Here is a 72089-nt window from a genome sequence, read left to right on the forward strand (position 1 = left end):
AGGCACTGGTGCTGGTGCCATCACACTTCAACCTCTGCCATATACTCTAGTTTTATTGCAGGAATTAGCCCTGCTGCAAAGCATTGCATCAAAAATTGTACTTAAACGCCCCTGTTAAACAGGGGCAGAAAAATTGGGCCTTAGGCACTGGTGCTGGTGCCGTCACACTGCAACCTCTGCCATATACTCTAGTTTTATTGCAGGAATTAGCCCTGCTGCAAAGCATTGCATCAAAAATTGTACTTAAACGCCCCTGTTAAACAGGGGCAGAAAAATTGGGCCCTAGGCACTGGTGCTGGTGCCATCACACTGCAACCTCTGCCATATACTCTAGTTTTATTGCAGGAATTAGCCCTGCTGCAAAGCATTGCATCAAAAATTGTACTTAAACGCCCCTGTTAAACAGGGGCAGAAAAATTGGGCCTTAGGCACTGGTGCTGGTGCCATCACACTTCAACCTCTGCCATATACTCTAGTTTTATTGCAGGAATTAGCCCTGCTGCAAAGCATTGCATCAAAAATTGTACTTAAACGCCCCTGTTAAACAGGGGCAGAAAAATTGGGCCTTAGGCACTGGTGCCATCACACTGCAACCTCTGCCATATACTCTAGTTTTATTGCAGGAATTAGCCCTGCTGCAAAGCATTGCATCAAAAATTGTACTTAAACGCCCCTGTTAAACAGGGGCAGAAAAATTGGGCTGCTGGCATCACCCAGAACCAAAAATGTTCTTCCAACATATCAGCGGAGGAGGAAGAGGATAGACAATCAACATAACAGGACAGTCACTCAGCATCAGCATAGGCAGTCTTGAAGGGATGTGATATTTCAAAAAAAATTATTCGGTTACATCAGCTTCAGGTGCTTGGTAGCTGTGGGTGATCCAAGACTGATTCATCTTGATGAAGGTCAGTCGATCAACTGATTCGGTGGACAGGCGCACCCTGTGATCGGTAACAAAGCCACCAGCAGCACTGAAGGTGCGTTCCGAAAGAACGCTGGATGCAGGACAGGCCAGTAGCTCAATTGCATACTGTGCAAGCTCTGGCCAGTGATCCATCCTCAAGACCCAGTAAGCCAGAGGATTTTCGGTGGGAAAGGTGTCCAAGTCTGACCTTGCCCCTAGGTATTCCTGCACCATGTAAATTAGACGCTGGCGATGGGTGCTGGAACCAATCATACCTTGGGGCTGCGGACTAAAAAATTGTCTGAAAGCATCAGTCAGACGGCCACCTTCTCCACCGCTCCTTCTGACTGATGCCTCAGCAACACGTTGTCCAGGACCAGGAGTTTGTGACCTCCCAGTCTCTGGGAACGCGTTGCACAGAGCTTTCTGCAAGGCCTCCCAGAGATGTCTCATCCTCTGCTCCCTCTGCGATGGCAAGATAAGGTCGGCAACCTTACCCTTGTACCGTGGATCAAGGAGAGTGGCCAGCCAGTAATGGTCCCTCTCCTTGATCCGAAGAATACGAGGATCCTTCCGCAGGCTTTGCAGGATCAGGGAGGCCACGCAGTGTAGGTTAGCTGAGGCATTCGGTTCCGGAGTCCTCTGGGTCACTAAGGACAACATGATCCGCAGCTACCTCCTCCCAGCCACGTACAAGTCCACGTGTTTCTTGGGACTGTAAATCATCCCTATAAGACTGCTGCTGCTGATGCTGAGTGCCAGCCTCCACCTCCATGCTGACACAATCATCCTCCTCCTCCTCCTCTTCCTCCTCCTCACCCTCTTCCTGTGTGATGGGTGGCACAGCAGGAACACTGTCTGGATAAAGGGGGCCTTGAGAGGCAAGGAAGTCCTCCTCTTCCTGCCTCTGTTCTGCCTCAAGTGCCCTGTCCATTATTCCACGCAGCGTATGCTCCAAGAGGTGGACAAAAGGTACAGTGTCACTGATGCATGCACTGTCACTGCTCACCATCCTTGTGGCCCCATCAAACGGTGACAGGACAGTGCATGCATCGCTGATCATGCCCCACTGGCGTGGTGAGAAAAAACCAAGCTCCCCTGACCCTGTCCTGGTGCCGTAGTCGCACAGGTACTCATTGATGGCCCTCTGCTGCGTGTGCAGCCGCTGCAGCATGGCCAATGTTGAGTTCCATCTGGTGGGCATGTCACATATAAGGCGGTTCTTGGGCAGGTTCAACTCCTTTTGGAGCTCAGCCAGCCGAGCACAGGCATTAAATGATCGACGGAAATGCACACAGACTTTCCTGGCCTGCTTCAGGACATCATGTAAGCCGGGGTACCTGCCCAAGAACCGCTGCACCACCAGGTTAAGGACGTGAGCTACACAGGGCACATGGGTCAGTTGTCCCTGTCGGAGGGCGGAGAGGAGGTTGGTGCCATTGTCGCAAACCACCATTCCTGGCTTAAGCTGGCGTGGCGTCAACCACCTCTCGGCCTGCCCCTGCAGAGCTGACAAAACATCCGCCCCAGTGTGGCTCCTGTCCCCCAAACAAACCAGCGCAAGCACGGCATGGCATCGTTTTGCCTGCGTACTTGCGTAGCCCCTGCAACGCCTACGGAGCACCGCTGGTTCTGAGGACAGAGCACTGGAAGAGGCCATGGAGGAAGAAGAAGAGGAGGGGGTGGAGGAGAGAGGTGTGTCACAACCAATAGTAGCATTTTGGAGGCGTGGTGGCGGAACAACCTCCAACACTACTGCACCTTGTCCTGCATCCTTCCCAGCAGCCAGAAGAGTGACCCAATGGGCCGTGAAAGACAGGTAACGTCCCTGTCCATGCCTGCTGGACCATGAGTCAGCGGTAATATGCACCTTACCGCTGACCGCCCTGTCCAGCGAGGCAAGGACATTGCCTTCCACATGCCGGTAGAGAGCCGGAATCGCCTTCCGTGAGAAAAAGTGGTGTTTAGGGACCTGCCACTGAGGAACCGCACATTGTACAAACTCACGGAAGGGGGCCGAGTCTACCAACTGAAAAGGCAGCAGTTGAAGTGCTAGCAATTTAGCCAAGCTAGCATTCAACCGCTGGGCATGTGGATGGCTGGGAGTAAACTTCTTCCGCCGGTCCAGCAGCTGGGACAGGGACATTTGCCTGCTATAATCGGATGTGGATGTACCACTAGCAGAGTTCCCGGAAGCACTTGGCTGTGACACACCTAATTCTACACCTTCATTCCTCTCAGAGCAGGTTTCAGAGAGGACTGAAGGTCTAGTGGGGTTGGAGATGCCAGCTGATGAGGGGCAAGGAGAGGTCCGCTTTGTTCTTTGGTGTGGGTCTTTGAGGTCCGCTTGCCAACGAGCTGCATGGCAGGTCAACATATGTCTGGTCAAGCATGTGGTGCCCAAGCGGCTGATGTTTTGGTCAAGTGAGATACGCTTGAGACATATGTTGCAAATAGCAGCGGTGCGATCTGATGCACTCGTCTCAAAAAAGGCCCACGCCAAAGAACTTTTAGAATAACGCACAGAGGAAGCGCTCTGCGCAGGCGGAGCTCTGCGGTGTGATTCAGTCGGTGTGCTGCCCCTAAGCTGGCCCCCGGAGGGCATCCTGCCTCGTTGGACATGTGCCTCCTCCTCTCTCCTCCTCCTCCTCCTCCCTCCTTCCAGGCACCCACGTGGAGTCAGTGCCCTCATCATCCCCTCCCTCTTCATCGCTGTAGCAAACCTGGCAGTATGCTGCAGCTTGTGGAACATGACTGCCAGATTGCTGTCCTTCTTGAGCATCCCCTCTCTCTGCGCTCACGCTACTGCCTTCCTCTAGCTGAGTGTCATCATCAGAGCCCACCAAACACTGGGCATCCTCCTGGGGCATGTACCCAACACTGTACTCAAAGAGTTCAGGAGACTCCTCAGGAGGACGTGGTGGGTCTAGGGAAGGAGTCACTGATGATGACATTGAGAGGAGGGAAGACGATGTGTTGGCAGCTGCTTTGCTACTACCCTGAGACTGGGTGAGAGAGGATGAGGAGGATGAAGAGGGCTTGGTCATCCACTCTACCAAGTCATTGGCATGTTGCGGTTCAACATGTCCAGCTGCAGAAAAGAAGGACAAGCATGTCCCATGGCCACGTGCTGATGACAATGCACCGCGTCCACGACCAGCACTGTTGTCTCTAGACACAGAGCCTGCTTGCCCTCTTTTATCGGCTCGCGCCTGTCTGCCTCTCCTTGCTGGCCTTCCAGACATGGTAATGGCCTGAAGGGAGTTGGGTAAAACAGTAGTTGGGTAGTTTATATTGTGCTGGAGGCACACAACACCCACTAACTCCTGCAGATGCCTTTTTTATAGAACAGCAGAGATAAACGGGTATATACAGATCTATACTGTGCTGTGCTGGAAGCACACACAACTTCCAATAACTCCTGCAGATGGCCTGACACTACTGACTGCAAGCTCTATTATTAAAGCTAGATCACTAGCTATATAGGTGAGGTGAATATCACGGTGTAAACTGCGGTCAGGGCACGCAGACAATAACCAGAAAACAGCAGAGTTAAACGGGTATATACAGATGTATACTGTGCTGTGCTGGAAGCACACACAACTTCCAATAACTCCTGCAGATGGCAATTGGGCCCAAATAGAGAACAGCTATGTAGGTGGATCATAGCGGTATGTACTGGGTACAGAGCACGCAGACAGCACGCACTATCTCCTGACACTACTGACTGCAAGCTCTATTATTAAAGCTAGATCACTAGCTATATAGGTGAGGTGAATATCACGGTGTATACTGCGGTCAGGGCACGCAGACAATAACCAGAAAACAGCAGAGTTAAAGGGGTATATACAGATGTATACTGTGCTGTGCTGGAAGCACACACAACTTCCAATAACTCCTGCTGATGACAATTGGGCCAAAATAGAGAACAGCTATGTAGGTGGATTATAGCGGTATGTACTGGGTACAGAGCACGCAGACAGCACGCACTATCTCCTGACACTACTGACTGCAAGCTCTATTATTAAAGCTAGATCACTAGCTATATAGGTGAGGTGAATATCACGGTGTATACTGCGGTCAGGGCACGCAGACAATAACCAGAAAACAGCAGAGTTAAAGGGGTATATACAGATGTATACAGTGCTGTGCTGGAAGCACACACAACTTCCAATAACTCCTGCAGATGGCAATTGGGCCCAAATAGAGAACAGCTATGTAGGTGGATTATAGCGGTATGTACTGGGTACAGAGCACGCAGACAGCACGCACTATCTCCTAACACTACTGACTGCAAGCTCTATTATTAAAGATAGATCACTAGCTATATAGGTGAGGTGAATATAGTGGTGTATACTGCGGTCAGGGCACAGACAATAACCACTACACAAGAGCAAGATAGGAAATCAGCCAAAAACGATTGGTGTGTAACTGTGTTGAAGGTACACAGAACACCCACTGCTTCAGATGCCAACACACTACACGAGGCCGCCTCAAAGGCGGCCTTATATAGTGTGGGGCGTGCACTACACAGCCTGAGCTATGATTGGCCACAGGCAGGATGCCTGTGGCCAATCATGGCTCTCCTCGCTGCTGGCGCTGCGATTGGCCAAGCATGCGGGGTCACAGTGCATGCTTGGCCAATCATGAGCCAGCAATGCACTGCGCCATCGCAGTGCATTGTGGTCCGCGCGCGCCATACGAATTTTGACGCGAACGGACCAAGAGTTCGGATTTCGCCGAACGCCCGAACAGCCAATGTTCGAGTCGAATGTACGTTCGACTCGAACACGAAGCTCATCCCTAATCACCATCACTCCTCCCCTCTCCCTACTACTGCACTCATCACCTCTTTCTAACTCTAGCCCACTTGCTAACAAACCCCCCAGGATACTGAAGCACATCCCCTCATACAAATCGTACTCTCATATTACCTCCTTTACTTTTCTACTTCTCCTAACCGCTGGAGATATTTCCCCTAACCCTGGGCCTCCCTTATTTAACTGTACCCAACACACCCATCACCATCACCCTACACCCTCTGGCAGTAGTTGCAATCTACGCAATTTAGTCTCTATTCCTCTTCTTCCCAACGCCAGCTTCCCCCTCTCCTGTGCCCTCTGGAATGCTCACTCTGTCTGCAACAAACTCACCACTGTTCATGATCTCTTTGTCACTAATTCCTTTAATTTACTTGCTCTCACCTAAACCTGGCTCCACTAATCTGATACCCCTTCTTCTGCTTCCCTCTCCCAGGGTGTCCTTCACTGGACTCACTCCCCTAGGCCTAATGGACGCAAGGGAGGTGGAGTGGGATTCCTCCTATCCCCCCAATGCACCTTCCAGGTTATTCACTCCCCTCCCTCTCTTTCCCTCTCTTCATTTGAAGCTCACTGTATACGTTTATTTTCTCCTACTTCCCTAAGAATTGCTGTGATCTACCGGCCCCATAAACCATTATCGACTTTCCTTGATGCGTTTTCTGCCTGGCTACCCTACTTTCTCCGTTCAGAAATTTCCACAATCCTTCTCAGTGATTTCAACATCCCAGCTAATACAAACACTCCTGCTACTTCTAAACTTCTTAGTCTAACCTCTTCATTTGACCTGAAGCACGAAGCTCATCCCTAATCACCATCACTCCTCCCCTCTCCCTACTACTGCACTCATCACCTCTTTCTAACTCTAGCCCACTTGCTAACAAACCCCCCAGGATACTGAAGCACGTCCCCTCATACAAATCGTACTCTCATATTACCTCCTTTACTTTTCTACTTCTCCTAACCGCTGGAGATATTTCCCCTAACCCTGGGCCTCCCTTATTTAACTGTACCCAACACACCCATCACCATCACCCTACACCCTCTGGCAGTAGTTGCAATCTACGCAATTTAGTCTCTATTCCTCTTCTTCCCAACGCCAGCTTCCCCCTCTCCTGTGCCCTCTGGAATGCTCACTCTGTCTGCAACAAACTCACCACTGTTCATGATCTCTTTGTCACTAATTCCTTTAATTTACTTGCTCTCACCTAAACCTGGCTCCACTAATCTGATACCCCTTCTTCTGCTTCCCTCTCCCAGGGTGTCCTTCACTGGACTCACTCCCCTAGGCCTAATGGACGCAAGGGAGGTGGAGTGGGATTCCTCCTATCCCCCCAATGCACCTTCCAGGTTATTCACTCCCCTCCCTCTCTTTCCCTCTCTTCATTTGAAGCTCACTGTATACGTTTATTTTCTCCTACTTCCCTAAGAATTGCTGTGATCTACCGGCCCCATAAACCATTATCGACTTTCCTTGATGCGTTTTCTGCCTGGCTACCCTACTTTCTCCGTTCAGAAATTTCCACAATCCTTCTCAGTGATTTCAACATCCCAGCTAATACAAACACTCCTGCTACTTCTAAACTTCTTAGTCTAACCTCTTCATTTGACCTGAAGCAATGGGTACAGGCTTCCACTCACTCTGATGGCAACACCCTTGACCTTGTATTCTCCTACCTTTGCACTCCATGCAACTTCTCAAATAATCCTTTTCCTCTCTCTGACCATCACCTTATTAGTTTCTCTCTCTCCCTGTCTTCCAACACCTTTCCCTCCAATCGCCTAACAATCACCCGTAGAAACTTTCGCAACTTCAACTCTTCTCTCCTCTATTCTGCTGCTGACCACCTCTATGATAAAATCTCTCCCTTGTCCTGCCCCAACCAAGCCACTTCTATCTACAATAACTCCCTGTCCTCCACCCTGGACAAGCTCGTTCCCCTCACTACACACAGAATCAGGCCTCGACCCCCACAACCCTGGCAAACAGATGACACTAGAATTCTCAAAAAACTTAGTTACGCTGTTGAGCGTCTGTGGCACAAGACCAGGTCTCTCAAAGACTTCAACCAATACAAATCTGCCCTCCAAAAATACTACTCTTTCCTCCATACTGCCAAGCAGACCTATTTTACAACTCTTATTAACACCTTCTCGTCCAGTCCCCGTAAACTTTTCTCTACCTTCAACTCTCTACTTCGTCCTCCACCACCTCCACCCACTGACTCACTCACTGCCCAGGAGATTGCTAATCACATCAAAAACAAGATTGATACAATCTGTGATGAAATCTCCACTCTACAGGTATCTCCCCCAGTTAAGACCCCATTACAACTGGTACTCTTAACACTCCCCTTATTCAAAACTGGTACTACAGCCGAAGTTGCTAAACTCCTTTCTAATGCCCACCTAACCACCTGCCCCCTGGTTCCTATTCCCTCTCAAACACTGCGGTCAAAATCTGGCTCTATCCTACACTCTCTAATTCACATCTTCAATCTCTCCCTCACCTCTGGCATTTTCCTCTATGCTCTAAAACATGCACTGGTCACCCCCATACTTAAAAAGCCGTCCCTGGACCCTACCAATCTTAACAGCCTACACCCTATCTCCTTGCTCCCCTTTTCCTCTAAACTCCTTGAACGCCTTGGTTTACAACCAACTGAGTGACTACCTCATTAAAAATAACCTTCTTGATCCCCTTTAATCTGGATTTCGCCCTCAACACTCCACAGAAACTGCTCTTTTAAATCTCACAAATGACCTACTAACTGCAAAAACCAACGGACACTATTCTGTACTCCTACTTCTGGACCTTTCAGCTGCCTTTGACACAGTTGACCACCCCCTCCTCCTCAAAAAACTTTACTCCCTTGGTCTCCGTGACTGTGCTCTTTAGTGGCTCTCATCCTACCTATCCCAACGCACCTTCAGTGTCACTTACAATTCTACTTTCTCCACTCCTCTTCCCTTCTCTGTTGGAGTCCCCCAAGGTTCTGTTCTTGGACCTCTTTTATTTTCAATCTACACCTCTTCCCTGGGTCAGCTGATAGCCACTCATGGCTTTCAATATCATTTCTACGCTGACGACACACAAATCTATCTCTCCACCCCTCAACTCACTCCATCAGTCTCCTCATGCATCACCAACTTACTAACAGACATATCTGTATAGATGTCACAACACTTCCTCAAACTGAACTTGTCCAAAACCAAACTTATAATATTTCCTCCCCCACGTGCCCCTTCCCCTGACTTCTCTGTCAAGAGCAATGGCACAACCATCCACCCATCCCACATGTCAGGGTGCTAGGTATTATCCTGGACTCTGAACTCTACTTTCGGCCCCACATCCAATCACTTTCCAAAGCTTGCCGCCTCAACCTCCAAAACATCTCTAAACTACGTCCCTTTCTAACTAATGAAACCACAAAGCTCCTGATTCACTCCCTGGTTATTTCTCGCCTTGACTACTGCAACTCCCTCCTCATTGGCTTACCTTTAAATAGACTATCCCCCCTTCAGTCCATCATGAATGCTGCTGCCAGACTCATCCACCTTACAAACCGCACAGTGTCTGCTACCCCTCTCTGCCAATCCCTCCACTGGCTGCCACTTGCCCAGCAAATTAAATTCAAAATACTAACACTTACTTACAAAGCCATCCACAATTCTGCCCCCAGCTACATCACTAGCCTAGTCTCAAAATTCCAACCTAATCACCCACTTTGTTCCTCCCAAGACCTTCTGCTCTCTAGCTCCCTCATCACCTCCTCCCATATCCGCCTCCAGGAATTCTCCTGAGCTTCGCCCATCCTCTGGAATTCACTACCCCAATCTGTCACAATGTCTCCAAATTTATCCACTTTTAGGCGATCCTTCAGAGAAGCCTATCTTGACTCCATCTAACAACTGCACTATTTTCTCCATGAGCTCACCCCCCATAGCTATCACCCTTTTGTATAACTTGACCCTCCCTCCTAGATTGTAAGCTCTAACGAGCAGGGCCCTCTGATTCCCCCTGTCTTGATTTGTACAACCTACACCCTATTTACTACTTTTCTGGTGGTGTACACAGTACACAATACAGTGCAGCTGTAGCGCAGTTGCTACTACACTTCTGGTGGTGTACACAGTACACGATACAGTGCAACTGTAGTGCAGTTGCTATTACTTTTCTGGTGGTGTACACATTACACAATACAGTGCAGCCGTAGCACAGTAGCTACTACACTTATGGTGGTGTACACAGTACACAATACAGTGCAGCCGTAGTGCATTTGCTACTACATTTCTGGTGGTGTACACAGTACACAATACAGTGCAGCCGTAGTGCAGTTGCTGCTACTTTTCTGGTGGTGTACACAGTACACAATACAGTGCATCCATAGTGCAGTTGCTACTACTATTATGGTGGTGTACACATTACATAATACAGTGCAGCCGTAGTGCAGTTGCTACTACACTTCTGGTGGTGTACACAGTACACACTACAGTGCAGCTGTAGTGCAGTTGCTACTACTTTTCTGGTGGTGTACACGGTACACAATACAGTGCAACCGTAGTGCAGTTGCTACTACACTTCTGGTGGTGTACACGGTACACAATACAGTGCAACCGTAGTGCAGTTGCTACAACACTTCTGGTGGTGTACACATTACATAAAGCAGTGCAGCCATAGTGAAGTTGCTACTACACTTCTGGTGGTCTACACAATACACAATACAGGGCAGCCATACTGTAGTTGCTACTACTTTTATGGTGGTGTACACAATACAGTGAAGCTGTAGTGCAGTTGCTACTACACTTCTGGTGGTGTACACAGTACACAATACAGTGCAGCTGTAGTGCAGTTGCTACTACTTTTCTGGTGGTGTACACAGTACACAATACAGTGCCACCGTAGTGCAGTTGCTACTACGTTTCTGCTGGTGTACACAGTACACAACACAGTTCAGCCGTAGTGCACTTGTTACTACATTTCTGGTGGTGTACACATTACACAATACAGAGCAGCCATAGTGCAGTTGCTACTACACTTCTGGTGGTGTACACAGTACACAATACAGTGCAGCTGTAGCGCAGTTGCTACTACTTTTCTGGTGGTGTACACAGGACATAATACAGTGCAGCCATAGTGCAGTTGCTACTACACTTCTGGTAGTGTACACAGTACACGATACAGTGCAGCCGTAGCACAGTAGCTACTACACTTCTGGTGGTGTACACAGTACACAATACAGTGCAGCCGTAGTGCATTTGCTACTACATTTCTGGTGATGTACACAGTACACAATACAGTGCAGCCGTAGTGCAGTTGCTGCTACTTTTCTGGTGGTGTACACAGTACACAATACAGTGCAATCGTAGTGCAGTTGCTATTACTTTTTTGGTGATGTACACATTACACAATACAGCGCATCCATATTACAGTTGCTACTACACCTTTGGTGGTGTACACAGTACACAATACAGTGCATCCGTAGTGCAGTTGCTACTACTATTATGGTGGTGTACACATTACATAATACAGTGCAGCCGTAGTGCAGTTGCTACTACACTTCTGGTGGTGTACACAGTACACACTACAGTGCAGCTGTAGTGCAGTTGCTACTACTTTTCTGGTGGTGTACATGGTACACAATACAGTGCAACCGTAGTGCAGTTGCTACTACACTTCTGGTGGTGTACACGGTACACAATACAGTGCAACCGTAGTGCAGTTGCTACAACACTTCTGGTGGTGTACACATTACATAAAACAGTGCAGCCATAGTGCAGTTGCTACTACACTTCTGGTGGTCTACACAATACACAATACAGGGCAGCCATACTGTAGTTGCTACTACTTTTATGGTGGTGTACACAATACAGTGAAGCTGTAGTGCAGTTGCTACTACACTTCTGGTGGTGTACACAGTACACAATACAGTGCAGCTGTAGTGCAGTTGCTACTACTTTTCTGGTGGTGTACACAGTACACAATACAGTGCCACCGTAGTGCAGTTGCTACTACGTTTCTGCTGGTGTACACAGTACACAACACAGTTCAGCCGTAGTGCACTTGTTACTACATTTCTGGTGGTGTACACATTACACAATACAGAGCAGCCATAGTGCAGTTGCTACTACACTTCTGGTGGTGTACACAGTACACAATACAGTGCAGCTGTAGCGCAGTTGCTACTACTTTTCTGGTGGTGTACACAGGACATAATACAGTGCAGCCATAGTGCAGTTGCTACTACACTTCTGGTAGTGTACACAGTACACGATACAGTGCAGCCGTAGCACAGTAGCTACTACACTTCTGGTGGTGTACACAGTACACAATACAGTGCAGCCGTAGTGCATTTGCTACTACATTTCTGGTGATGTACACAGTACACAATACAGTGCAGCCGTAGTGCAGTTGCTGCTACTTTTCTGGTGGTGTACACAGTACACAATACAGTGCAATCGTAGTGCAGTTGCTATTACTTTTTTGGTGATGTACACATTACACAATACAGCGCATCCATATTACAGTTGCTACTACACCTTTGGTGGTGTACACAGTACACAATACAGTGCATCCGTAGTGCAGTTGCTACTACTATTATGGTGGTGTACACATTACATAATACAGTGCAGCCGTAGTGCAGTTGCTACTACACTTCTGGTGGTGTACACAGTACACACTACAGTGCAGCTGTAGTGCAGTTGCTACTACTTTTCTGGTGGTGTACATGGTACACAATACAGTGCAACCGTAGTGCAGTTGCTACTACACTTCTGGTGGTGTACACGGTACACAATACAGTGCAACCGTAGTGCAGTTGCTACAACACTTCTGGTGGTGTACACATTACATAAAACAGTGCAGCCATAGTGCAGTTGCTACTACACTTCTGGTGGTCTACACAATACACAATACAGGGCAGCCGTACTGCAGTTGCTACTACTTTTATGGTGGTGTACACAGTACACAATACAGTGAAGCTATAGTGCAGTTGCTACTACTTTTCTGGCGGTATACACAGTACACAATACAGTGCAGTGTGGCGTTGCAAAACAAATTATACATCATGTCCGGAAGGCCACCAAGGAGAGACAGATGCTCACAGGCCACTAAAAGAGGGCAAGCAGGCTCTGTGCCTACAGTCAACAGTGCTGGTCATGGACATGGTGCATCCTCTGTAGGTGGCCGTGGGGCGCGCTTGTCCTTTTTTTTCTGCTGCTGGCCGTGTTATTGAGCCAGAACATGCAGAAGAGTTGGTGGAGTGGATAACAAAGTCGTCCGCAACCTCCTCATCCTCTGTCACCCAGGCTCAGAGTTTGCATTCTAATGCAGCTGCCAAAGTGGCCTATTCCACTGGCTCCTTGTTCACAGTCACTCCTTCCTTAGCCCCACCATCATGCACGGAGGAGTTCCCCAAACTATTTGACCACAGTGTCAGGTACATGCTTCTGGAGAATGTGCAGTGATTACAAGGCTCTGATGTTGGTTCCCAGGTTGAGGAAGGGAGTAACGTGAGTCTAGAGAGAGGGGGTGCCCAAGAAGGACAAGAAACTGGCAGTCATGTTCCCCCAGCCGCAGCATTCTACCAAGTTTGCTCCAGTGACAAGGAGGGAGGGGATGATGAGGTCACTGACTCCACTTGGGTGCCTGATAGAAGAGAGGAGGAGGCACAACTCCAACAAGGCAGAATGTCTTCTAGGGGACAGCTTAAGGGCAGCCACCCTACTGCATCCCACTGCAGAGCTCCACAGGTGCAGGGCGCTGCTGACTCCCTGCTGATTTTGAAAAGTTCCTTGGTGTTGCCCTTTTTTGATACGTGTGCAGCAGATCATACCATTGCTGTTTGCAACCTATGTCTGAAGGGGATCAAGCGTGGCCAGAACAGCAGCCGCTTGGGCACCACATGCTTGACCAGACATATGACAACCTCCCATGCAGTCCACTGGCAATAGCAGTTGAAAGACCCACATCAAAGAAAAAGGCAGACTGCTCCTTGCTCCTCATCTGGGATCTCCAACCCCACTATACCTCCAGTCCTCTCACCTGCACTGAGAGGGATGAAGGTATAGCAATAGGTGTCCCAAGTACTTGCAGCCATAAGATAAGAAACAACACAAGGTACTAGTGCTTTAAAAGATACTGGTGTGTCCTTTTTCGGTTCAGTCTGTATCGTTCATTAAAATAAAATAAACTCAAAACAGTTTTTAACAAGGAAAAGATGTTTTTTTTAAAAAGTTATTTAAAAAATAGTACTTGAAATTTGCTGAAACTCCAAAAAGGTTGCTTGCTGTCCTTAGAGGGTAGGGGATGTATGTGCACAATCACCAGCGGCAGCTGCTTCTTTAGAGTGAAGACATCTCAGAATAGGATACCAATAAGAAATATATAGAAGAGCGCCAAGTCTTGATAGTATTGATTGTATTAAATAAATGCACCTTTTACTGACTTGGCGCTCTTCTATATATTTCTTATAAGTACTTGCAGCCAATCTGCTATTAGTACACCTACTTCTGATTTTAGCAGCCAAATTTCCCTACCCCAGTTACTAAACCATAAAAAGAAATTCGGTCCCAGCCACATGCTCAGCGTCTGAATGCTAGCTTCGCCAAATTGCTAACACTGCAACTGCTGCCTTTTCAGCTGGTAGACTCTGTCCTCTTTTGTGAATTTGTGGACTGTGCTGTACCTCAGTGGCAGGTTCCAAAATGCCATTTCTTTTCACAGAAGGCCATTCCGTCTCTCTACCGCCATGTGGAAGGCAATGTTTTGGCCTCATTGGACAGGGTGGTCAGCAGTAGGTGCATATTACCGCTGACTCATGGTATAGTAGGCATGGGCAGGGACGTTACCTTTCCTTCACGGCGCACTGGGTAACTCTGCTGGCAGTTGGGAAGGATGTAGGACAGGGTTCAGTATTGTTGGAGCTTGTTCCGCCACCACGCCTACAAAATGCTAGTGGTGATTCTGCCACAGCTCTCTCCTCCACCCCCTCCTTTTCTTCTTCCTCTATGGCCTCTTCTGCATATTTGTCCTCTGAACCAGCAGTGCTCCGTAAGCTTTCAAGGACCTACGCAAGCACTCAGGCAAAAATATGCCATGCGGTGCTTGAGTTGGTCTACTTAGGGGACAGGCGCCACACTGGGGCAGAGGTTCTGTCAACTCTGCAGGGGCAGGCTCAGAGGTGGTTGACGCCATGCCAGCTTCGGCTAGGAATGGTTGTATATGACAATGGCACCAATCTTCTCTCCACCCTCCGACAGGGACACTTGACCCATGTCCCATGTTTGGCAAACGTCCTGCATTTGGTGGCGCAGTGGTTCTTGAGCAGGTACCCAGGCTCACAGGATCTACCGAGGCAGGCCAGAAAAGTCTGTGGTCATTTCCACTGATCATACATTGCCAGTGCTCGGCTGGTTGACATTCAAAGGGAATGCAACCTGCCCAGCATCCGCCTCATTTGTGACATGCCCACCAGATGGAACTCAACGTTAGCAATGCTGCAGTGGCTGCACTCGCAGCAGAGAATCATCAATGAGTACCTGTGTGAGTATGGCACCAGGACAGGGTCAGGGGAGCTTGCCTTTTTTCGCAACGCTAGTGGCTACTGATCAAGGATGCTAGCGAGGATGGTGAGCAGTGACAATGCATGCATCAGTGATACTGTCCCTCTTGTCTTCCTGTTGGAGCACATGCTTCATGGAATAATGAACAGGGCACTTGAGGCAGAACAGCGGGAGGAAGAGGAGGACTTCCTTACCTCTCAAGGCCCCCTTTATCCAGATAGTATTCCTGCAGGCCCACCAAACACACAGGACGAAGAGGAGGAGGAGGATTGTGTCAGCATGGACGTGGAGGATAACACTTAGCAGCAGGCTTTAAGGGATGGTTTTCAGTCCCCAGAAACCCAAGGAGCTTTACGTGGCTGGGAGGAGGTTGTTACGGATCATGTAGGTCCTTAGTGACCCAGAGGACTCAGAATCGAAGGCCTCTGCAAACTTATGCTGCATGGGGTCCCTGATTCTGCAAAGCCTGCAAAAGGACCCTAGGATTCATGGTATCTAGGAGAGGGATCATTACTGGTTGGTAACCCTTTTTGATCCAAGTTACAAGGGTAAGGTTGCAGAACTCATCCTGCCTTTACAGAGGGAGCAGAGGGTGAAACATCTTCAGGAGGCCTTGAAGAAAGGTTTGTGCAATGCGTTTCCAGACCCTGGGAGGTTACAATTTCCTGGTGCTGGACAACATGTTGCTTAGGCTTTGTTCAGTCAGAGGAAGCGCGGTGGAGAAGGTGGGTGGCTGACCGATGCCTTTAGAAAATTGTTCAGTCCTCAGCACCCAGGTATGATCAGTTCAAGCAACCATCGCCAGCATCTGCATTACATTACAGTGCAGGAATATCTAGGGGCAAGCGCAGACTTGGAGACCTTTCCAACAGACCATCGACTGGGTTACTGGGTCTTGAGGATGGACCACTGGCCAGAACTTGCTCAATATGCAATTGAGCTACTGCCCTGTCCTGCATCCAGCATTCTTTATGAACACACATTCAGTGCTGCTAGAGGGTTTTTAATGGATCGTAGAGTGTGCCTGTCCACAGACTCCGTTGATAGGCTCAGATTCATAAAAATGAATCCGTTTTGAATCAGTAGAAGCTATCAAGCACCTGATGCTGATATAACTGATTGATTTTTCTATGGATGTGGGATCCCTTGAAGACTGCCTATGCTGATTGAATATCCTGGTCCTCCTCAATCTTGATGACGCTAACTTCCAACAATATTTTTGGTTTAGGGCACTACCACCACTGCCTAAAGCCCAATTTTTCTGCCCCTGTTCAACAGGGGCATGTAATTACAGTTTTTGATCAAATATTTCACAGCAGGGCCCATTCCTGTGCCCACCAAGAGTAACTGTGAGGGCTTATAGTGTTGTGGCACCACCACCAAAGGCCCAATTTTTCTGTCCCTGTCTAACAGGGGCATGTAATTACCAGTTTTGATATATTTAACAGCAGGGCCATTCCTGCGCCTACCAAGAGTAACTGTGAGGGCTTACAGTGTTATGGCACCACCCCCACCACCAAAGGCCCAATTTTTCTGCCCCTGTTCAACAGGGGCATGTAATTACAATATTTGATATAATATTTAACAGCAGGGCCCGTTCCTACGCCCACCAAGAGTAAGTGTGAGGGCTTATAGTGTTGTGGCACCACCACCACCACCACCAAAGGCCCAATTTTTCTTCCCCTGTTTAACAGTGGCATGTAATTACAATTTTTTAAATAATACTTAACAGCAGGGCCCGTTCCTGCGCTCAACAAGAGTAACTGTGAGGGGTTACAGTGTTCTGGCACCACCAACAACTTAAGGCCCAATTTTCTGCAGTGTATGTAGGGCAGGCCGTATAGTATATATACTTCTGTTCAGAGTATATAATGCCTGGGGGCCCCCCCACGCCATTTTTTTTAATTTGGGTTTAAGGTTCCCCTTTATATCCAACCAGACCCAAATAGCCTGGTAATGGGCTGGGGGGGACCAATACATACAGCGCAAGCAGTGTTAAATTACTTTTTTTCCTTTAGAAATGTAATTTTGCTGTGGTATTGTTCTAAACACAGGAAAACTGCTCCACTTTACAGGTATACTATAGACACCCCCCAGGCATGATATTTAAAGGAATATGTCATTTTTATTGTTTCACTTTAAGCATTCTTAAAATCACTGCTCCTGAAAAAACTGCAGTTTTTAAAACTTTTTTTTGCATTGTTAAATGTCCCCTGGGGCAGGACCCAGGTCCCCAAACACTTTTTATGGCAATAACTTGCAAAAACAGATTATAAAAAAAAACGCGCCCACAGTGAACACCCCTCCGTGCTCTTTGGACCGATCGTCTTCTGGTTCTCAATATATAAGTATTATGATATCACACAAAGCAGCCACTTATTTAAAACAAACATGTAAACCAGACAATATTTAAAACACAAATAAAAAGTCCTTTAAAATACTGCAACGGCGCTTTTTCTTATCCACCATCAAATGTAGATATAAGTTTTCATAAATAGTCTATGAAAATGCATATAGCGGTAGAAAAAAAGCTTCCACCAAGGTTCACCACATGTGATATAATCTCCCCTTTGGGGATGTACTCACCAGACAACAAATAATATCAAGATAATATTAAGAAAATGGTTATTCCACTTTCACCTGTTCCGCTCCTACCATCCACCAGATGTCAGTGTAATATTTTTAAGGGAGTTGTGGAATCCACAGTCCAGAATGCTGGGCTCGGCTCTCCGGCTCCACACTGGCTGGGTCGGTGTAATCCTGGAGAGATCCCGGTGACTTGGTGCAGGGGAAGATAGTTGTAGAAGTTCTGTCTTCTCTCGCTCTCTCTCCAGGCTGTGTGATGGAGGAGGAGATCACTGGATCCGGACTGCGGATCACTGCATCCGGACTCTGGATTCCACAACTCCCTTGAAAATATTACACAGACATCTGGTGGATGGTAGGAGAGGAACAGGTGAAAAGTGAAATAACCACTTTCTTAAGGCTTGACATTATTTGTTGTCTGGTGAGTGCATCTCCAAAGGGGAGATTATATTGCACGTGGTGAACCTTGGTGGAAGCTTTTCAGCACAACAAATACTTTTTTCCTATGGCTATATGCATTTTCATAGTCTATTTATGGGAAAACTTATATCTACATTTGATGGTGGATAAGAAAAAGTGCCGCTGCAGTATTTTAAAGGACTTTTTATTTGTGTTTTAAATATTGCCTGGTTTACAATAACTTGCATATAAGCCTTTAAAATTAGCACTTTTAATTTTTTCATGTTCGTGTCCCATAAACTTTAAGTGTGTTTGCGTGTTTGAACAAACTTTTTGCATGTTCGCATGTTCTGCTGTGAACAGAACCGAAACAGGTAAAGGCCTCCAGCCAGACACCATTTCTGTATACAGGCGTACCCCACTTTTAAATACACAATGGGGTTTATTTACTAAAGCTGAAAAGTGCAAAATCAGGTTTACTTCTGCATAGAAACCAATGAGCTTCCATGTTTTATTACAGAAGCTTAATTGAAAAAGCTGGGGTTAGAAGCTCATTGGATTCTATGCAGAAGTGAGCCTCAGTTTGCACTTTTCAGCTTTAGTAAATAAGACCCATTGTGTACTTACAAGTGGGGTATGCCTGTAGGTAGGACCACTGTCTCCTATGGCAACAATCTTGTAGATGTTACTAACGGTAAAGGTATTCAACTATTTGCAACACAAACAGTTCTCTTTACCCCACACTCACTCACTGTGGGTGTTCACTCAACGAGCTCCCAGTCTCTCTCACTAGACTTCAGATCCACTAGCCACTGGATCCCCTGAGCTCTTTCACTGTGGCACTCAGTATCTTCCTCAAGCATCACCCCCGCTTCACGGCTGGGTCCCTGGCTTGGCACTCACAGATACTCCTCAAGCTTGGTCGTGACATGGTCACCTGGTCTTCACCTGGCTGTTGTCTCTGATCTGGATGGGACTCCTCACCACAGTCCCGGGGGAGATGATCATCCTTGTCTCTCTTCTCTCCTTGGATTTAAGGTTGGGCGTCACTATTTAGCAGTACTGTAAGTTACACACCTTTATTTTGAGAGATTGTTCTCCGTTTTAAAGGCTATCCTATACTTATAGATATCACTGATTTAATTTCAGAGTATTTTTACTCCTGATGATTGGCTTGAGCCATGAAACATGCATCTAGTTACATCGAACTGATGCTTAGATAATCTTGGCTCACCATGAAAAATCGATTATGTTTATTGAACTTTTATGAATGGATGAGTGCCCTTTTGTAACTATAATGTTTATTATGTTTTATCATACTCTGTATACAGTAACTGTTACATATTTATGCAAATGTATAACATTATACTGTGTCTTGTATTTTAGATTGAAACCTTCTATAATGTGACTTGTTATTAATAAATCATTTTATAAATGAACTGAATAAGGTACCATTCAGTGACTTGCCTCATACAAAGTCCCATTTCTTTCTTCCTTTTGTTGTATACATATCAGGGATAGAGGCTTGTCATTGTTACAATTAGGTTGTGTTAGGTTGCATCCACTATATTAGAATAATGTAATTCAGCAAGGACCTAAAGTGACCACAAAGAAATAAAAATAAATATCCTTACATCTATCTTTGTTTCCTTTTATAAGTCCATTACTGTCAGGAAGGTCAGACACGTAGCCATGCCTGAAAAGTTTCCTGCGTGTATATGTGCGTATTTCAGCCCATGGTCCAGCACTTAGTGTCACAGGTGCACTTGCACACGCATATGTGTGCGAATGAACAAGTATGAACAGCACTGGTTTTGGCACCAATCACACTATTAGGGGTCAATAAACCCTAGGAAAGTTGCTCAGTGGTTGTCAAATCCTGTGACCCCCTGACATGACCCGAGCTGCGCTTCTTCTACCTTGCGTTTGACCTGGTTTGCCTCCTGATTCTGTAGTATCTGTGTCTCCTGCTGCTGACCTCAGCTTGTGTCCTGATTTTGCCTTCTGCTTGCTGTTTTGCTGCTTTCGTGTGCAGTTGATCCCAAATTGGAACCTCTGTTGCCTAAGTTGTTGCTGACTTCTGCTCACCTCGACTACAATTCCCCTTCCTGCTTCTGCACATTACTGTGCCCAGTGCGTAAGCTTGCATTCTGCACAGTTATGGTCGAAACCTCTCCAGTAAAATTAATATCTAAATTTTCTCCAGATCATCCATTGAATCTGGACTGACCACACTCCAATAATTATTAGACAGGAGGTGTAAGGTAAGCCCTCACTGGCAACTCAGCCTCCACCGGGTACATCACAATCACACACAATCAGGAGCATTTATCCTAAAATATGTATTATCTGAGAAGTCAGGTGCTCTGAAAGGTCAATAGTTCCTACTTTTCGAAATGTGTATTTTTTTCACATATAAATCCTACTAACATGATGATTACACTGGTCATCACCTTTTTGAGCATGTATTGTACATTGATGGCCTTCATGTATCCTTTCAGGCCACAGGAGTATTTCTACTAACCCAATCACATTGCAATTTGAACACTTTAAAAGCATATGAGTAGAGTAAAGAGACAAGGGACAGTAGGCACTAAGATGTTGGTGCTGCTATGAATCAGTAGCATCCACGGCCAGACTACAATGCATCATTGGGGGCACTAACATAACTATAGCCTTATAGTTTTATTGATACTTTAGTTTTATGGTTAGCTAGGCTAAGGGTGATTAAGAATTAGGCTTAGGTCATGTTTTTGGAGGTTAAGTGTAGAATTTAGGAGATTAAAAGGGTAAAGCTCAACCCTGTAAAACATAACAATAGACATTTACATTGTCCCCTTCCTCCACTGCATGGGTCAATGCTAATTTTGCATAGGAGAACAGAAAAAACAGTTATACTTAACTTTCTTCTCCCACCTGCATGACCAGTTGCCTAAAGCCACTTCTCTATGCTGCTCCAAAGGTCATAAGAAAATTCAATGTAATCCCATGCAATGCAGGACCAGCAGTCCTGCATCGTCAGTGAGCGCAACTAGGGACCACCAAACATCCTTGAGCACAGGAAAGCATGCAACAGTGCCAGCTGCTGGGGGAGCACAGCATAAGGCAAATAGAGCAATTACATTTTACAGTGTTTGGGATGTCCCACTTCAAGGGTCAGTTTTTATCTTATTTGGAGTTAAAACAATTTAAAGCAGTATTAAACTCAAAAGCAAACATTTATTATATTGCAGATTACCAATTATTGGATGTGATTGTCTTTTTAAGCTTTCTTTCTATTATTTATTATTTATTTATAAACATTTAAATGATTATACATTTTTCTTATTAATCTCTAGGCTATATCTTTCTTGTATATTGATATATATAGTTCACTCTATATCACTCCCTGCGGGAGAGCCAGCATTTTTTGGGCGGTTCATACCTGTTACATCTGGGCTTCTCTGGGCCACCCGGACAGACTCCTATTTCTGTGTGCTTGGCAATAACTGGATTTTACTTTCTATCATTGAGGTATGACTTCATTTAGGGAACTCTTGCCAATGGATAAGATGCATTCATGTATTAAACTTATTGCATAGTGTTTGTATTTACTGATAAAACATTATCTGTATTGTTTGTAATTCGCTTTCTGTTCATTCATATAGTAGCCAAAAAAACATGTTTATTCCTGAGAAAGCCATACGGCAAAAAACATGTAGGATTAACCCCTTGCCGACCAGTGCACGACAATGTACATCGGCACAATGGCAGGTCTGGGCAAATGGGCGTACAGGTATGTCCCCTTTAAATAACGGCATAGTGGGCGTGCGCACGTGTGCTGTGTACTCCGTGAGCCTGCCCGTGGGTCCTGCAGACTTTATGTCCGCCAGGGGGCCCACAATCGTGTCATGGAGCGGCAGAACGGGGAGATGCCTATGTAAACAAAGCATTTCCCTGTTCTGCCTAGCAACATGACAAAGATCTACTGCTCCCTGTCATGGGGAGCAGTGATCTCTGTCATGTTCTAGTGAGACAATCCCCCCTACAGTTAGAATCACTCCCTAGGACACACTTAACCCCTTGATCACCCACTAGTGTTTAACCTCTTCCCTACCATTGTCATTTACTCAGTAATCAGTGAATTTTTATAGCACTGATCGCTGTATAAATGACAATGGTCCCAAAATAGTGTCAAAAGTGTCCGATGTGTTGGTCGCTCCAGTCATGATAAAAATTGCAGATTACTAATAAAAAAAATTTATAATAAAAATGCCATAAATCTATCCCCTATTTTGTAGACGCTACAAGTTCTGCACAAACCAATCAATATACGCTTATTGCCATTTTTTTAACCAAAAATATGTAGAAAAATACATATTGGCCTAAACTGAGAAATATTTTTTTATATATATATATTTTTTGAGGATATTTATTATAGAAAAAAGTAAAAAATATATTTTTTTTTTCAAAATTGTCACTGTTTTTTGCTTATGGCACAAAAAAAACACAGAGGTGATCAAATACCACCAAAAGAAAGCTCTATTTGTGGGAAAAAAAGGATGTCAATTTTATTTGGGTGCAAATGTCAGTTAAAACGACGCAGTGCCATATCACAAAAAGTGTTCTAGTCAGGAAGGGGGTAAATCCTTCCAGGGCGGAAGTGGTTAAGATGTGGGGACAACTATAGGAGCTACAATAACGCATCTTGAATGACCATAAAGCTGTTCATGTGTTGTATAATATTGTTTTTATGTTCCCTTGAAGCTTTAATAAATTGTAATTTTATTTAATTTGGTATGTCCTTGTACTAATTGCACCTATAAAGTCCCAACAGTAAAATATACACTTACAAAGTGCTGTATCATGCCTGACACAAAGGCTCGTTTATGTATACACTCCGGCTCCAACGCTTCTTGTGAGCAACACCACTCCCCTTTCATCAGGGCTCAACACAGGATAAAATTTGGATGAACTTAGAGAAAACAACTATAGAACCAGTATTGAACTCCAACAACTGGTGTCAAGTTGTTACTCCATGAGGAGAGTTTAACACTAGTTTTAATAGAGATCTGTGAAATCGCTTTCTCTGAGTTTATCCAAGAGTTATCCCATGTTCAGCCCTAATTAAGCAGTAGTGGTGTTGCCCCTGAAACAGGTTGGATATTTTTGTATGCCTTTTTTTTACCAACAATTAAAATTTTCTTGGACTCTTTCATCTGGTTTTGGTCTGGTTCTCCTTTCTATGGTTTGACCTACTGCTGGGTGCATATTAAGAGAATCCTTCATCTTACTACACATGCAAAATGCAAAATCTCTTTGACTATGTTATTCTGAAGTTTGTTTCTATGTCTGGTTCTACCTACTTTTATCTATGGATCTGTAGCTCTAAATCTGCAATGGCTTCGAGAATCAGCAGTTGATGATCCTGGAGATGTGACTTTGTTTCTCCATTTAACAGATAATATTATATATCTGGGGAAACTACGCCCACCGCGTAGACACAGAGCCTAAGATCCCCAGTCAATGATTGATAAGGTTGGCTCCAGTTCTTAGGATATCAATGGAGTCTTCTTTCATGTGATGTCTAAGCTTTGCTCTTCAATCAATAATGCTCCATGTAAGTGCATTCAGGAAGATAACAAGAACTCTTTAACCTGGCAAAGAGTGTTGGAGATCTGATTGACCACACATATCCTCGATGACAGGCAGGCGTTTGCCAGAAGCACCTTCTACATACAGGTACCATGGATGAGGCCATTGATGTTTGATCATGTTTTCTAAAGGCTATTGATGTTTTATCTTGTCCACTAAAGATATTTTGACCACCTTAACCGGGGTCAAAATTATCTGGTAAGCCCCCTTCTTTTTAGCACGAGGTGGAGTGATCTTTCCTAGAAGGCTTTCCATTGTATCCTCACACCTTTTTCTCACTGGTGATCATTTTCACTTACATATGGACTGCTGTATATTGGCTGGTTGAAAATACTAATTTAATCGGTTCTGAAGGACTACTTCTGGGCATAATCTCTTGGGGATTTTTTTATACACATTATATGTGGGATGTTTATGAATACTTTATATATTCAATTTTTAATATGATTATGTACACACTTTTTGCACTTTATTGTGTTTAATGTTGTTTATACTATATATAGGAGGTTGATGCACCTATGTCACATATTGGATGAATGTTTTCATACCATATGCACTTTGCACTTTATTATTCACAGCACTGCATGATTTTTATAATGATTCAGTTATACTTTTTTTTAGAGTATAGTGCTAGCTGCTAAATTAGAAACTGAGGCCCAAGCACGAGGAGAACTTTTTTTGCATAAAAGATAATATTTCCTAAAATGTAGACATTATTTAGCAAACATGAACATTAAACCAATCAGTTTTTCATAATGAATGCTCATGTATTTATTCAGCAAAGCCATACAAATGTGTATAGGGTTAAACATAATAAAGCTAAAAATCAGCGCCAGTGGCAGGCTCCATAGCAGCAAACGCTCCAGTAAAATGAAATGGGCAGAATCATACATCCAGCCACCTAGAGAAAGGTCTTGCAGAACAGATCATGAGTATTTTCCATCTCTTGAAAATCACTTCTTCTTCCTTCCTCTTTGCTCTCTTTTAACTATTACCTGACATAAAAAAAAAAAGTCAGAACACGTAAAAGTAGTACAAAATAGATGATGCCACAAATTATTTCCTGGTCATACTTACTTTATCAGTACTGTTGTCCTCTCTTTCTTCTCCAATTTCTTGGATACAGTTTCAGTGGAACTTATTTGCAAACCTCCTGATATCTTACCCGGAAGGAAGACTCCACTTACTGATGTAGCAAGTCTGCTATCCTCACCCTCAATAAGTTGCCTGGTACAAAGAAAAAAAGCAACAGAATCCAATTAAAATTTTTGGGTTAGAGGATGGGGGGTTATAACTCCTGTCAGATTTTGTTTTGCCATCTGTGTCCCACTGCGCAGATTTCCCTTCACTTCCTGTCCCATTGCCAAACATGAAGTGAGGAAATCCCTACAAATTAAGGGAATTCCTTGGGGACCCCCAAGTCATCAGAACTAATGTGCCCATTGGAAGATTTTCCCTTTATTACCTTTCTGGGGACAACCCAAAATTGGGGCTTTTCTTTTTACGTTCACTTTCAATGATTATGGTAAACAGGACGAATTGAGAGAGTGAATCTCCCTCACAGGGTCACAGACAGCAATAAAAATGTCTAATCTATCCAAAACTAATAACAAAGTTTTGCCTTTAGTTATACTTTAGGTATGCAAGTTTGACCTTTGAATGCAAGGCTCACTTAATATGTAAAAGTAAAAATAAAGAGGAAAACAAAATTAAACTACTAGCGGTAGGATTTTCAGATATAATTTTTGGTGGCACTTCAGGTGCCACTAAGCATCCTGCTTATGGGCTCATTTATAACCTACCCATGACATTCAATTTATTTTATAACATGAATGTGGGCAGACCTTTTAGTGTGAAAATGAGACCGGCTTCTAGCTGCAATGATAATTTTGATTGTCAAAGAAAGCCCTCAGTTATCTTATAACATTAGTTTTAAAACAATTGTGTGACCAATATTGTTAATAACAGGAAGTTGCACAACACCATGTAATTTTGTATCAGGCTAGCTATATCTCCAGTATGATAAATGGGAAGTTAAATAAATACAAGCTGTTTGACTCTGACCTGTATGTGGCAATCTCAATATCCAAAGCCATTTTAACTCTCAACAGATCTTGATATTCCCGTAAGTGTAAAGCTATTTTTTCCTTCAAAGATTTTAGGTCTTCTTCTAATTTTCTTATTCGTTCCTGAGAGCATGAAGAGAAAATTTGTGTTTGTGCTCATTTATGGTGAAAAAAAGAAGGGTAAAGGCAAGCCACCTACCTGTAGCTCCTCTATTTCCAACCTGTACTTTTCCTGGTTCTCTTTGACTTGGGCCTCTAGTGCTGCATTCTTGTTCTTCAGTGATTCAAGTTCCGATTCTTTGCTTTTAAGCTATGAGATATTAATTTACTGCTTTAATATAGGTAACTTAAAAGTGTATAGCATTTTATAAAACAGTTGCAATGGTGTTAAATGGTCACTTTACAAAGTGTATGTCCTATTTGAAAAGTAAATGTTAGTTACAAAGTGAACCTGTGTTCCCTTGAAATACCCAATCATGTATGAGGGAAAAAAAATAGTTTTTTTTTAGCATAACATAAGTAATGCAATTTCATTTGTCTTCACTATTAAAGCAATTATATAGCCCTGCCATGATATAATAGCATGGCCATGTTCATTTTTTAATACGTTGAGATGTTTTTCTTTTTGGCTTTTATGGCTTGCACTAATCTTGAACTAATGCAGGCCACTAGTTTGCAAAATTTTATAACAAACTGAAACATTTTTTTTTTTCAAAATGTTCGGTCTTTTTTTTAGCAAAGAATAAAAAAAACTGTGGTAATTAAATACCATGAAAAGAAAGCTCTATTTGTGTGAAAAACAATTATGATGATGATACAGTGCTGCATGACCGTGAAATTGTCATTCAAAGTTTGACAGTGCTGAAAGCTGAAAATTGACCTGGGCAGGAAGGGGGTGAAAGTGCCCCGTAGGCAAGTGGTTAAAATCACACACATTCCAAATTTTGGATGCACCTAGAGAGATGCTTCTGTTACATGATCTAAAGCTGAGAGCTTTTGGTCATATTTGTTTGGAAAAATTTTACCTTTGCTGAAAATTTTTACCTTTTACTACCACATCTAGTTAGCATCCATATGGTGTAAAATTCATACTTTCCTTCATGTGGACAGTATGGCCTAGCTGTACTTCTTGCCAGCTGCAGATCTGCAGTAGTGTCATTTATCTGCACCACTCCGCCCTTCCCATGAGTCAATAAAGGGACACCTTGTATTTTGTGAAACATTAATTATGAATTCTCAAAAGGTAGACATTCTCCTGCAGTGTATTGCATTCACAAACTTTACCTATTCTTTTAAACAATATGAATGTATTACTACTGAAAAATGCTCAGCTAACTATTTCACAGCAAGCTACTCTATTCTCGACTTTTCCACTAGCATTTAACTGAAAGTTAAGTGTTCAAAATTACAAGTAAAAAACAAGTAAATAAATTGTAGCGTAGATATAATTGTAGTATATACAGTAGAAAGTCGTCTAAAGGGCATACATTGATATCTGTGAGGTACTTAAGTGTACGTATAGCCATGAAAAGTATTTTTTGTAGATTTGGAAAGAGTAGGAATCGATTGCAACTGCTGTTATGCTTTTATTGTTTTATGTGTCCTTTTTTTTGTCCTTGTAACCATTGCCCTCGAGAAAATAAGTGGTAGGGAATCTACAATTTTAGAGCTCCACCAGAAGAAGAGGTGAGAGGAAATCTTCCAATGGGGGCAACTATTTTGGTGATAATAGCAGAGGAATTCTCTTAACTTTGAAAAAAATCCTCTTACTTCCTGTTGCATTTCTGGGACAGTTGAGGGTGGATTTACTAAATTCAAATAGATTGTGCACTTTGCAAAGTTGCTCCAGAGCTTAGTAAATGAGTAGCAGCTCTGCTGACTTCCATCATCTAATCATGTGCAAGCAAAAATGCTGTTTTTCTTTAATTTTCCTTCATGATGTGATAATGAGTGGGTTTAAAATGGCACCTAGAGTAATCTTTTAAAACATAGCTGCCCCTTTAAGAAAGTGTAAACACTGAACCGTATAAAAATCTATTGTAAAGGTGTTGGCGCTAAAAACATCAAGGTGAATAATACAAAATGGGTATGAACAATATTAAGAAAAAGCAAGTAATGATTGAAAAAGTAAAACAATACGTAAAGTCCAAAAGTGACAATCCCAACACCATAAATAAATAAATGTGAATCTTCTGGTTTGATGTTCATTTAAAAAGCTTCACCACGAGTGCTCATGAGGTAGATGGCAACTTACCAAAGGTGTCTGACTACCTTTTTTATAGTAGGTCAAAATGCGCTTAGATTGAAGGACCAGAGGAATCCTAGGTAGGTATCTCTTAGCTGTGTAAACCCCTCCAGATGGTGGCTGAGGATAGGAGAACAGACTCCAAGGACATACAAAAATAACTCTTATAGTGTAGTAAGTTTTAATAAAAAATGTTTAAAAAGATTTTGCACTCACATGCGACTGTGCTATGCCCAGCACTAAAGTGCCTACAGCATGTGTGGATGGATATATCAGAATCACAATGGCGCGCGATCCACACCTCGTTCTGGATATACCAAAAGGATGTCACATAGGGGACCCAGAAGTGACGAGTCCACGCTTCAATGAAGATCAGACTTATCACTTCTGGGTCCTCTATGTGACATCCTTTTGGTATATCCAGAACGAGAATGTATATCCAGATATGCCATCTACCTCATGAGCACTCGTGGTGAAGCTTTTTAAAGGAACATCAAACCAGATGATTCACATTTATTTATTTATGGTGTTTTGTCACTTTTGGACTTTACATATTTATTTTCTTTTTAAATTATTACTTTCTTTTTCTTAATAATGTTCAAACCCAATTTGTATTATTCACCTAGATGTTTTTAGTGCCAACACCTTTACATATGATTTTTTTTGCAAAGTGAAGGTTTACCTCATTTACTAAGCAAGCTCTGGAGCAACTGCACTTTGTGAAGTGCACAGTCTATTTCCCTAGTAAATCAATCCCTATATGTAGAAAAAAATCCCCAACGGGACAAAGACACCAAAGAATAAACTGACAGAAATGTTAACTCTTCCCTGCTCTAAATAAAACTAAAAATTAAATACACCTTAACAGAAATGCTAGATGGCCATATAAACAACTGTCTTGAGTTCAGAAACCTACATACATATTGAAGATTTTTCTTCCAGCTAGACACTGAACATCAAATCCATATACTCTAAGGCTAGTCTTAATAAATGGGCCTAACTTATATTTTCACATCATTATATATGGTTTATTGGTCTGTATAAAATAAAACAGAGGCCAACATGTAAAGTATAACTCATACAGTGGCCTGTTATGACTTTAAACTGATAGAAACTGCAATCTGTATGGTTGGTATTAGTGACTTCCCATCAATGCATCCTAAAAGAATATATATACTTCTAGTCCTACCTATCAATTATTGAATCCTATAAAAATACAACTGCAGATACACAGTGGGCACATATACTATTCTGCATAGGTAGCCTGCAATTGAATTTGAAAACAAGTACTACAGCTCATATAGCCATAAAATGATGAATTGTGTTGAGCACTGAAAAGCTTGCATTGCTAATTATACAAACATGACATATCTTGTTAAACTCTACATAAGCCTTATCTTTAATTGACTTCCTGCTATTACTGGGCCATATACCTCAACACAAACAGTCAAATATCCGGAGCCCCCACAGACAAAACCCAGATAGGAGCAGAGAGAACGGTCACATTCCCTGTGCTAGTGAAATCACGATACAGGCTCCACATGAAGTGACATTTGAGCTCCAAGGCCTTTCCAGCTCCACTTACGCTTCTCTTGCAGTTTGCCATGTCTCCTCGGTAATGTCTCACGTTTTCCGCATGCTTTGTAGAAGCTTGATTGAAGTCAACAAATTTGCTTTTGTACCACTCGTCCATCTCCTGGGGGGAAAGGCAGCAGAAGATATGAACAAGGGGGATGAAGACATGTAATGTCAGGTCTCCCGAAAGAAGGGTTCATTAAGGTCTCATGAACACCAAACTCTTTAATTAACCACCTTGCAGCAAAGCGATTCTGTAGAATCAGAACACCCTGCAGCCTTGCACTTTAAACTCTGTGGACATTTTCCATGGCAGAGCAGGGGTTAATGAGCTTAGCTAGGAGTTAGTTGTGTGCATCGGTCTATGGGAATTGTCAGAGATGTCCAATGGCTACATTCTGATTTAATATATACAAGATAAACAATCTTTTATTTGGCCAGAAATATTTGCTAAGTAGCAACTGACATCAAGTTAGATATTTTTCCCCTGAACAGGATGAACTCTAATTTTAACCTGCAGGTTCTTGGCTGCAATTTCTTCATATTCTGTCTGAATGTCCCTCAGAGCAGCAGCGAAGTCTGGGATGGAGAATGCCAGATCACAAGAGGCGGACATATTGTAGATTTGCTTCATCAATTCTTCAATTTCCTGGATTGACAGATAAAAGAGGCAAAGAGTGGGCACAGGCCAAAATTTCACATACATATCTTAAAAAAATATGATATACAATACCTCTCCATGGACCCTTTGCAAGAATGCGATCTCTGCTTCCAAAGTTTCCAACTGCTTTTCCAGTGCAATTCGTCCTGCTGTGGCCGCATCTACATCCTAGAAAGCAAACAGCCCATTGATCTTTTAATATGAATGCTGCATATCATATGGAGATCTTTGTATGTGTTATTGGTAATGTAAGAGATAACCCAGCAATACAAATCTCCAGGCCATAGCTTTTATAATGCAACAGATTTGTCAGCCAACACAGTCCATCAAATGATAACCGTGAATTTAGTAATAATATACTCAAATCACTATATTATGGCCAGCAAGTTAGGGAAGTAATGCTCAAAGTTACCAAACTTTCAGACATTTATTTGGCAATATAAAATATTATCAGAACACTGCAATTTTTTTCTGCAGTCAACGATTCATGAAAATGGTTTTAGGACAAATAAAAAAACACTGTAGCTGTGTAATTGTAAAAAAAAATATTTAGGAATGAAATGAAGAGGCTGCAACTTGATCTTAAACTTGACATATTGCAATTAACTGAATATTTTGATTGCTACTTACTTTATTTTTTTAACATAGTAAAAAAAAAAAAAAAATGTACTATATTTCAGCTTACCAGTCGTTAGATGTGATGGCTGCATTTGTTTTCTCTTTTTTAACTTTTTTTCCATGGTGATCTGGCCAGTAACACACCCCTTGTGCCCCTACTCTGGATAAAGGAGCACGGGGGCACCTTTGGACAGCAGAACTGTCAGTCTTGAGGGAGGGGAGTGTTATGCAGTGTACACACGGTCGGACTTTCCAGCAGAAAAGGTCAGACGGAATCATTCCATTGGATATTCCGATCGTGTGTGGACTTCATCTGACTTTTTCTTTCGATGGACCTAGAAATAGAACATGTTTTAAATCTTTCCGACGGAATCAATTCCTATTGGGAAAATCATTTGTCTGTATGCTATTCCGACAGACCAAAAACGACACAAGGACAGCTATTGGCTACTGGCAATTTAATTTTCTTTTTCTAGTTCCGTCATACATGTTGTACGTCACCACGTTTTAAACGATCAGACTTTGGTGTGATCATGTGTACGCAAGTCCGTTTCAGCGGAACTCCATTGCAACTCCTTCAGAAAAACCGTCAGAGTTTATTCTGATGGAAAAATCTGATCGTGTGTACGCAGCATTAGATATACTAGCTGATTTAAATGCATTAACAAATTGAAGGCAAACTCCAGCTAACATTTTATAAGCAGCTACAGCAACAGTTTTTTCCTTTTAAAATAACGTTTTTTATGTAAATAAATAAAAGCTGATTAATGTAAGCACCTCTGTTGACTTACTGGCCAGATCATCATATGGAAATACGGGAAAGAAAGCCTAAAAGGAAAATGAATGCAGCCATCACATCTAAGAATTGGTAAGCTGCAATATAATAAATGTTCGCTTTTGGGTTTAATACTACTTTTAGGTCCCTTTTACATATGTAAGCTCCTAGTGGAGCCTGTCCTGGTTGAAAGGGGCCTAACTCAGATTTGAAATATAAATCAGCAAGACTTTCAAGCACACTTGCTAATCCTAGTGTCACTAAAATGTCATCTATTAATATTGTACAAATGGATGCATATAAAATCTCAGAAGTAACATACTCAAATCCAAAAATTTTAAACACAGTGGAGTTGATTTACGAAAACTGGAAAGTGCAAATTTTGGTGCAGCTCTGCATAAAAAACAATCAGCTTCCAAGATTTTTTTTTTGTCAAAGCTTAATTGAACAAGCTGAAGTTAGAAGCTGATTGGTTTCTATGCAGAGCGGCACCAGATTTGCACTCTCCATCTTTAGCAAATCAACCCCTGTGTGTCTTCTTTGTATCATGTTCAAAGACATTTAAACCAGTGCAATCCTGGGGGACTCACCAAATGAAAAACTAAATGAAAACAAATGAAAAACCAAATGAAAAAGAAAAACTCAGCAAATGCAAATGACCTTACTAAATACTTTGTCTACTCGATCCTCTCAGACAATGTAAAAACAGATAAAAAAAACTCAAAATAGTGAGTGTTGTATCACTAAAACCACATTTTATTGAAATCCAAAAAACAAACTTAGGCTGGAGCGGAATGTTTTTCTGTCAAGCGGTTCTGCTTGCTCAGCTGGGAATCTCTCCGCTCATCCTGCTAGGCAGGTAGATGACATGTCCATGTCTGCTCCGCTATGCAGAGCAAACATGGACACAGCCCGCTGTTCTCTATGGGGTGGTCAGATGGAAATGGACTGCCTGTCTGTCTGAGTGAGCATTTTTAAATGGAATTTGAAGCTTCAGCAGATGCTTGACATTGGGCTTTTCTATTACATTTAATAATGACTGTTCAAACCTAAGCATAATGCAATAGAAGCTTAAAACTTGTCACTCAAAAAATATAGAAGCTTCTTTTGGGGCAGAGTCACATGTTTTGGCCCCAAGAGATTTCAATAACAGTGCCTGAAAATGACATGCAATGGGGGTTATTTACTAAAGGCAAATCCACTTTGCACTACAAGTACAAACTACAAGTGCAAAGTGCACTTGAAATTGCCCTGAAAGTGCACTTTGAAGTGCAGTCCCTGTAGATCGGAGAGGAACATGCAAGGAGAATAAAAAACAGCATTTTAGCTCGTGCATGATTGGATAATAAAATCAGCAGAGCTTCCCCTCATTTCAGATCTACCCCTCAGATTTACAGAGACTGCACTTCCAAGTGCAACTTCAAGTGCACTTTGCAATAGTATTTTGCCCTTGTAGTGCAAAGTGGATTTGCCTTTGCTAAATAACCCCCAATGTGCATGTTTTTGTGCTCTTCTTCTTGCCTAGTAACTAACTTTCTATTGGCTGAAAAAAGAAAGCTCATGCCATAAACACATGCACAAATGCCCATATAAACACTGAAAAAAGATAAAAAAAATTACAAAACAATGCTAAGCTCAAGCGAGAATGTGGCCCAAAGTTTTGCTGATGGGTATTTGTTGCTTTTTCACTTACCTAAAGCAGAATTTACTCTTATTTGACTTATTTCCATGTGGTGTAACAAATATGAGTTTGTATGTTATATTTCTTTGAAATATACACATTCAAAAAAAGGGTTTGATGCATTTACAAAATCTCAAGTAACGTTAATTAATATCCAGCTAGGCCTGAAGGAACTCCTCAGCACTGCAAATTGTACCTAGGCAATAGTAGTTAGTACTTTTATATTCATATGAACAGAAGTGATTGCCTGGTATTTTATGAAGCCAACTATATGCTCCAAACCTGTACTATGCAGACATTCAACATAAAAATACTTCGGAGTACAAAAATGTATGTGGGCAGCACTGTAAGGCTTTTTTAAAGGACTTTTTCAGTATTACTTTGGTAACAAAATTGTATTCAGAGCAGAGGGCCAATGTTTAGCTCAAAGTCTGTTCCAACCAAGTCCTATTATTTCTGTAGTACTGTAAATCGCCTCTGGGCAAAATGACAGACATAGACCAATGTCTAGATTATAATTTTTGACCTCAAGTCTAGAATGTTTAAATTTATCAGCTTTTTTAAAAGTAATTTACATTCTAAGGCCGCGTACACACGCGGGGACTGTTCGCCCAACTTTGTCCGTCAAACAGTTTCGGCAAACAGTCCGCTCAAACTTAGCATGGACGGACATGGCCACACACGACGGACGAACAGTTTGCTGAAACCGTGCGCGATGACGTGAACGGCACGTACGACGGGACGAAAAATACGACGTCCTATACACTGCATTATAACTTTCGGCGTGTAAATCCTTTCTGAGCATGCGCGGAACTTAGTTTGACGAACAAGCCTACACACGAGCGGACTGTTCGCTGAAACAAGGTTTCAGCGGACAGTTTTTCGGAAATTCCGAAAAACCTTGTTCGTCAAACTGTCCGCTGAAACTGTCCGCTGAAAGCCCACACACGAGCGGACTGTCCGCCCAAACACTGTTCAGCGGACAAAGTTGGGCGAACAGTCCGCCCGTGTGTACGCGGCCTAAATGTCATCAAAAGTGAAAAAAAATCTCATGATAAAAAAAACTGCTTTAGTTAATATTTTTTTTTAACATTTTTATTTTAACACTTAGAGTTTAAGTTGCAGCTGGTACTGTAGTTTGAATGTATATTGCTCTTAAGGTTCCTACTTTGAATTTTTTTTGTCAACAATTTTAAAACAGCAAGGAAGAATATTTGGGAGCCGAAACATGTATAGGTTCACTCTAATTATTTATTGGTATACCAAAATTTATTTTTTTTTTATCCTGCAAACACTACCATGTTTCTCTTGTATATGGTGGGAAGTTTTTAGTTTATTTTTATTTCCTTGTTGTTACTTTTTTCTGTTCAGTGCATTTTATACAATCTATCTGTATAACTGATTCTGCCAAAGGTTACATGCACAGTGTTGCTATAGGGTTGATTCATAAAAGGAGTAGAGGATATTCAGTGAAAGGTCACTAAGCTCGGTGAGTAAAGTTATGTTCACTTTAAATGTCCACTCATGTAAAGGGAATACAGAAAACTGATTTTGACTTGGTTGATTGAAGCAATTTTAGCTTCATTTTAGTAACTAAGCTAAGTGAAAATTTCGTTCTCATTTAGTACATCAGAATCTATGACTAGCAACTATTTTCTTAAACAATGCATCTTCTAGTACAGCGGTGTGTTACTATGTACATTAACTATTCAGTATGAGGCTTTGTAGAGGACATTGAGTTTATTGGTCAATGAGTGCCATGGTTGCATAGGTTTATCACATATTTTATGTTCATGTGCAGTCACTTCTGTTCACTCTACGCCTATTAAATATTACCACTCTCTAAAGCGAGAATAGATGACTTACAAAGTCTTGGGAATCATGTCTGGCAGATCTAACTGCCCAAGGCTCCACATTTGTATGATCAGCAATGATTTTACAGGAGAGGGGAGTATATGCCTTACATAAAATGCTGCTCTAAAAATCCCGCCATCCAAAGATTGCCAGCGAACGGAAAAAAGCAAAGAGGTGCTAATTAGACCATCAGACTATATTTGTCTCTGGGTTGAAATGGGCTGTTGTGTCTCAATTCCACATAATATGCACATGGAAGCCATTTTATAAAAAAATAGATAAACAAATGAGATTGCATATAGAACACTATTTGTGTCATTGAAAGCACCAGTCAGGGTTCACCCCAAACTGAAACCTTCATTTGGGGGTAGACAATGGCTTGTTAGTATAAACAACTTTGTTAGTCCCTGTTTAACTTTGTCTGTCTGCAAAGGACAATATAAATAAGTCTCATTCTTACTTGTGTGTTTTAATTTATGAAGTATAAGGTAAGAGGAGTAAGCCTCTTCATTCTGCACCAAGAGAAGCAAGAATGGACATTGTGGGGTACACAGAAGCTGCATTTTATTACTTTCGCCTAGCAGCTACAAAAGCAAAAAAGATGTGGATGGTTGAAATATCCACTCATAACTGATGCATTGGATTGGGTGTCGCAATCTTTTATTTTTTGCACACCAGTAAAAATTAGCAATTTATTAATGAGCCTTGTTAGGTATATCTGTATTTTACATGGCTTGGTTATAGGCCTCCTTTAACATATGCCCCTGTTTATGACAGCCACTTTTTTTCTGCCAGGGGGTCATGTCTGCGCAATCCCTTACTTGTACTCCAAGGGTTAAGACAGGATTCAAACCAATTTTTATAATAAAAATCAGGGTGATATGTATATGTTAAGGACAATGCCTAGGATACTGCATACAAGGTGAGTGAGGATGATAAAGACAGCTCCTTACAGGGCGGAATGCTTCAATGTCGCCTTCAGCTTTTTTCCTTGCCTCGACTGCATCTTCATAACGTTTCTTTACGGCGCTGAGTTCTTCAGACACTGATGACTTGGCAGCCACTGCTACATCCTGTTAAATAAAGCAGAATTTTCTTATGCCTGGCTAACCTACAGCGTCCCCCTTCTAATCCAATCAGTGCCAGAGGAGAGCTGTCTGGGGTTTCAACACATCGATGCCCAATACAGTGAGAAGACACCAAAACTAACCTCTGTCAGACATTCTCTCTCTTGTGCCTAGAACCAAATGACCCTGTGTGGGGCTTTCTACTATTGTTTACAATACCCACTGGTTGTTTTTCCTATGGACCAGGCAATGAGTGATGTATTATAATGGGGGAACTGGCCATAAAAACCAATGATTTTCAATGTAATAGTGGCTAGAGACCCATTATAATGCCATTATTTCAAATCTCCCAGTGAGCTCAATGCATGAGCTTGTAAAATACTGCCTGAACAGCTTGTGCCCTATCAGCAGTCTACACAGGCGTCCCAAGTTCCTCAAATAGAAAAGCTAGTTTCAAGACAACCTCCTCCTCGAACAAAGCATTTCACACTCAGGTTTACATTTGCATTATGATCTGGTGTTAAAGACAGCTGAGAAGAAGGGACATGTGGTCCAACAATGCCTATAACTTCCCGTGCACAGTCTTTCAGCAAGTAAAGATTTATAGGCATCCTCATACTCAACAGATTGAAGGTTAAAAGGCCAATGCACTTGTGTAATACTAGTTTTATCACAGAAGGACATTAAAGAATGAACTATTATCTATCTATCTATCTATCTATCTATCTATCTATCTATCTATCTATCTATCTATCTATCTATCTATTTATCAATATGAAAACTGAGGAGAAGAACGTAAAGAAACATGTTAGGAACCTAGTTCTAGCAGTATCTTACATGGAAGCAGTTTTAGGTTAAACACCCTTTTGTCAAGTTGACAGACAGAATGAATACATGGCAGCCAATGATTCATATATAAATATGCAACAACCGTATAAGATGTTCAAAACATCGACTAATCAGGACCCCCAAAAAAAAAAATTATATATATATATATATATATATATATATATATATATATATATATATATATATATATATATATATATATATATATATAAAACAAAGAAAGAATTGCTGCACATACAATTTAACAGAAAAAATTACATACAAAAAAAAAGAAAAGATACTTAATGTACAATACAATTAACACTGAGCAATTATATTTTTCTTTTGTATATAGTTTTTTCTATAAAATTTTATGTGCAGCAATACTCGCTTATTTTTCAATATATGGCCTATGGTAAGGCCTGATTGCTCAGCACTAAGACTCAATATCGTGTTACACTTCACCAGAACTTCATTATATACAGTATATATATATATATATATATATATATATATATATATATATATATATATATATATATATATATATATATATATTTTATATGCATATTGTTGATCTAGCATCAGTCCCAGATTTAAAGTAGTATTAAACCAAAAGAACTAATTTGCAATATATTACAGCTTAACAAGCATTAGCTAAGGTGGCTGCATTTGTTTTCTTTTTTTTAGGCTTTCTTCCCTCTGTTTTCACCTGGCGATGTGGCTAATAACACCCCTCCTGTAATACAGTACCCCCACTCTAGATAGCAGAGCACAGGGGACACCTTTGGACAGCAGCATTTTCAGTCTGGGAGGAGGGGAGTGTTAGATGCACTAGCAGATCTAAATACACTAAACAAATTGAAGCCAAACTCCATCTAACACTTTATGGGCAGTTACAGCAAACTGTTTTTTTCCTCTTGTGATAAAGGTTTTACATACATAAATGAAAACTGACCATTGTAAGCACCTTTGTCAGTGTTAAATTGTTTGTCTCACCCCTGTAACTGTTACATCTGCAGGACAGCTTTAAAAAAAAGAACAGACTCACTGGCTGGATTACCAGGTAAAAATAAATCAAAGAAAGCCTAAAAAACAAATGCAGCCATCACATCTAAGAATTGGTAAGCTGAAATATAATAAAAATGTGCTTTTGGGTTTAATGTTACTTTAAATCCTCTGTTGTGGGTAGGTTCAGAATGGATAATCCCCAGCTTTTTCAAACATCTATTCATCAATCATTTTTCATAGCTTTTATCAAGTGCTTCCATTTGTGAGTTTGAAAAATAATTACAAAGAAAAGATGCGTGCTGTAGTTTAACTTAATACTGTATATATATATTTATATACAGCAAATCTATATGTATATATTGTAGGTAGATATATAAATCTGTATATATATATATATATATACAGTATTATACACACATGCTTTGCCTATTAGCTATTAGGTCTACAGCATCAGGGCCACTATACATTGTAGATGGTATATGGCATTAGGCAGAATGACAATAACAATATAATAGATAAGTTTGTATATACCAAATGTGTGGCTAGCGACTAAACCAGATACATATGTTACCCTTTGAATCCGGGCCTGTTCTGCCTCTCTTCGGAGGTCCCTCAGTTGCTCCTCATACAGAACTCTAAGAGAGGAGGGTCTGTTGCTGCGACTGCGGAGCGCATCAAGCTCAGCCTGTGCGGTGGCATTCTCCTGTTCCAAGTCCCTGACCTATAGGATATGCAAGCACATAAGATAAATATATATTGCCTTCAAAAAGACAGTAGTCTTCTATTAAGCCAATTACCTTTTTCATAAATAAAAGGTGTGTGCAGATGTTATAGCTTTATAGTTAGGCTGAGAAAAGATGTTCATTCTGTTTAACCCCCCAATAAAATTGCATCATCAGAATCTAAAAGGTGATTAAGGTGGTACAGCAGTGAAAAAGAAGTCTACCTGAAGTCTACCTAATCCCGAATGGCAATCTTAAAGTTAAATTCCTGGGTATAAATTCATGTAAATTTCGTGTAAATTTCATATTTGCTTGTACATTTGAATCATCTTTCTGTAAAGGCCATTTATATACAGTATATCACCTCTTAACCTAATCCAGACTTTCCCTATGGCCGAGGTCCTCCGTGTCCCATATAGTTAGTGTATCATTTCTGCAGTCTCTCTATTTGGAGAACATTCTTTTTGTGAAATGGTGAGCTTATGAGAATTATCCTATTGTGTCGATTAATGTTTTAAGGCCTGATAGAAAGGAGGGCATCTGCCAAAACTAAACTCAAATACAATATAGGGGTAACATCATCAAAATAATAATTGCAAAATTGTGGTGGATGTCTGCCATGGGGGACATTTAAAACACTGGATACTCAGACCTCCAGGGTAATGTGCAGCAGTCCCTGTTAAAGCACCACGAGCTGCCTTCGGTCATCTTTTTTTCTCCCCAGATTGCATGTGGGGTTAGTAAACCTTCCTGTGCCCCCCTGCGAATTCTCCTCCCCTCCCTGGTTTTGTATGGTTTGCTTCGTTAGTTCAGTTGCTACATAGCATCAGTTCATCTACCCGTATATGTCCCCTGTGTCTGCCGTAGGGGAGCATTGGCTGTGCCACTGTCTTGGCCTTGTCGTGTGTGTTGGTTCACATTGACATTAACCTCCTGAAGAAGTGGAAGAAACATGTAGAGGAGTACTTGTCCACTGAGGACAACAATGTCTCCACCTCAGAACACACCAAGTATTAGTGAAATACATGTATAGACAGACTGTAATTTAAAATATCTTTTTGGTATGAACATTTGAATTTATTTTCCTATCTGTATCTGGATATCCTGTTTTTATCTTCTTGTATAAATAAAAAACTTAAATTTTATCCCATGTGTATTTTGTTCACGTTACCCAGGTCCATTTCTTTTTCTACTGGGAGACTATTAAGGGAATTGTCTCCTTTCCAATTTTTCAATTATAAGGCCTGATATCATAGGTGATGTTGACTTTAGAGAGTTGTCAGAAATGCAGAAGCATTAAACTGCAAGCTGAATTTGGCCAAGCTTAAAAGTACTTCTAATGAAGAGAGGGGAGATGCGATCAGGGACTGGGGAACAGGTGTCAAGAAAGAACAACAGTAATCGAGACTGGTCTTCCAAGCTGCCCTAATAACCCTTAACCCCCCCAAAACCAGCATTAGGCCACCCATAGAAATAGGATTGTTTCTGAACTTGGATTAAAAAAACCCAGATCAAGTACATGTCATCATGTGTTTTTGGGTACCCAATGCAATGCTTGTATGAAGAAAGGGCTGGTAAGTTCTACGCTAGGGAGACATTACATGCACTTTCAAAATCAGAATAATTTATTGTTGCACATAAAGATTTTCCAGCACAATGGAAAATCTCTGTATAATGGTCATGATCCTATCCTTTTCTCATTATGAAAGTAGCTGGCTGTGGCTCTTCTTGGTGATGACAAATAGAAAAAAACCTGCATAATATATGTAAATACTTAAAAATAATACCACACTCTGCTGGATTCAAGGAACAATAACATATGCTAGATGTCACTGTATGTTGGGCTGCATCAATATTTGGCTGTTTGGATTGATAAAAGGAAAAAGAGTTTTAAAAATCTTTACCCTTTCAATGTATTTTGTCAGACGATCATTCAGAATAATCATTTCTTGTTTCTCATTGTTCCTGGTACTCAGAAATTCTTGGTTCGCTGCACTGGCTGCTTCCAAGTCCACCACTGGACCCAGCGAACCTCCAAAACTAGATCCAACCATACTAGGGAGGAGATAGTGGGGAATGACAATGACAATATATTACACATTGGCATGCCTAAGGAAGAAATTATATATTATATTTTCTATCACTATCTGACTATGTGTAGTATTTGGCTAATTGTATTTAGTTTTATAAAAACAATGTCGAGAAATACATATATTCTTAATTTATTTATTTCCACTTAACAGAGATCTGTAAAGCGTGATGACCCCACAGAAACTGAAATGACTTTGCCTATTGGGATAAGGACCCACTGACAACTAGCTGAGCACAAGCCTTTTTAATAAGGCAAAAAATAATGGGCAGGCATGCAGTCTACAGAAATTACAGAACACTCTGATTTCTGGTAAATTGTAACCATCAGCACATTGTAAGGGAAATATGTATTTATGTAGTGAGGGTTCTTGTAGGTCATTGTGGTGACTGTACTAGCATTATCCTCTTTTGAGATAATTACGGGTCCCCTGCAAATTTTCAATAAATTTAACATTGTAAACCAAGACCACGTTGACAGTTACAGTACTAATATTAGTAGTACAAAGATCTGATTTCATGTACATTTTTTCTAATAACAAACAAAAAAATAAATAAATATATATATATATATATATATATATATATATATATATATATATATATAATTCCCAGGGCATAAAATCCCCAGATTACATTGCCATCGAAGTTCAGTGCAATTTAGCTGAAAAAATAGCTTTTAACTGTTAAGCAGTTTACTAATACTTCTACATTGCTGATAAAGTCCTTCTTATGTTACTCTACTACCATGGTATGTACTTTTTGGTTGCTGTCAGGCTGCGAACCTATAAAATTTATAATTCTGTTATACTTTTGAATTTATGTTCATTATATACAAATTTGATTATGAGCTCTGCGGAGGAACAAGAATGAAAATACAAATGATCTCCAGCATTCACCATACGAATCTGCATCATATGTGTTAAATTTCATAAATACAACAAGTGCACAAATATTTACCTTTAAATGAGATACCTAAAACCATCTACATTCACTCTCACAATATTCCAGCAGCAAAAAATAAATAAAAATAATTGCAGACAGATCTAAGTTGCTATCAATGGTTTTCACTATAGTTTATGTCTTGTTTGGAAACATTTTTCTTCATAAATTTGTCACAGTAAATAACAGCCTGCACGTGTCATAGCTATGACGGTCTTTTTTTATAAAGCATCAATAGTGAATATTAACGGTAACATAAAGTTTTTACAACATCCCTACTTTATTATAAAACACTTATGTGTTATTTTTGCTCTTTGTGTTTTTTTTTAGTGCTAATCTTTTCTTTACCAGGGTGGAGTAACTTAACTTTAACAATAGTTTAATGAAATGATTATAATAGTATTCATTGTGTCAGATTTTCTCTTCTAATTTTAAAACTTGGCATAAGAAAATAGGCAGGGTCTCGTATATTACATTTTTCAAAATTTTTCAACTGTTTTGCTGAAAAATTATGTTAAAATTCCTGTTAAGAGAAATAAAAGTTATGTGAAAAATGATAGAATAGTTTCTCAAATTAAAATTAATGAAGTTTTAAAAAAATTGTAAAATGCCATTCATTCACAACAATGCTAGTAACAAACATTGACTTAAGATAGAAAGAAAAATACTTTCATTAAAAAAAATGTAAAGTAAACACAAACATATAAAAAATATACTGATGTTCATTAACAATTTTTTGTTCTAACAATTTTGTAACAGTCATTTTATTAGATGTTTTTATTTTTTCAGTTTAAAAAAAATTCCATTAAAAAGGATAATGGTTTTCAACCCATTATCAATACATTGTAATTCGATTTTTAATCATGCTAAAATATAGCAAAACAAAAAGAATAATGTGTTTAATAAACAGAACAAAAGTAGGAAATTTGTAACAATGCATATGCATATTACAGTGAAGATTCAGAGTCAACAGGCACACCTCTATGGTTAATAAATAATTATATTAATTAAAATAATTCTAAAACTGAGCTCTTCTGATTTAGATTTTTTTTTTTTATTACACTTGACTCAAAAAAAATACATGTACATTATGTTGATTAAATTTACACAATATATCACACTATTTTAAGATGACCAATTTTAATTATTAGAATTATAAAACTTTAACTTCTTACAGCTGTATTTTTTACACAAATATTTCACATTGATTGTTGATTAGTAAATTTCATTGTTCATTTGCATTGCTTGAAACTGAATTTAAGGGTCATTATAGACTACTTAACATTATTAATTTATTTTAAAAGGTTTATATGGCTAGTCTACAGCAAATTTTTGAACAGTTTTTAAGAAGATGAGTTATCTCAAAAAATAATTTTTGGAGCTAAATGAAGGCTTTTTTTCTGCCAAGGGAACTGGAGTTTTTTTTAAGCCCAAAGGGGCATGGAGCCTACAAAGCTTTTGCAAAAGAAAAAAGAGGATTAAAAAAAATAATAATAAATAATATGTTAAATCCTTCTACTTTTTGCAGCCAATAAACACATTTTTGTTAAAGCAGAAATTGACAGAACATTTTCATAACTTATCATTTTATTCATTAATTATAGTATTATCACTGCATGTCATTTTTTACCGTAGTTTTAACCCTTTTCATGATAGTTTTAATACCAATTGACCTTAAATAATTTTTAAAATAAAATACCCTTTGAAATTAATGACTGATACCAAGGGGCATATTTCTAAAGCAGCAAACATGACATTTAGCAAACAGTCACTGGTGGTTAATCAATCACTTTCATTTCAAAAACACATACACCTGGAAGATTCAGCTGGCATGTGTTTGTTGAATGTCAGATTCACTGCGTTATATATAAGCCCCCAAGTTTAAAAAAAAAAAATCCAACAGAATGAAAAAGGTGTGCACCGGCGTTGTACATATTAAGTTAAAGGAATAGACTTTTTTGTTTTTTAGATGTTAAGATTTTAAACAATGTTTCACATAATTAAACTAGCATCTATGTCCTTTTTTTTTAAAAGGGACGCACATCATATTATTTAACAGCATTGATATTGTTGTGTTTAATAATTTTATTTTTCCAATTAACATTTTTATTATTCATTTCAATAAGGTTGACAGTACATAGAGGTAGAAAAGTCAGTGAACTCAAGTGCAAGAGCTAAACAACATGCTGTCCATACCTTCAAGTGAATAAGGCGTTCACATTAGCAGTTCATATTTTAGTCTAGTTTCGCCCTTAATCTGGCTAGTAATACGTACCGTGACAGACAGCATTGTAAACATATATACATACTTACATACACACATATATACACGTGTTTTTTTTTTTGTTTTTTTTAATGATGTTAAATAATTTTCAATACAAATAAATACTACTAATAAAAACTATAACAGATAAAAAAATATAGAAAAACAAATCATGCAAAGACAGATAAATTTGTAGGCACTTGGAAATGGCGCACATGTTAAATTAGACAGTTTGTGAATAGTAAAATAATACATAGTAAATATATACTGCACTACTCATTTATTTTAACTAAGTTACAGTTAGTGTTTTTCACCCTCCCCCCCCCCCCCCCCCCCCAAATATGTGTATGAACCTCTTGCTTGGCTTATTTGATGCAACTTCTGACATCCTATTTGATTATAAAGGAAAGGGACACATAACTGACCTCTGGTACATCCTTTATGGACCAGTTCCTAAATGGCCAAGACATTTAAAAGTATATATATATATATATATATATATATATATATATATATATATATATATATATATATATATATATATTTTTTTTTTTTTTTTTTTTTTTTTTTTGGAGTGGGTGTTCATCAAGAAAAATACAGATATATATAAGGCGAATACAGGTAAATACAGAATTGGCATGGAGTAAAAATAATTCAGGAGAGGGGGAAGTTTTGAGTATTAGTGCCCCCCACTTACCTGCGAGGTCTGCGGGAGGCAGAGGCGGTCCTCCTGCCCCCAGTGTGCACATCACATGTCTCCCTGCTATAGCTGGTTGACCTCCTGTGTCTGGGAGGAGATGGGCTGCTCACCCTGATCCTGAGCACAGAACTAGCAGAGAACTCATCGAAGTGGCGGCGGTAAGAAGAGATCCTCTCCGGGCTGACGCTCATTGCGGGTTATGTGCTGGGCGCTGTCTATGGTGCTGATCACACTGCCGCTGATCGCTGATCGCTGCGCCCAGGTAGAGCGGCGTTCTTATAGCGCATAGCTGGGTGCAGGACAAGGGCAGCTCTCCAGGAATGTGCCAGGCCAGGGCCACACACGCCCTTCACTCCTAAGTGTCAAAGTCACGGCAACAGGCCAAATTCCCGACCGCAAAAAACAACATCCCTGCTATCTTGCAGAGCATTCAAGCTGATCTAATAACCCAGGAGCGCAAAGCTTGAAAATAATGGAAAAAATGAACCGGGGAGCATATGCATCTATTCATATAATGAGATAGGATCGGAAGCCTGTGAGAATCCGCTGGATAATGACAATTATTCCTGAATATTAACCCGTTCGCTGGCCCATTTTCTCTGCTAGCAAATTACTCATCTTGGCCGTTAAATAAAATGAGTGCCGTCTTCTTAGAGCAAAGAGGAATGCGAGAAAACAATGTTCTATGAGCTATGATTAGAGGGAAAGGTGCTACGGAGAATGTTCAATTCATTCCAGCAAATAATTGTTTTATGTGAATCTCTATAGATTTGATGTAAGCATTATATTTATTGTAAAACATGTATACAACAAATAAAGAATAGGTTTTCTAGGCTACAATACTCACTCACAGCTCTCCTACTCTCATGTATCCCCCCTCTTTCTCTATTTTTCTCTCCCTCTCTCTTTTATTCTTTCTCTTTTTCTTTCTCTCTCCCTCTTTCTCTCTTTATCATCTCTTTCTCTATTTCTATCTCTCTCTCTCTCTTTCTGTCTTTTTCTCCCACTCTCTCTTTCTCTCTCTTTCCACCTCTCTCTCTTTCTCCCACTCTCTTTCTCTTTTATTCTCTCTCTTTCTCTCACTCTCTCTTTCCCTCTCCCTCTCTCTCTCTTCTATTCTCTCTCTCTCTCCCTCTCTCTTGCCCTCTCTCTCTCTTTCTCTCTCTTTTTCTCCCACTCTCTCTTTCCCTCTCTCTCTCTTTCTCTCTGTTCTCTCTTGTTCTCTCTCTTTTTCCCAATCTCTCCCCCCCTCTCTCTTTCTCCCACTCTCTCTTTCCCTCTCTTTCTCTCTCTTTCCCCCTCTCTCTTTCTCTCTCTTTCCCTCTCTCTCTTTCTTTCTCTTTCCCCCTCTCTCTTTCTCTCTCTCTCCCTCTCTCTCTTTCTCTCCCCCTCCTCTCTCGTTCTCCCACTCTCTCTTTCCCTCTCTTTCTCTCTTTTATTCTCTCTCTCTCTCCCTCTCTCTCTTTATGTTTTATTCTATCTCTCTCTCCCCCTCTCTCTCTCTTTTGTTCTCTCTCTCTTTCTCCCCTCTCTCTTTTATTCTCTCTCTCTCTCTCTCTCCTCTCTCTTTCCCTCTCTCTCTTTCCCCCTCTCTCCCCCCCCCCTCTCTCTTTCCCTCTCTTTCTCTCTTTTATTCTCTCTCTCTCCCTCTCTCTCTTTATGTTTTATTCTATCTCTCTCTCTCCCCTCTCTCTCTCTTTTGTTCTCTCTCTCTTTTGTTCTCTCTCTCTTTCTCCCCTCTCTCTTTTACTCTCTCTCTCTCTCTCCTCTCTCTTTCCCTCTCTCTCTTTCCCTCTCTCTCTCCCCCTCTCTCTTTCCCTCTCTCTCTCTTTTATCCTCTCTCGCTCTCTCTCTCCTCTCTCTTTCTCCCTCTCTCTTTTATTCTCTCTCTCTCTCCTCTCTCTTTCCCTCTCTTTCTCCCTTTTATTCTCTCTCCTCTCTCTTCCACTCTCTCTCGCTCTCTCTCCCCCCTCTCTCTTTCTCTCTTTTATTCTCTCCCTCTCTCTTTCCCTCTCTTTCTCTCTCTCTGTTATTCTCTCTCTGGTGCTCTCTCTCCCCCTCCCTCTTTCCCTCTCTCTCTTCTATTCTCTATCTCTCTCTCTCTGGTTCTCTCTCCCTCTCTCTTTCCCTCTCCCTCTTTCTCTCTTTTATTCATTCTCTCCGTCTCTCTTTCCCTCTCTTTTTTATTGTCTATCACTCTCTCTCCCTCTCTCTGGTTCTCTCTCCCACTCCCACTTTCCCTCTCTCTCTCTTATATTCTCTATCTCTATGGTTCTTTCTCTCTGGTTCTCTCTCTCTCTCTCCCTCTCTCTCTCTCTTTTGTCTATCTCTCCCTCCCTCTCTCTCTCTGGTTCTCTCTCCCCCCCCCCCCCCATTTCCCTCTCTCTCTTCTATTCTCTATCTCTCTCTGGTTCTCTCTCTCTGGTTCTCTCTCTCTCTCCCTCTCTCTTTCTGGTTCTCTCTCTCTCTCCCTCTCTCTCTCTCTCCCTCCCCCCTCTCTCCCCCCCCCCCTCTTTCTTCTATTCTCTATCTCTCTCTCTCTGGTTCTCTCTCTCTCTCTTTGGTTCTCTCTCCCCCTTTCCCTCTCTCTCTTCTATTCTCTCTCTCTCTCTCTCTCCCTCTCTCTGGTTCTCCCTCTCTCTCCCCCCTTTCTTCTATTCTCTATCTCCCTCTCTGGTTCTCTCTCTCTCTCTCTCTGGTTATCTCTCCCCCCTTTCCCTCTCTCTCTCTTGTATTCTCTATCTCTCTATCTGGTTCTCTCTCTCTGGTTCTATCTCTCTCCCCCTCTCTCTTTCCCTCTCTCTCTTTTATTCGCTCTCTCTCCCGTCTCTCTTTCCCTCTCTCTCTTTTTTATTGTCTGTCTCTCTCTCCCTCTCTCTCTCTGGTTCTCTCTCCCCCCCCCCTCTTTCCCTCTCTCTCTTCTATTCTCTATCTGTATCTCTGGTTCTCTCTCTTACTCTCTCTAGTTCTCTCTCTCTCTCTGGTTCTCTCTCTCTGGTTCTCTCTCTCTCTCCCTCTCCCCCTCTCTCTCTCTGGTTCTCTCCCCCCCTCTTTCCCTCTCTCTCTTCTATTCTCTATCTGTCTCTCTGGTTCTCTCTCTTACTTTCTCTAGTTCTCTCTCTCTCTCTCTCTCTCTGGTTCTCTCTCTCTGGTTCTCTCTCTCTGGTTCTCTCTCTCTCTACCTCTCTCTCTCTCTCTGGTTCTCTCCCCCCCTTTCCCTCTCTCTCTTCTATTCTCTATCTCTCTCTCTGAGTCTCTCTCTCTGGTTCTCTCTCTCTATCCCTCTCTATAGTACATAGTATATATAGTATATACTATAGTAACTATACTATAATGCAATGCATACAGCATCAACTTATCAACTTTCCTAAAATGTTGTAGGGCAAGCAGTATTGAAAGACAAAATGTGCTACGAGGCCAATGTACTTGTCCAAAATTGTTCTCGACCTGTATATATCTACTTTATTGTATACATTGTGAGCAAATGGTGCTCTCTAGTTTGAAAAGTGCTCCAAAATTCACTGGTTCAAATACAGTAAATAACATAGAAAAATTAGAGCATTCCGCAGGTGCACTTTTAATGCATGCTGCACCTGTCGCTCCTACCCACCCCTTTTCCCGGCCATGATGTCATATATCCCAGGAGGGGAGGAGGGGTTTTGTCAGCTAAGCACCCCCCCCCCGCCTGTGTGCCTGAACTAAGGGCAGATGGATGCTTCAAGAATCATCTCCCCTTACTCAAGATGGCCACGACCAGAAATGTTAAGGAGGCATTTTTAAAGTGATTTCTCTGCAAAATAAACCACAGAGACAAGAATGGAGTTTTGCTTTGAATATTAAAAATGACTCAAACATAATTTTTTAGTTTGTGGTGACAGCTGCAGTGTTGTTCCACTTTAAAAAAAACACCTGGTGGTATACACTGTGATTTAAATATGGGAACAGGGTGTCAGATGTAGACCTAAGTGTGACTATAACATGCTTTGCTTCCTTCAGGCCAGTTCTTTCCATATATCCACCCAGTCTGTTCTCCAACCCATGTTACTTTAATAGAGTAATAATGACTTCATCTTCAAAGGCAATTGTAAAATTAAACTTTATAACAAATATCTGTCAATAGTTTCTGGCAAAATAATTGTTAATGATAGCGTATCTGTATTGATTTACCGATTTATCATCATAATGTATATCTTTTCATATCTATGTAAATAATTTTAAAAAATCTTCCTTATTTTATGGTCCTCTGTGAGCTGTGAGCTGTGAGCTCCCAAACATCTTCCCCCCCTCACTTCCATTTGAATGAAACTCCCCATGTCTAGAGGTGCATAGGTATGTTTCAGGTATGTGGAGCACAAAAGGTAGGGAGCACTCAGATCCTGGTTTGTCTTGGAGGAAAATTATAGCTATCAACCAGGAAAATACATCACAGTCTATGGAGTTTTCCCTCTAGAAAACTATAAACAAAATTATAACACATTGGAAAAGGTTAATGATCACTTTTTTTGATCATCAATGGCCAGATAATTTAAAATTTCTTGTTTCTTTGTTATGACAGATTTCTTTTTGAAACATGTCTCCTATTCTTGCAAACTTCCAAATTATCTTTGCCTCTTCTCATTTCTACAGCTGGATTATATAACATTGTCCTCACTACAGACTTCATAGCAGGCTGGGTTGAACTTTTCAGGAATCCAATGTGGATTTTAACACATTTGTGAGTTGGTATTTGTAAGCATGTTTCACTATGCACAGCATAACTTTAGAGTATGAAACAGCATTCCTCTGTTGCTCAGTTTGATTTATACAGTACATCCAGTGTTTAATTTAAGTGTGGCAAATTATAGCTATTTATTTTCTAAATTTTTAAGACTGCCTGAATTTAGATCATTCAAATGCTGCAAACTCAGTTATTTTTCATTCTGTACCTATACTATCTATACTACTACTAAGCCTATTTAGCAAGAAACCAAATCATAATTTGTGTAATTTTTTGCTAGAATGTGAATGGCTTCCCTCAATGTAAAGTGAATCCATGGCCAAGCTGTGGAAATTAAAGTACATACATATTCATAACAAGTAGTGTATAAACCCTTAAACAATTCACCAATAGCCTTAGTAACTGCAGACACAGTGGAGCAATTCATCCACAAAATAACTGAATTTGTTCTGTAAGTCAGCTCAATTTACCTTGATTCTCCTTTTTAGCAGGCAATTAGCAGCATTCTAACCTTCTAGTTTTTTTTAAACATTGGGCAAGTGTTTAGCGTAGGAGTAGCTAAACAGAGAGAGTGGCACTCCTGTCTGGACCATGGCCTCGCAACCTAGCAGCCTGAGTGGACTTCTCTCCTGTGCATCCATCCTTGCCCACCTGCTGTCGCTGCTTTCAACCTCACAGCAGGGCAAAGGGCAGGACATTCGGCAGGTCTACATGGGGAGCAAATTAACAAGCAGGTGGTGGGTTGCTGGGAAGTTTGGTGGTCCTAGCAGCCAATCACTTGATTGTTAACATAAAGTGTTGGGCAGCGCCCACCCTCTGTGCAGAGCTGCAATATGTCTTGCCTTCTGCCCTGTGTTAAGGGTTGAGGTAGGACTGTGAAGGTAGGGAGGACCTGTAATTGCAAGGGGATGGTGTTTAATTGGGTGACTGTGATGTGGGGTGGGGGGGGCTGGGATGTGAGGAGGGAGTGGAAATTTGATGTGAGGGGGTGGAGCTGTAAGATGAGGGGGGGTCTGTGATTGCAAGGGAGATTGTGAATTGAGGAGGGGAGAACTGTGATGTTAGGGGAGGGCTGTGATGTGAGGAGGGGAAGGAGCTGTAAGATGCGGGGGGTCTGTGATTGCAAGGGGGGTTGTGAATTGAGGAGGGGAGAACTGTGATATTAGGGGAGGGCTGTGATGTGAGGAGGGGAAGGATCTGTAAGATGAGGGGGGTCTGTGATTTCAAGGGAGATTGTGAATTGAGGAGGGGAGAACCGTAATGTTAGGGGGTTTGTGATGGTAAGACAGCCTGTGCTGTAAGGGGGGGGGGGGTGTGATGTGAGGTGGGTGGGCTATGATGTGAGGAGGGGGGTCTGTGATTAGAAGGGAGAATTATGTTAGGGGGGCAGTGATGTAAAGGAGGGGGAGCTGTAGTTGCAAGGGGGGCTGTGTTGTGAAGGTGACTCTGATGCAAAGTGGGAACTCAGGACACTGATGTAAAGGGAGGGGGGTCTGTGATGTGAAGAATGGGTCTGTGATGTGAAGGCGAGGACTAAAGACACTGATGTAAAGGGGGGTGTTATGTTAAGGGGGTGGGACTGTGATCTGAAGGATATTGCAGAATTGAAATTCAGACCTCTGCAGCGATAAAATGTTACTGACTGAACCTTTGTGAATTTAAATTCAGTACCTGTGATTTGGAGAGTGGGGATCAGGGTAATGAGCTTCAAAGAGAGTCCACTTGAATGACTTTAGTACTTTTTCTGTGAACATGGGGGACATAGAGCATGAATTGCTCCACAGTGCTTGCAGTTACAAATATTAGTGAGAGCTGGTTTTAAAACTAACGTACTACTTGATGAAAATATGTTGATATTTGAATGTCTATAGTCTAACCACAGGTTCAGCCTAAAGCTTAATTCTAAGTATGTCTATTTGTATAGTTACATTGGTTAAGCTTGGACCAATATAAGTATGCATATTCCATACCTGGAGATTCCTATCAAAGCTGAAAATCAACCTACTGTACTCATATTACTACTACAGTGATCATTACTCTCTTCCAGGTCCGTGTGAAGTGGCTGCCCTGCTACCACAAGGGGACTCCCACTAGACACTAGGCACATGCCATTTACAGAGCACCTTGCATTTTTCTCGAGGATTGAAAAAGGTGGAGAGGTGATGTCACCAGTATAATCACTATTACAACTAGTGACATCACTAGTACACTAAAATCCATACCTGCAATTCAGCTATAAGTATGCAAAATATCAATCTGAGATTTTTCTATGTTGCAAATTGTAAAATATCTGTCTTAAGAATTGATATCTAGAATTTGCAGATCCTGCAAATAGTGGAGACTGTAGTGTGGCTGTATATATCTATATATATAGATATATACGGTGCCTTGAAAAAGTATTCATACTCCTTAACATTTTCCACAATTGTCATGTTACAACCAAAAACATAAATGTATTTTATTGGGATTTTATCTGGTATCTTGGCCTTCATGATGCTGTTTGTTCACTAAGGTTCTCTAACAAACCTCTGAGGGCTTCACAGGTGTATTTATATTGAGATTAAATTGCACACAGATGGACTCTATTTACTAATTAGGTGACTTCTGAAGGCAATTGATTCCGCTAGATTTAAAGGGTAAAGGGGGCTGAATACAAATGCACGCCAAACTTTTCAGATATTTATTTGTAAAAAAAAACTGAACACCATTTATCATTTTCCTTCCACTCCACAATTATGTGCCACTTTGTGTTGGTCTATCACAAAAAATTTCAATAAAATACATTTCCGTTTTTGGTTGTACAGTAACGCGACAAAATGTGGAAAATTTCAAGGGGTATAAATACTTTTTCAAGGCACATACTTTATATACAGTATATATACTGCAGAATGCATTGTCATAATGCATTCACTGGCTGCCAAATACGCTGAATGATAATCATAATTGAGCTCATAAGGATAATTGTTGTCTGTTTAACCTTTTTTACATTAGAGACGGTTTTAAAAGGAAAGCTACTGTATCTTATAACAACTATTTATATGATCTCTCGTGAACAAAAGTTGAGGCTCTGTGTGCCTTGGACTCAAGGAACTTCACAGGGACCAAGGATCAATGCATGTAGAAGTTTAGCATAATAGTAAAATTTGTTTGTTTAGCTGTGAAAGTAAAAGCTACAGTACATATTAAATGGGCTGGTGCAATGCTACCAATCACACTAGTCCACAACAGGTGGAACCACAGTGTGCTACAAGGGACAAAGCATTAGACACGTGAAAGTATTGGATGCTAGTGGCTGCAAAAACCCTGCAAAACAGTGAAGGTCAGAGTTTCCACCAGGTGGACTACTAAACATTACTATTTTTTTTAATGGTCCGATTAAAAATTTTTTTACTACTCTTTAAAAAGTCAGACAATATCATAACTTAGTAATCCTAACATATATTTGTTGTTTTGGCATTATTGTTAAGGGAGTATAGAAACAAGTATAGGGGAGTATAGCATAATTTCCCAATCAGTCCAACAGTTCATCGCCAAATTCACCCTTATGTAAAGTTTTTTTTTTTTTTATATATATATTCTGGCTATTGTTGGCAGGTAAATTAAAAGTTAAAATATTTCACTTGCTCAAAGTGTTAAATTAATGGTAGTATATATGCCATAAACACAATGGGAGATATTTACGAAAAGGCAAATCCACTTTGCATTGCAAGTACACTTGGAAGTGTAGTCGCTCTGAATCTAAGGGGCAGATCTGAAATGAGGGGAAGCTCTGCTGATTTTATCATCCAATCATGTGCAAGCTAAAATGCTGTTTTTTATTTTAATTGCATGTCCCCCTCGGATCTACAGCGACTTTACTTCCAAGTGCACTTTCAGTGCAAAGTGGATTTTCCTTTGGTAAATAACCACCAATGACTTCTAATAAATCCTGAGCTACCTATTTAAATGCACAATATGTCAATATACAATATAACGTGCTATAAGTGCTTTAACCTGCCTGGCGGTTTCCCGAGTCTGGCTCGGGGTGGAATTTCAGTACCACGAGCGGTAACCCCGAGCCAGACCCGGGATCGCATTGCAGGATACAGGGAGACTTACTTACCTTGTCCCCTGGACCTGCGATTTCCTCCCCGCTCTGTGTGCGAAATGTCCTCCGCTCGATTCACACAGTGCCCGAGTGCCGCCGAGCTCCATTACCTGCAAAGTTACGGCGCACGGGAGTGGAGATCGGCGCCAAATTCAAAAAAGTAAAAATACACAATACACATACAGTACTGTAATCTTACAGATTACTGTATAAAAAAATTACACACCCCCTTTGTCCCTAGTGGTCTGTCCAGTGCCCTGCATGCACTTTTATATTATAAATACTGTTTTTTTCTGCTTGGAATTTGGAGATTGTCCATAGAAACCAAAAAGTGTCCCTTTATGTCAAAACAGCGATAATAAATTAGAATCACTTGCAGAATTGAGCGAAAGCTATTTGTGGGGAGATCCGTCATCAAACACTAAATCTAATGACAGCGACAATTCTGCAAATGAGCACATTTCAGTGTTTTTGGATTTGATTACATTATTGAATAATTTTTATTATTATTTGTTATCATTATTTATAGTTATTTATTATATTATAAACTTTATCATACCCGGGATGTCTACTAGACTCTGGTTTGAACAGATTTAAGAGAGTCATTCCTAAGAGTTGCAGGCCTACAATATAAAACGCCAAATTTCCATGCAAAATAATTGTACCGCTTTCAGCACCTAAAATCAGAAATAATCATACCGCCAGGGAGGTTAAAATACTTAAATACAATAAATGAAAACAAAAAACATCTACAAAGTGCCAACGGGTTGTGTACAGTGCTATTCATTTAATAAGTGACTTTATAAAAAATTGTGCAAACTTAAAAATAAAATAAATACTCCATAGACTTGAAATCAAGTATGCTCCCAGTGAGGGCAGTGAAAAGAAATTCATCAAAGGAATTCCAAGGACCCTCCGGACTGGGAAGGAGACATGACTGCCAGTATCTACTGCAAGTCCTATGTGTGCAGAGTCTTCCATTAGGAGTTGGATCCAGCGAGGTGGTCTCCATATTCCTGGGTGAAAAAATATTTATACAGAAGCCTTATAGACCTGCCTCGGTATAAGCCTAAGGGGTCCACAATTGCGGGTGAGTGCGCACACCCTGGTGGGAGCACGCAGGTGATTTGCAGTGGCATATTGCATGATCATGGAGCACTTTCATTTGGAATCCCTTTGATGAATTACTATCCACTGCCCTCACTGGAAGCATACTTGATTTCAAGTCTATGGAAAATGTATTTTATTTTTAAGTCCCCTATTGAATAAATAGCACTGTACACGTACCTGTTGGCACTTTGTAGATTTTTTTGCATTTATTGTATTTGAGTATTTTAAAGCACGTATTTCGCTTTATATTGTATATTGACTCACGGTGCATTTAAATAGGGTAGCTTAGCATTTATTAGAAGTCATACTGTTGGCAGGTAATTAGCAGTGAAAAAAAAAATGAGAGGTTTTATTTATTTGTGGCTGCAGTAGAGAAATCTGCTCTTGATGCTACCCTGGCCATTGGAGATTATTGTTAAAAATGGTAATGCTCGCAGAAAAAAATAACATTAGATTATAAAATGAACAAAACCACTAAATGATACATTGGGGTTGATTTATTAAAACTGGAGAGTGCAAAATCCGGTGCATCTCTGCATAGAAACCAATCAACTTCCAGGTTTTATAGTCAAAGCTTAATTTAACAAGCTGATGTTAGAAGCTGATTGGCTCCCATGCACGGCTGCACCGGATTTTGCATTCTCCAGTTTTAGTAAATCAACCCTATTGCATAATATAATTTAAATCTATTATTGATCTGCTGCATTTCAAGTAGTGATTGATTTAGTTAAAAACTCATTTTAGATAAAGCTGGATGACATGAGAAATCAATGCATGATTATATATCTGATCAGAGTTCAATTTCAAACGTGTTAATCCTGCAAATAATTTATATCGTTTGTACTGTATTTTTGAACAATGACAATTCTTTTGTATAACGTTTTAAGTCAAATTGGGCTTTGACTTGTATACAGGGTATGAGGTTTTGTTAACTCTTTAACACAATATTTTATTTTTACTTTTTTATTCAAACTTTTATATATTGCGAAGGAGTTAAAAAAAAACAATATGGTTGACTAAATGATATTATTCAATTTGCAGAAAGAAGAACAAAATGATGAACTAATTTGCAGATACTTAAAGGGAAGGCTAATATTCCTTGGAGTCTTGAGGCTTCACTCAATATTTCCGGTCCCTGCAGGATGACAAATGTGCCATAGGTATGTTCAGAAGTATACTGCAGCTGATGTCAAGAGCCAGAGGGAAAACACGCTAGAGGCAGATGGAGAGGAGGGTCTTGTGAAATGCGGGTCCCAGTCTCTCACTGTCAGTGGTTTCTAGTCAAGTAGTCCAAAGCTTGTTGTTTAACCCATTCAAAATAAACTAGAATGTGCTTCAGAAGATTTAATAGGTTTATGCCGATTCTTTAATGTATCTAAAGTCATTATTTTGTATATTAGATTGTAAACTCTATAAAGCATGGTCTATTTACTTTTTTAATTTGCTTTATGTTATGTAGTGATATAAATATTTCTATGTTTACTGTATACTCTACTCAAATATTAAAAGAAACTAAAAGTAACTAACTTGACTAGAATTATGTCATCAAGGCTACCCGATAGGAAGATAGAGCGGCAGCCCGTCCTTACGGGCGCAGGGGCACCGCTCCGCAAATCCATCTACCCGACCCCTAATTTACATGCAGGGCGCCGGACGCATGTTTTCCTATGTCTTTTTTTTTCTTATGCCGCGTACACACGGAATTCTCATTGGAAAAAGCTCTGATGTTTTCCCGACGGAATTCCAACGGAATTAGGCTCAAGCTGTCTTGCCTACACGCGTTCACATCAAATTCCGATAGTTTTTAACGTGGTGACGTACAACACGTACGGGACTAGAAAAAGGAAGTTCAATAGCCAGTAGCCAATAGCTTCTGTCTCATAGTTGAATCTGAGCATGCGTGATTTTTGGCATGTCGGAATTGCATACGCACAAACGTAATTATCGATTGAAAGTTTTTCCGTCGGGAAAATTGAGAACATGCTATCAATTTTTGGCTGGTGGAAATCCGGACAGCTAAATCCCGATGGAGCATACACTCGGTCACATTGCTCTCATCTGTCTTTTTCTGGCCGGAATTCTGATCATGTGTACGCGGCATTAGAAGCACATGATTAGAGCCAGAGGCTTTAAAAAACAGTGGGCTCAGGGGACAGACCACTGCGCCCCGAGCCCACCTAGTTATGTGACAATAGCGAATATTAATTCGCTATTGTCACCTAGTTGTCACCTATGAGCCCACCTAGTTATGTGACAATAGCGAATTAATATTCGCTATTGTCTTCCTGAGTCTCCCCCCAGCCAATCCCGGCTCAGGAAGCAGGTCTTGCGATCCTATTGGCCGCCAAGAGGCAGGGGAAACCTAGAAAGGAGGAGATGCACGGTGAAGCCACCACCCAGAGGAAGCCTGCGACCTAGATGGTGCAGGTGCGGAGACTGATAGAGACGATCGAAAGCACTCATTGTGTACAAAGATTTTCCAGCATGTTGAAAAATTTCTCTGTGATGGCAAAAGAGAAGGTATCAGATGACTGTGTACTTAACAGTTTATTAGGCAACTTATAAGACCCATACTAAGACTACAGGCGTGTTTTAGGACAGGCAGTTATGACTTTGGTTGCCAAAATGCATAATGTGGTGGTGACATAAAAAAAAAAATGAAAATATATGATGTAAAGTACCCTGACTTATCAGAATATCAGGATTTTAATGTCCTTGTGAATATATGATGCATTTACAAAATAATTAACAAACAGGCACAGACTGTCATCACACAAACACAGAAATTGACAGCCACTGTAACAGATGGACAAATATCAATAGTGAGGTGATTTCCCTTATAAATTTAAGCTCCTTCAATAGTACTAGTAGTAATGCCTTGATCACTCACATTAACACACATTCAATTGAAAATTTTATTGAGGAATGTGGTTTTGCCAGAGATTACTTAACCTCCCTGGCGGTACGATTATTTTGGATTTTAGGTGCTAAAAGCGGTACCATTATTTTGCATGAAAATTTGCCGTTTTATATTGTAGTCCTGTAATTCTTAGGAATAACTCTCTTAAATCTGTCCAAACCAGAGTCTAGCAGACATCCCGGGTATGATAAAGTTTGAAAAATGAAATCATAAATTATAATATAATAAATTACTTTAAATAATTGTACCAAATAATAATATAACAATAATAAAAATTATTCAATAATGTAATCAAATCAAAAACACTGAAATTTGCTCAGTTGCAGAATTGTCACTGTCATTACTTTTCAGTATTTGATGACGGATCTCCCCACAAATCGCTATCGCTCAATTCTGCGAGTGATTCCAATTTATTATCGCTGTTTTCTAGCTGGTCTGAAACCATTTTTGATGTAAAGTGACAGTTTGGTTGCTATGGACAATCTCCAGTTTCCAGGCAGAAAGAACAGTTTTTATTATATAAAACTGCATGCAGGACACTGGGCAGACCACTAGGGACAACGGGGATGTGAAATATTTACATACAGCAATGTAATCTTATACTGTATGTATACTGTGTGTTTCACTTTTTGAATTTGGCGCCGATCTCCGTCCCCCTGCGTCGCAACGCTCGCAGGGAACGGAGATCGGGTCCGTGATAGATCGAGCGAGACACGGCTCGCTCGTACAGCGGGGAGACAACGCTGGATCCGAGGGAGAAGGTAAGTAAATCCTCCTGGATCCAGCGATGCAGTCCCGAGTCTGGCTCGGGGATACCTCTTTTGGTATAAAAATTCCACCCCGAGCCAGACTCGGGAATACCGTCAGGGGGGTTAAATAAGGAATTTTGCAGTTGAAGTAGTCAGATGAAATAGACAGCCTAGATTGGTATTCCAAAAGAATAGTGAAATTGGCATTCTACATAGATGGGTATATTATAACAATCATAAAGAAACTACATATCCAAATACATGCATATGTTAATGTATCTTATTATTTTCTGTGGTAAGCTTTTCTCTTAAAGCGGTTGTATACCCGCTAATGTTTTTTTTTTTTTGCCACCTGCAAAGGAAAAGGCATAGTGAACTAGTATGCACCACATACTAGCTCATTATGAAATACTTACCTTAGAACGAGGCCCCGACATCTGGCCCGATCCACGGCGAGGGAGCTGACATGCTCCCTCAGCGTTTCTTCCGGGTATCACGGCTCCGGCGTTGTGAGTGGCCAGAGCTGCGATATCGTCACTCCCACGCATGTGCGCGGGAGATTTCATCCCGGCAGGGTCTGGTGACTTCCGGGCTTTCAGCTGAGAATCCCCTTGTGCGCATGCGCCGCTGCAGTCAGTGGTGCATACCGAGGGGAATATCTCCTAAACCGTACAGGTTTAGGAGATATTTTTTTTACCTACAGGTAAGCCTTATGATAGGCTTTCCTGTAGGTAAAAGTAAAAAAATTGACTATACAACCACTTTAAGGCTAGGTTCACATTGCTGCGATGCGGGAACGCCGCAAATCCACGGCGTTTTCCCGCATCGCATACCTCCCGCCGGCAGTTCACACTGCCCTATGCGGACGGCTGGGGGTGTCAATGTTATGTTAATGACACCCCCAGATCCGTCGGCATATCGCAGTGCGATCTGCCGACTCGCACAGGAATCGGATCGCATGGTGTGAACCCCCATGCGATCCGATTCCGTTGCGGACCCAAAAAAGGGTCCCGTGCGAGTTTGCTGCGGGACCGCTGCGAGTTCAGCCATACTATCTGTATGGCTGAACTCGCAGCGCTACGGAGATCGGATGTGATTTGCTGTGCGAATCACATCCGGTTCTCCCCCCGCAGCGGTGTGAACCCAGCCTAAAGGATAATCCCACCTTTTTAACCACAATGAAAGTTACACCCATATTTAGCGTGTAACATATAAAATGGTGTGAAACTGCTCCCCTCCCCCCCCCAAAACACACACACACACACACAAAACCAACCTACTCCCTGCCTCAGTGGCTGCCTACAGCTGTGCCATTCATCCAAACAGATATGTGCCACCTTATCAGTGCCGCCTCATCAGTGACCATCAGTGCCACCTCATCAGTGCCTGTCATTGAAGGAGAAAACTACATTTTATAACAGAAATTAAGAAAAACTATTTTTTTTTTCAAAATGTCTGTCTTTTTTAGTTTTTTTTACCAAATAATAAAAACCCCAGAGGTGATCAAATACCACCAAAAGAAAGCTCTATTTGTGGGAAAAAAATTATAAAATGTATTTTGGGTACAGACTTGCATGACCACGCAACTGTCATTCAAAGTGCAGCAGCGCTGAAAGCTGAACATTTTCCTGGGCGAAAGTGTCTGGTATTGAATTGGATGTTTACATTCCTTGTAAAAGGAATAAAAGTGACAGATTTTTTTTGTTTTTTAAAACAGTGTAAAAATAAAAAGTAAAATGTAAAATAAATAAGATTTTTTTTTTTAACACGCCCCGTCCCACCGAGCTCGCATGCAGAAGCGAACACATACGTGAGTAGCGCCCGCATATGAAAACGGTGTTCAAACCACACATGTGAGGTATTGTCGCGATCGGTAGAGCGAGAGCATTAATTCTAGCCACATACCTCCTCTGTAGCGCAAAACATGCAACCGGTAGAATTTTTAAAATGTCGCCTATGTAGATTTTTAAGGGTAAAAGTTTGTCACCATTCCACGAGCGGGTGCAATTTTGAAGTGTGACACGTTGGGTATCAATTTACTCGGCATAACATTATCTTTCACAATATAAAAAAAATAGGCTAACTTTACTGGTGTCTTATTTCTTAATTCAAAAAAGTGTATTTTTTCAAAAAAAGTGCACTTGTAAGACTGCTGCGCAAATATGGTGTGACAGAAAATATTACAAGGGCCGCCATTTTATTCTCTATGATGTTAGAAAAAAAAATGTATAATGTTTGGGGGTCCTAAGTAATTTTCTAGCAAAAAACAGTCTTTAACTTGTAAACACCACATCAAAAAAGAGGCCCAGTCTTAAAGTGGTTAAGACCCACCCTGAAAGTTTCGAGTGGGGACACTAGTTCTGAGGGCCTGGGGGGAGGGGGAGAGCAATGGATTCCCTTAATTTGCATAGATTTCCTTTCACTTCCTGTTTGGATGTGGGGCAGGAAGTGAAGGGAAATCTCTGCAATGGGACAGGGATGGTAAAAAGTAAACTGACAGGGGCTCCCTTATTCTATCCAAAATGAAAAAAAAATTGTTGCAAATAGTTCTACTTTAACCACTTGCTTACTGGGCACTTAAACCCCCCTCAGTCCCAGACCAATTTTCAGCTTTCAGCGCTGATACACTTTGAATGACAATTGCGCGGGCATACAACACTGTACCCAAATGAAATTTTTATCATTTTTTTCCCACAAATAGAGCTTTCTTTTGGTGGTATTTAGTTACAGCTCGGAGTTTTATTTTTTGCTAAACAAACAAAAAAAGATGCAAAAAAAAAAAAATCATGTTTTAATAGTTTGTTATAAAATTTTGCAAACGGGTCATTTTTCTCCTTCATTGAAGTGCGCTGATTAGGCGGCACTGATAGGCTGCATTGGTGGGCACTGATGGGCTGCATTGGTGGGCACTGATGGGCTGCATTGGTGGGCACTGATAGGCTGCACTGGTGGGCACTGATAGGCATAGTTAAGGCGGCACTAATAGGCACAGATAAGGCGGCACCGATGGGCACAGATAAGGCGGCACTGATGGGCAAAGATGGGCACAGATAAGATGGCACGGATGGGTGGCACGGATAAGTGGCACGGATGGGTGGCACGGATGGGCACTGATAGGTACCACAGATAGATGGGACTGATGGGCACTGATAGGTGGCACTGATAGGTGGCTCTGATAGGTGGCACTGCTGGGCACTGATGGGCGGCACTGCTGGGCACTGATGGGTGGCACTGCTGGGCACTGATGGGCGGCACTGGGGTGCAGCACCTTTGAGGCAGATTTTGGGTGGCACTGTGGGTGGCACTGTGGGTGGCACTGTGGGCACCGCTGGGTGGCACTGTGGGCACTGCTGGGTGGCACTGTGGGCACTATGGGCACTGCTGGGTGGCACTGACAGGGGGGCACTTACTTTATTTCAGGATGGCACTGCGGGTGGCAGGTGGGCACTGGCAGGGGGCAGGTGTCAGCTTGAATTGCTGGCCGTGATCGGGACTGATGTCCCGAACACGGCCGCCGGCGATCGGCTTTTTTTTTTTCTCCTCGCGCTGTCAGCGCGAGGAGGAATACTAGCCGATTACCGGCTCCGTTTTATCACATGATCAGCTGTCATTGGCTGACAGCTGATCACGTGATAAGGGGTCGGGATCGACCCCTTACACGGATCGGTGATCAGGCGAGTCTCACGGACTCGCCGATCACAGAGCGCGCCGCGCGCGCCCCTCAGGGGGCGCGCAGGCCGCTCGTAACCGGGACTACGTCAATAGACGTAGTCCCGGCAATCTAGGTCCGCGCTAATGCCGTCATTCGGCAATAGCGCGGATCCCAATTGGTTAAGCACAAATTTCTGACTAAGAAGATATAACCATGCCAATGGTGCAGCAGAAAACATAGCACAGTGAGGAAAGTTTGTGGTGCAGGATGAGAGGACAGTCAAAATTAGAAGCCCCCCCCCCCCCCCACATTTGCGGAATGCCGGCTGCCTCGGAAGTAGTTCGGCCGTTTTATGGGGGCATTAGACTAATTTGCCTCTCAGCCCAGTCCGCCCCACAAGACTGTATACACTAACAGTATAGCGCAAGCTGGCAGGGACTCTTTCCATACTGCCCCCCTGCAAAGTGCTGCCCTAGGCCTGGGCCTTGTTGGCCTAGGCCAGGATACAGCGTTGTACCTCAGTATGGACTAGCGGCTGCAAAAAGAATCTGCAGGAGCCTGCGCATTGCACCCCCAATCCACCGATCACAGTTGCAATGCTTTGCAGGCCCCTAATCAAAAAAATATATGCACATTTGTTCCTGCAAATGTGGATGCATGTATTATTCCTTTCCAAAAGGTGGACTTGGCCTTTCAATTGAAACTCATGAATCACTATCCAAAAGAGCTAAAAATAGAACTTTAAGAGACTTTTAAACTGCAGTATCTAGGTATGACTATGGTCATTAACGGCTTGATAACCAGTTGAAAAAGCGATTCAGCTAGGATGCAATAATAATCAGTTACTCATTTGCAGTGGGGTGGCAACACAGCATGCAGAAGGAGCAATTGCTACTGAACCCATAACTCAGGGAGAGTCCTGATGTGGCTCTGATCCAAAACTTCTTATCTAGTTTTCCCTTATTTAATTAGTAGTCACAACCTCATGGTGTGTTAATCTGTTAGAACAAATGTATCAAACACAAAGCCCACGGACCAAATCTGGCCCTCCAGACCCTCATACCTCTCCAGCAGCTTTGATAACCCCCTTGTTGATGCCCCCATCTTGTCTTAGTAGCCAGGACCAAAGAGAACAGAATTCCTCTGCCAGATTCTGTGCTTCTCCTTGCAGTCATGGAGAGGTCTGTCTGTGCCCCACCACCCCATCCCTGTCTCTGCAATCAGTAGCAGAGAGGAGGACAGAATTCTTCTGCCAGATCCTGCGCTTCTCTGCGCAGCTGCAGCACCCCTTGTCTCTTCCTCCCTTGGTCTCAGCATTAAGCAGACTCCAGCACCTGACTCCAGACCTCCTCTGGTCCTCCTCCAGACCCTGCACTTTCTAATTCTCAGCTCTACCCCCATCTCTTCCTGGCAGCAGCACAAGTAAGGGAATGCACTGTGATGTAAGGGTGGGTGGGGGGCTCTTGACATCTGATGTAAGAGGGGTGCCCTTGACATCTAGTCTTACAGACACAACTTGAGGGCTACCATAATACTGATTTAGCCCGTGATTAAATTGATTTTGATACCCCTGTGTTAGAAGATGTTTGTGCGCATAGCATGGTCATTGTGTGTATAGTAGTAATCATCAATACATGCTTCCTCAAGGTCCAAAAGCATTTTATCCCACTGCTTCTACAGTACATGTGAAGGAAAGACCATGGTCATTCTTGCAGAGTGAGAAACTTTTCATATGTGGTGTTGTACTAGGTATCTTTGGTTTCTAATATTTTCAGCTCCATCATCAAAGTTTAAAGTGTAAATAAACCTTAATCACAAAGACAGGTATCTAAAGAAATGTAATTTTTTTACCTTTGAAACTCCCAAATCCATGCACAGCACTACTCTAGTCCCCTGCCTTGTGTGTTAAAAAATAAATAAATAAATAACAATAATCTTCAACAGAACGCTTTTCCCCATAATACATTAAATGCACTAGGCTGCATTCACACCTAGGTGATTTGAATCGCAGGCGGTATCGACCTGATTATGCCCACGATTACAAATTGCAGCAAAATGCGAGATGTGTTTGTGATGCCATTACTTCTTAATGGCATCCCAATCGTAGTCCAATTTTGCTAAATCACACTGCAATTGCTGAAAAATTGCACCGCGTGAAGCTTGTCGCTCAAAAAGAAGCAGTAGCTTTCCACAGGTGTAAATGGAACCTTATGGCCCGAACACACGATCCGAAAATCAGACGAAAAATACCACTTTCGACGTGATCATATGATAATCGGTTTGTTAGAACAGAGCTTTCGAGAGCCGATCAGAACAATTCATCCGATATTATGCGACCAGACAAGCACGAAAATTCTCGTACGATACCAGATCGTACGATTTTCTTTTAGTCAGTACAGTTGTCCAAAAATACAATACAAATACATTACAACACATGACATCACTTCCGATGTCGTACAAGAATTTTCTACTTGCGACGATTAAAGCGGAGGTCCAGCCATTTAAAAAAGTCAGCAACAACAAACACTGTAGCTGCTGACTTTTAATAAGGGCACTTACCTGTCCAGCGAGCTCACGATGTTGGCCCCCCAAGGCTGATCTGTCCATTGGATCGGGTGCTTGCGCCGCCATCCTAACTAAGGGAAACAGGCAGTGGAGCTTTGCGGCTTGACTGACCATTTTCTACTGCGCATGCACGAGTCACACAGCGCTTTGTGAATGGCCCTGTGGTTTTCTGGGACACACATGTCCCAGGAGACAATGGGGCAGCTCTCCGAAGAGGAGGAAGTGAAGGAGCAGTGCCACCGAATAGGAAAACTGCCTAGCAACAGGCATTTCTGGTAAGTATATATATAAAAAAAGTTTCTAATTTTATTTATATATTTTTTTGTAGAATGTTAATGTAATTTTTAATTTTAGGGTGGACCTCCGCTTTAAGCGAAAAAAGTCAGATATTTGGATCGTGTGTACGGGCCAGTATGGTAAAAAAGACATTAAAGTATAACTAAAGGCAAAGCTTTTTTTTGTGTCAGTTTTTATGTGTCCCCCATTAGGGAGATTATCCCTATTTATTTGTCCTGTTTACCATTGTCATTGAAAGTGAAAGTAAATGAAAATCCCATATTTTGGGTTATTCCCAGAAAAGTAATAGAGGGGAAATGTTCAAATGGGGACACCAGTTCTGGTGACCTTGGAATCCCCAAGGAATTCCCTTAATTTGCAGAGTTTTCATCTCACTTTCTGTTTGGCAACGGGACAAGAAGTGAAGGAAAATCTCCGCAATGGGACAAAACATCTGACAGGGGTTATAACCCTCCCTTTCTCAACCAAAAAAAAATGTTTTGACTAAAGTTCTACTTTAAGGCTTTAGAATCACTTTAAGGCAATATTCAAACATAATATAATCAATAGTCATTTTTTTTGGGCATTTAAAAAAAAAAGTTTTATTATGGTTTTAGCATTGCAAATTTAAAAAAAAGTAAAAGAAAATCATAACGAAACAACCTACATTTTCTTGGATTATCCAAGTGTGCTGTGCAGTAATTTTGAAAACAATAAAAAAAAGATTGTGCATGCTGCAAAAACATGCTCCACATGATAACAGGTAATATGTGGGCAATACAGCTTCCAGGAGCCACTGTCCATCACAGGGGGTGTTGACAGTAGCAAGAGAGAAGGTCATTCCTTTGGCACGCCATAACGGGGGGTGGGGATTTACTAAAACTGGTGCACTCAGAACCTGGTCTAAGCGCAGAAACTCTTTGGGGTTGACTTACTAAAACTATAGAGTGCAAAATCTGGTGCAGCTGTGCATAGTAGCCAATCAGCTTCTAACTTCAGCGTGTACAATTAAGCTTTGGCAATAAAACCTGGAAGCTGGTTTCTGTGCAGTGTTGCACCAGATTTTGCACTCTCCAATTTTAGTAAATAACCCCTACTGACAATGCTCTGTGTGTTGGCACCCATTCCAAGGGTAACAGTGCAGTTCTTGATCGGGAAGCTGCTTAGACTGATTCCTAAGTCAGGAAATTACAATAAGACCTGTGATTTTCAGAATCAGGAGGTTGAAAGCAGACAAAAAAGAAGACATTAAAAAAGAATAGTTGATATGGAATACAATGTTATTATTGATTTTCAAAATAAAGATTTAGATACACATTAGGTATATAAGGAAAAACCCTCAAAGTGGGTCTTTAATGGTACTGGGTCATTGTTCAAGTAAATGAAAAGTATTTCTAAATAGTGTAAAAGTTAACAAATCTTTATTAATACAAAATATATAAAAAAAGTTGCAATACATTTTAAAAATGATGGAAACGTGTTCTCAGGGCTCGAGTCCTGCGGGAACGCATGGGAACGGCGTTCCCGTACTATTTCCACCACGGGAACGCCGTTCCCATTAGCAGCCCGAGTAGCCTGCCGCTCGTGCGTAGCCCGCCGCTCCTCTGCCGCCCGAGTCAGTGACTGGTTGCTAGGCTAGGGCCGCTCCGCGTCTAGCAACCGGTCACATGACATCGGCCGTACACGTGGGCACGCACTGGAGTCAGTGGGCAGTGCGCATGCGCCCTCCAGTGCAGCCAGCGGCAGACACACGCCGCTGGCATACGGACTGTCTCCTCCCTCCCCTCTACCCAGTGCTTTCCCGAGCGAGAAGTAAACCAGGTTAGTCACTAGCACTCTGCATTACCCTGCCAATACTCTGCATTACTCAATACTCTGCATTACCCTGCCAAAACTCTGCATTACTCAATACTCTGCAATACCCCGCCAATACTCTGCATTACTCCACCAATACTCTGCATTACCCCGCAAATACTCTGCATTACCCTGCCAATACTCTGCATTACTCAATACTCTGCAATACCCCGCCAATACTCTGCAATACTCTGCATTACCCCGCAAATACTCTGCATTACCCCGCAAATACTCTGCATTACCCCGCCAATACTCTGCATTACCCCGCCAATACTCTGCATTACCCCGCAAATACTCTGCATTACCCTGCCAATACTCTGCATTACTCAATACTCTGCATTACCCCGCCAATACTCTGCATTACCCCGCCAATACTCTGCATTACCCCTCCGCCAATACTCTGAATTACTCTGCCAATACTCTGCATTACCCCGCAAATACTCTGCATTACCCCGCCAATACTCTGCATTACTCAATACTCTGCAATACCCCGCCAATACTCTGCAATACTCTGCATTACCCCGCAAATACTCAGCATTACCCCGCCAATACTCTGCATTACCCCGCCAATACTCTGCATTACCCCTCCGCCAATACTCTGAATTACTCTGCCAATACTCTGAATTACTCTGCCAATACTCTGAATTACTCTGCCAATACTCTGCATTACCCCGCAAATACTCAGCATTACCCCGCCAATACTCTGCATTACCCCGCCAATACTCTGCATTACCCCTCCGCCAATACTCTGAATTACTCTGCCAATACTCTGCATTACCCCGCAAATACTCTGCATTACCCCGCCAATACTCTGCATTACTCAATACTCTGCAATACCCCGCCAATACTCTGCAATACTCTGCATTACCCCGCAAATACTCAGCATTACCCCGCCAATACTCTGCATTACCCCGCCAATACTCTGCATTACCCCGCCAATACTCTGCATTACCCCTCCGCCAATACTCTGAATTACTCTGCCAATACTCTGAATTACTCTGCCAATACTCTGAATTACTCTGCCAATACTCTGCATTACCCCGCAAATACTCTGCATTACCCTGCCAATACTCTGCATTACTCAATACTCTGCAATACCCCGCCAATACTCTGCATTACCCCGCAAATACTCTGCATTACCCCGCCAATACTCTGCATTACCCCGCCAATACTCTGCTTTACCCCTCCGCCAATACTCTGAATTACTCTGCCAATACTCTGCATTACTCTGCCAATACTCTGCATTACTCCGCCAATACTCTGCATTACTCCGCCAATACTCTGCATTACTCCGCCAATACTCTGCATTAGTCTGCCAATACTCTGCATTACTCCGCCAATACTCTGCATTACTCTACCAATACTCTGCATTACTCCACCAATACTCCGCCAATACTCTGCATTACTCCACCAATACTCTGCATTACTCCACCAATACTCCGCCAATACTCTGCATTACTCCACCAATACTCTGCATTACTCCACCAATACTCCGCCAATACTCTGCATTACTCCACCAATACTCCGCCAATACTCTGCATTACTCCACCAATACTCTGCATTACTCCACCAATACTCCGCCAATACTCTGCATTACTCCACCAATACTCCGCCAATACTCTGCATTACTCCACCAATACTCTGCATTACTCCGCCAATACTCTGCATTACTCCACCAATACTCTGCATTACTCCACCAATACTCTGCATTACTCCACCAATACTCTGCATTACTCCACCAATACTCCGCCAATACTCTGCATTACTCCACCAATACTCTGCTATACCCTGCCAATACTCTGCAATACATACCCTACCGATACTTACTCTGCAATACTTACCCTGCCAAGACTCTGCAATACTTACCCTGTAATGCCCTGCCAATAATCTGCAATACCCAGCAATAATCTGCCATACCCTGCCAATACTCTGCAATACCCTGCCAATACTTATCCTGACAATATTCTGCAATACCCTGCCAATACTTACCCTGCCAATACATATTCTGCTAATACCCAGCCATACCCATCCATGCTCAGCCAAAATATTATTGGGGGAGATGACGTGGATATTACAGTAGGGGAGATGTATATTGCAGTGGGGACTATATGGTGGTGACATTTTTCACAGGTTTTTGCAAATGCAATTATTATTTGCTGATCCGAAAAAAGATCCGATCTGTGACTCAGATCCAAGGAATGATCCGATCCGTGAGTTTTTTGATCCGTTGCCGATAATCTTGCACGGCAAGGGCAACGTTATTCCAGTTTGTGTGATATTTTCTAATTTGCTGTATTTGAATTTGGAACAGGGTGTATTTGTGTTAGAAATTCCCTGCGAGGGAAAGATCATCACCCATTGTGTTGATTATTCTGTTTGACAAGTTAACTTATTTTGTATTTGTAAACTGGCACTTTACAATAAATGTACTGTATTTTCTGTGAAATATATATGCATATGAGCGTACCTTTATTTATTTATTTATTTTTTGGTGGGGGAGTGGATCTTGGGTGAGAGTTCCCACACTTTTTTCCCCAGCACTTGACCCCTGCGTGTTCTTAACAATGTACTCAAGTTGGAATAGCCAAAACAAGGGATGAAAATGATTAACACCCAATGCGTTTCAAATATATACAATTCTTTTTCGTCCATGCTAACAACAGCCAAACGTGATAAGTTATCACCTCTGGTTATATTTTGTGACCTACTGTGTTACAGCTCTTTGCAGTCTTTGGGGTAGACCCCCCACCCCTTCTCTACTGATGCTCTTATCCATACACTGACTTGGATTTGGAACGGACTGTAACGTGTGATGTCCACTTATATGTTAAAGATATAAAGGTATTAAGAAACCCCCCTCTTTTTGAACATGGATGAATATATATATATATATATATATATATATATATTCTCATTGACTCCATATATTGATTCTTTTTATCCTTTTACCCAAAGATATTCTTTTTTTGTATTCATAGGTGGTATAACACTTTATGTACGCCACGTTAAAATTATTTTTCATTACCTTTGGTGACTGTGCATTGAAATGCTATTGGCATTGCATGGACTTTTCAGTTTTAGGTACTTATAACCTTTCCTACTCTCCCCTGATTTGAGATACAATTCTATCCAATAGGTCAAATATACTTGCTTATAGTGAATTACCTGATCCCAGTAATTCACTGGTTGAGCACTGGTCTTAATGCCCGTTTAGACAACAAATTGCAACCAATATTTTAATTTTGGTTCTTCATTCAAGGTGTACTCATAGATTTTTAAGGTATTGTGATATACATGACAACAAGCCATCAGTACAGAATGTAGATTTATGTCATATGTACTATATATGATGTTCTAATGTGATTTTTCTGTTATAGAAAGTAATTTCCTTTCTTTAATGTTTATGCACCCCTGAAGAAGAAAAACAAATTCAAAACTTGTTGGGTGTTCATGATTTTCATCCCTTGCTTTGGCAATTTTAACATGAGTACATTGTTAAGAACACTTTTCAATCATTTTTAACCACTTAAGGACCGAGCCTCTTTTTTACACTTGTTGTTTACAGGTTAAAATCATTTTGTTATGCTAGAAAATTACTTCAAACCCCCAAACATTATATATTATTATTATTATATATAGAGAATAAAATGGCAGTTGTTGAAATACTTTCTTTCACACCGTATTTGCGCAGCGGTCTTACAAGTGCACTTTTTTTTAAAACAATACACATTTTTAGAATTAAAAAATAAGACAACAGTAAAGTTAGCCCATTTTTTTTTTTTTATATTATGAAAGATATTGTCACGCTGAGTAAATTGAAACCCAACATGTCACGCTTCAAAATTGCGCCTGGTCGCGAAATGGTGACAAACATTTACCCTTAAAAATCTCCAAAGGCAATGTTTAAAAATTTCTACAGGTTACCAGTTTTCAGTTACAGAGGAGGTCTAGGGCTATAATTATTGCTATAATTATTGCTCTCGCTCTAACAATCGTGGTGATATCTCAAATATGCGTTTTGATATGTGGGCGCTACTCACATATGCGTTTGCTTCTGCACACAAGCTCGTCAAACGGGGCACTTCTATTTTATTTTACTTTTCATTTTTAGTTTTGACACTGTCTTTTTAAAATAACATTTTTGGTCCTTTGTTAAAAAAAAAAAAAAAATAATAACATTTTTGGGTCACTTTTATTTCTATTACAAGGAATGTAAAGATCCCTTGTAATAGAAAAGCACGACAGGACCTCTTAAATATGAGATCCGGGGTCAAAAAGACCTCAGATCTCATATTTACACTAAAATGCAATAAAGTGACATTTGACATTGCTTCCGTCCTCCCATGCCATGGAGCCAAGCAGGGGCCATCTTCCCCTCAGTCGGCAGCCACGGAGGCCACTTTTATCTTGAAGAGAAACACATGACATTCCTGAAAATATTGGGGTTATGGCAGCTAGCTGCTGCCTTAACCCCGGTATTTAGCGTCAAAGCGCTGACGTTTTTCATGAAGTGGTTAAGATATATTGCAACTTTTTATATATTTTGTATTCATAAAGATTTGTTAACTTTTATACTATTTAGAAATACTTTTCATTTACTTGATAGAACAATGACCCAGTACCGTTAAAGTTCCCTTTGAGGGTTCTTCTTTATATATGCAATTCAGGGATGTTGGTACCTCACTAGCTACCATCCTTATTTTGTAGATACAAGTTCAGTGACTAATGGCTGTAAACTGTAGAGCAGAGAAATCTTAAACCCAATGACATGGCTCAAAGTATATGGATATGGATAAAATAAATGGTGTGTTATCAAGAACAGAAATCCTTCAGTGTATTTTTTTTTTTTTGTAATTCCAGTATTTGAGTTTGGAAGTGATTTGTAAGGATGGTGATCTTCAATGCTGAAACAATATAGAAACTTACCTAACACAAGGCACACTGTATGTCTGTCTGAGTTTTTCATTTATGCCAAAAAAATTTACATTCAAAAGGCTAAGAATAATGTCTGCTCCTTAATTTTATGTTGAACAAAATGAATAGCAGATTTGCTTGGCAAATTATAATTGGGGTGATTTTCTCTTTAAAAGAAATAGCCACTTGTTTATGTGTATGAACATCTGTATCCATGCAGAGAAATTCCTGTAGCAGAA

The 72089-nt window shown here is 41.3% G+C and overlaps 1 protein-coding gene across 1 annotated transcript; it reads right to left on the bottom strand.

Annotated features, from left to right (window-relative positions):
* Positions 1–24656: 24656 nt before the first annotated feature.
* On the bottom strand, positions 24657–45266 carry LOC143987980 (desmin-like). The gene is made up of 11 exons (XM_077487196.1): positions 45004–45266; positions 40918–41068; positions 38863–39012; positions 36339–36458; positions 30530–30625; positions 30311–30445; positions 29807–29917; positions 26176–26286; positions 25975–26099; positions 24988–25137; positions 24657–24905 (listed from the first exon to the last, which is right to left on the bottom strand). The coding sequence occupies exons 1-11, from the start codon at positions 45195–45197 to the stop codon at positions 24902–24904; spliced, it is 1347 nt and encodes a 448-aa protein (XP_077343322.1). The 5' UTR covers positions 45198–45266; the 3' UTR covers positions 24657–24901.
* Between the last annotated feature and the right edge of the window lie 26823 nt (positions 45267–72089).

Source organism: Lithobates pipiens, unplaced genomic scaffold, assembly GCF_037356315.1.
Source record: "Lithobates pipiens isolate NorthernLeopardFrog02 unplaced genomic scaffold, aLitPip1_a1.2 Scaffold_18, whole genome shotgun sequence".
In the NCBI taxonomy this organism is placed as follows: domain Eukaryota; kingdom Metazoa; phylum Chordata; class Amphibia; order Anura; family Ranidae; genus Lithobates; species Lithobates pipiens.

Bases quoted from the DNA above. Each gene is read 5' to 3' on its own strand.
- LOC143987980 (XM_077487196.1), bottom strand. From the start codon at position 45,197: ATGAGCGTCAGCCCGGAGAGGATCTCTTCTTACCGCCGCCACTTCGAT. The intron at 41,069-45,003 runs GTAAGTGGGGGG...TCTCCTCCCTAG, and splicing joins GCCTCCCGCAGACCTCGCAG to TATGGTTGGATCTAGTTTTG. The intron at 29,918-30,310 runs GTTAAAATTAGA...CTTTCCCCCCAG, and splicing joins TTGCAGCCAAGAACCTGCAG to GAGATGGACGAGTGGTACAA.